General features: G+C 40.5%; 3 protein-coding genes across 3 annotated transcripts in view; all 3 read left to right on the top strand.

Moving 5' to 3' along the window:
- The first annotated feature begins 6,418 nt into the window (after nucleotides 1-6,418).
- Nucleotides 6,419-25,026, top strand: LOC128780153 (zinc finger protein 383-like). The gene is made up of 6 exons (XM_071220497.1): nucleotides 6,419-6,433; nucleotides 9,077-9,203; nucleotides 17,322-17,395; nucleotides 19,623-19,739; nucleotides 24,010-24,202; nucleotides 24,401-25,026. The coding sequence occupies exons 1-6, from the start codon at nucleotides 6,419-6,421 to the stop codon at nucleotides 25,024-25,026; spliced, it is 1,152 nt and encodes a 383-aa protein (XP_071076598.1).
- A 12,270-nt stretch (nucleotides 25,027-37,296) lies between these two features.
- LOC139440639 (zinc finger protein 331-like) lies at nucleotides 37,297-52,266 on the top strand. The gene is given in 5 exon segments (XM_071220498.1): nucleotides 37,297-37,461; nucleotides 40,117-40,243; nucleotides 47,738-47,925; nucleotides 51,527-51,926; nucleotides 51,929-52,266. Coding segments are annotated over 5 exon segments (1,218 nt in total).
- Nucleotides 52,267-71,898: 19,632 nt separating this feature from the next.
- The window catches only part of LOC128780154 (zinc finger protein 429-like), a 6,316-nt gene continuing 6,125 nt past the window's right edge, over nucleotides 71,899-72,089 (top strand). The window contains 1 exon segment of the mRNA XM_053917967.2: nucleotides 71,899-71,932. Within this exon segment, the coding sequence (XP_053773942.2) occupies nucleotides 71,899-71,932 (34 nt within the window).

Here is a 72,089-nt window from a genome sequence, read left to right on the forward strand (position 1 = left end):
GTATAACATACAAAGGGCCTTCAGGTGGATGCCACTTTAGATTGTCTTAGAGGTGCCCAGGAGAAGTCAAGCTGTGAAAAATGGCCTGCTGGTGATGGCATCAAGCCAAAGGCCACATACCAGGTGTTGCAGAATATGCAAAAGTCACATGGCATATTTGATAGATATTAGGAAAGTCTGAAGCAGGATCTGATACAGGTCAGATATGTGGAAAAGCTACTGGAAAGAGATTGGGTGGGCCTGTGGTTTTGTTGGGGCAAATATCAGGGAATCAGCAGAGCAGAGCTAAGAGCTGTAGCCAGGTGGTAGGGGACTCAGGTGTGTTGGCTACCCTACTGAGTCTTCTGGAGGTGGTGGGTGATCTTGAGGAAAAGAAACAATTACTTCTCACAGCACACCTGTCTGAGAAAGTATCCCCTCCAGCTCCCACCATCATGCCAGACCATTCATTTCCTCTCTGCATCTCCAATTGCTGCCACAATGCCGAAGCTGAGAATGACTGAGTCCATGTAAGTCTGTTCTCAGGCCCTTTAATGGGAACACATGGGACTCCCGGTACCTGCTGTGTCCCTCCACCAAACCCTCGCTGGTTTCTACAGCCAGAGTTTATGGGTACTTGTCTTCCCACCAGTGCATGTGGGGCAGGAGATTCTGGTGTCACGCTGGGATCCCTCACACTTTATCGGGAACTTCTGTAGCCAAGTTATGTCTCCCAGTTTTTAACCGCCACACAACATTGGGCATGTGGGACCGACAATTTTCATATCCTTCCGCCTTCCACCCATTTCTATGTGCCTTTTTGTATGCTTATTTGTTTGCAATATAGGCGTACACTTTATAATTTTCAGTATATCTTAGGTTTCCTGTTTTAATGAATAAAATTTAACCATGACTTATAACGCTTCATGGATAATGTTCACTCTACCAAGACAGTTTCTATTACATTTTTATTAATTTTTATTGATTGATTGGTTTTATAGAAGAGGAAGGAACAGAGATAGAAAGATACAAGCTTTAGCATTTCAATTATTATTTTCGGGGGAGTTTCAGGTTTTATTCTCTTTAAAAATTTTTTCTTGTTCAATTACAGTTGTACACCTCAATATTTCATTATTGTTCTATTACACTTTTCCAATGTTTCCCCCATTTCTATACTCCAATGTTCCCCATCCCAACTGCACAGTCAATCCGCACCCTACTCCATGTCCTTGGGTCTCTCGTACATGTTCCTTCACCAGTTATTTCCCCTTCTTTTCACCCTTAATGCCCTCCCCTTCTCCATTGGTTGCTCTCAGTCTTTTCCTTCTTCCCATGCCTCTCGCTCTGTTTTCCTCTTTTGTCTGTTTTCTTCCTTAGGTTCCTCTTATAGGTGAGTTCATATGGTATTTGTGTTTCACTACCTGGGTTATTTCACTTAGAATAACAGAAATAATAAAACACTTGTTCTGAGCTTGGAGAAGTCATGAAAATTACTTTGGGAGTAATACACAATGGGATCGTATTTTTCTGTTTACTAAAGTAGAAATATCATACATTCCCACCTAAAACTTTTTAGTATTAATTTCCACTTGTAGTCACCATAGTGGAAGTAATGGTAAAACATCCAGTGCTTGGTTTGCGTATTGAAACTGAGGAGCCCATACACCAGAGGGTTAGATACTACCTTTAAAAATGAGGCCACTGTGGAAATTAGTATGGAATTTCCTCAGAAAACTGAAAATGGAACTGCCCTTTGACCCAGCAATTCCTCTGCTGGGATTATACCCTAAGAACCCTGAAACACCAATCCAAAAGAACCTATGCACCCCAATGTTCCTAAATTTTAAAACAACTTTTAAGGGAGAACAGGCTGCACATCCATAGATAGTCAAACACATGGCTTCTGAGAATAGAGTATGATGAGAGTTTAGAGGTGTAAAGATTTGTCCAGGGTGGGCCTGGGGTGCTGTGACCTGCTGCAGGTATGACGCTTCAGCTGGTGTCAGACTATGAAACCCAGGAACTGCATTTCCAGTTTCTCTCCATGGTCAGAAGAGGTTGCAGATGTAGCAGGACTTTAAAGGTATGAACGGCCAGGCGTTCACAAATGGACTCAGACTTCTTCCTAAGACTCTGATGAATGTTTACTCTTGAAACTGCTGGTTTCTTGGATAGAAAGACCGTGATTTTCATCCTTCAGATACTTCATTTCAGTATCTTTTTTGTGGGGAATGCCCATATGGGTTCTACTGTAGGACATAGTTGTTGAAAATGTTAGTAAAATATGTGTATGAATTGCATAGTGTAATTTTCCACCACTCGAAGGAAAAATAATGCTCTGTCATGTTTCTTAGGCTAGAAACATAAGGCACAATTTTACTCAATGAGAAAATTGCCAAGGAATGAAAGATGTTGATTTCAAGCTTAGATAGGCCCTGGCTGGTGTACTTCAATAGATTGAGTACTGGCCTGCAAACCAAAGGGTCACAACTTTCACTCTGAGTCAGGGCACGTGTGTGGGCTGCAGGCCCAATCCCCTGCCGGGGAGGCTGGAGGCACAACTAGACATTGAAGTTTCAATCCCTGTCTTTCTTCCACGAATTCCCCTAAAATGATAAACAAAATCTTTTCAAAAAATATATTAAAGATAATTTGGACAGGAAGCAATATGTGTCATGGTTCATGTAGAACTGTATTAAAATATTTTTTAATATTTTTTATTTAATGCATTTTTATAGCATTTTGTCCTTGGAAATGGAAAGGTACATACAACAAAGAGACAAAGTAAGTGCTCTATAGATAAGAAGAAAAAGAGTTGCTGTAGGATCGGGTTTACTGAAAGAAGTGGAATGTCACAGGTTCTCAAAGGAAGACTGTTTGTGTGTCACTTGAGTATGCTCAGGTGCTATAGAATCAAGTATGGGTAGATCAAGTAGCACACAGTAAAGTAAAAGTAAATAGAGTGATGAAGAAAACCTAACTATGGTATATTTACACAATGGAATTCTATGCAGCAGAAAGAAGGAGCTTATACCCTTTACAACAGCATGGATGGAACTGGAGAGCATTATGTTAAGTGAAATAAGCCAGACGGTGAGGGACAAATACCATATGATCTCACCTTTAAGTGGAACATAAGCAATAGAAGAAAAAAGCAGACAAAATATAACCAGAGCCATTGAAGTTAAGAAAAATCTAACAATGGACAGGGGGAAGTGGGGAGGGGACAGTGAGGAGAGGGGATTACAGGAACTACTATAAAGGACACATGGACCAAATCAAGGGGGAGGGTGGAAGTGGGGGATGGAGGGGGGTTCAGCTGTGGTGGGGTGGAGGAATGGGGAGAAAAGGCACACAACTGTAATTGAATAACAATAAAAAATTAAAAAAACATATCTCAGGATTTCGGGTGTGTTTCTAAAGAAGGAGACAATCTCCATTGCAAAATGTCTGTGGCTATTGGGCCATTTCCTCCCTACTGATATGCATATTCAGAGCCAGCATATTTACCAGAAAAAGTGAGGTTTGCAGTGCTGTTACCATGGCTACTGAAACCTGATGTCCTCCACCTATAATTTATTCCCATCAGCCCCCCCAAATCGTTTTGTCTTATAGGTGATTTTAACTTTTCCATTGCATTTAACACCATATTTCAATAGTCCTCACTTCAAAAATGAAGGAACTGATTTGCAGGCGGGACTTCAAGAATTGAACTATGACTCATCCCTGACTCCTAAACTGAACATTAAGGAATAATTTGAGAATCTACTTGAAGTTAAAACAGAAAACCCTGGCACACTCTAAATGAAGGACATGGCCCTCAGGCCCTTTGAAATAAGAGTCCAGTTAATTTCAATGCCTCCAGTGAAATTCCACATTATAAATACAATCTATTAGTGATGGGAAACTATACTTGTTCTTCCAGGGAGAACTGAGAGGCAATAGGACCCTGGAATAAACCTAAAAATCCATTCAGGAATTGCTAAAAATGGTGAGTGTAGGTAAAAAAAAAAAAAGGGGGAGCACTCTTGTTCCACACAAAGTGCTGTTTTGCAACATATATGCTGTGTGTTGTTTACAGTTGCACAAAGTTGTATCAGAACATTCACTATAACCTCATAAACTTACAATACCCATTGAAAGTATGAATATTCATTAGTAGAAAGGAGCTGGACAAAGCTGTTTACTTCAGGATGAAGGCATAGTTCATAGTGCAACTGATTAGGTTCAATCAGGAACAAGGAAACAGAAGGGCTAGATATTTATTCTCAGCACAACTGAAGTCAAGAAAAGGATCATTCCTTCCTCTGGCCCCCAGAAATAGGTCCAGGAACTACATTCTGTCCGGAAAAACTGCACATTTGTTGTGGTCCTGAGTACTACGGATACCAACTTTTTCTACTGAGTGGGAACAATATTGAGGTATTATTGTTGTGTTTGCGCACAACGTGTTATGTGAGGAGGACCCTATGAAGGGTTTTGAACCAGATGAGTCTCACAGAAGGTTTCTATACATTTGTCAGGGTAGTCATACATAGAAAGAACTTTCAAAAAAAACCCTTTCCATCACTGGAATTCATGTAATATTTATCAAGAATTGCTGGGGACCGAGACAATGTTTGGTCTTGCTATAGCACTATGTGCATATATAAAGGATGTGTATTTTTCTTTTGATAAGCAGAGTGTTGTATGGAGAAAAATCGCAGTTTTCCTCTGCTATTGTGGAGAAACATTCCTAGTGTTTTTTCTCCTCAATGACCCATTTGGACAAATATTATCCCACCCACCATCACAGTAAAATCTGACACGCTTGGTTCACCAAATTGTGGGATTTCCCACCACACTCATCAATTCCCTTGGACACCAGCTGGGAATCAATGTATACGGTAACATTGAACTGAGACTCATGAAGTACTAATCTACACTGAATATAAATGTAAAAGAAAAATTACAAATATAAAGTATCAAACAAGCACCTGAAATTTTAGTATAGAAGTTTCATAATAATTTTTGACAGAAATTCATAAAGTTTCTAATTATGTTAAAGCCGTACAAAATGGTTCCTAAGTCAAATGGGGTGATCTCCTAGGTGAGGAATATCACTAAGGAGAAATATGCAGAAAGGAGTCCTGGCCTCAACCCGAAGACCTCTTCACAGCTCCGCCAGGCACCTCTTCCCCACCGTGAGGCCTGTATTCAGACCCCGCCCAACACCGGAAGTGCTCTGCTCATACTCCGACCCCTGCCTCCTTGGAGAAAGTGCGCATGTGCACTTCGTGAGACTCCCGGAAGTAATGGTCGAACCGTGCTGGTCTTGTAAATCTTCCTGGTTTGGGTGTATGCGGTTCGCTACTAAATCTCTTAGTTCACATTCCTCTGCAGGAGAAACCGTACCGTCGCTAGTGTAATTGAAATAGTTTTCAGTCTAGAATACAGGTGAGACGCCCCCACACCCTGATCAGTTGGCTGGCGCGCGGAGGGGCATTTTCGCAGAAACTCTGAGGCCCTTCCGCCCGAGGTTTGTCCACCTTTCTTTTGTGGATTTTCTCTTGAGAGAGGTGGCCTGGGCAGCCGGGCCAGCCCTCACCATTTCAAGTCATAAGTCAGGTAGAGCAAACAATCTGTGTGCCTGATGGTTCGAGGCCCATGGAGCGCGAATTTCTCCCCAGGGTGCAGATGTTTGGAAGCTCCTTTAATATCTTTCCTGTTGAATAAGATGCACTTCCGACAGAGAGAGAGCTTGTGAAGAGAGGAGTTGTGGCAGCGAGTGCAGGGGCAGCAAGCAGATTACAGATGCCAAGAAGGGCTTTCGACCCAACGCGTTCAAAACTATGCGTTCCGCATAGTTTTTTAGGGCTAAACTGTACCCCTTCGGGATGTTATTAGATCAGGTGAGGAGATCTAAGAGGTGGCATCACCTGTGTGCTCCCCCACATAGTTAGTCAACTTCTCCAGTGGGGCATCATTATTGAATGAAGTGCCTGGGTGATGCTCAGGTGAACCCATTGATTAGCAGGAGGGTTCTGGAATGCATGTGTGAGGGTGGGGAGCAGGCTTTGTTCAGGGGACATAAGGCATGCTAGGACATAAGGGAATCCCAGAACATAAGGGAATGCTCTGTTGCATATGGGTTTCAGGAGAGCAACACACGTTCTTATTGCTGTAGCAGTCTGTGGACATCTGTGGGAGGAGAGAGCACGTGAAGACAGAAAACAATCTCAGTGAGGTGTCCATGTAGCAGCTCCTTGTCGTGCCTCCCGGTGACTATGGAAAGGGGAGGGTGGGCTTTTCACTGTTTCCAGCTCCGTCTGGAGGGATTGTGGTGGGATTAGACAAAAGGTCTGTGCCATTGAAGACACCCTCTCAAAGTGCAAACTTGATTCCTCAGTATATGATCGCCTGAGAAAAGAATCTAGAGGAGGAGCAGGACCAGGAGGACATGGCAGCTTCTCAGGTAAAAGATGTGTCCTGGGTCAGAGTCTGTGCTTGCTTATCCTCCTAATATGATTGGATTAAAAACCAGCAACCTTCATTCTTCTCTCTGATGTTCTTGGATAGTGAGGTTGTTTTAATCTGCTTATTTCCTGTTGTGTTTATGATGGTCAGAGGCCGTAGTTTATGTACAGTACTTCTCTCCTTTTTCCCAGGGCCTCTGTGCACTATCTTTATCTAGGATGCCTGAGGTCAGGAATTACTGCCTTTAGTTAATAACCTTTAAACACTGAACACATCCCCTCTGTCACAGATCAACCGTGAGTGGCACCCTTGTGCAATATATTTTTTGAGATGGGTCAGAGGCTCGGGTATTGGTGGAGCAGGGAAATATATGTTTAAGTTGATGTGGCTGCAGCATCACCTCTGTACATCAAGGTAAGGAAATGCAGATTTTCCAGTAAGAATCGCTCTGAATGTTCTGAAATGGAAGAGTCATAGAATACACTTTGTCCCTCGATTGGTAAGAAAGTCTTGCTATTTAAATACATGATTAGTGTACTGAATATGAGAGGCACCTGTGGGTTGACATTAATAAAATAAATGTTTACTAATGATTATTTTCACATAGTGACTTTCTTATGTATTTCGCCAGTAGTGACACACCGATTAGGACATGTGTTGTGTGTGCATCTGTCAGCAAATATCCATTGTTCCAATCCACCTGATAGTCACTTGCCTGATGTGCTCTCTTCAGTGTAGAGTTAATAGTTTTCCTTTATGATTAATGAGAGTGTAGCAGGGAGTTATTGAGCGATGTGAAAAAACTATCACATAGCATCTGCACAGTATTCTTGTCTCTTTAACTTCTGTTTGCTTTGGAAAATGAAGGCCCTACATTTATTTCATAGATATTATTGGCTTTTGACGTGAAGGATTTAATCAGTGATGCCCTGATCCTGTACAATTTTGTTATATTGCACACTCATGTCACAATCATACTCTACATGATCACCTTTCATATTTTCAGGTAATTTTACAAGAATCATATTATAGACACACGTTTAATTCAGTTCAGTTGGTAAGATCTTCCTCTCTAATGATACAGAAACATTTTCAAAGAAATAAAACACTTGAGAAACAATAGGTGTAATTGCGTTCCTATCATTATGTGTGTATTTCTCTTTATTGTATTTGTAAAACACAAAGGGTGTCTTTCACAGAGAGATTCACCAGATATACGGAATCACAAAATAACCTTGATTACATTGTTCTAGAAATACTGTGCTCACTTATTTTCCATTTGCACCTACTTTCCGTATGTACGAGTATGTCTGACTGTGTGCATAAAATGTTAACAATTGAGTTATTTTGTCATTTCACTGTTAAGATGTTTTCATTCTTGTCAGTTACAAACAGAGCAGTGAACATCCATGAGGTCTCTATGTGTATTTGTCTGTGTTTTATTGAAACGTGTAGCACAAGTTTGGAGTGAAACTCAAGGTCTACAATCTACTGTATGTTTCAGAAAATATTCTCATATCAAGAATAATCCTTATATTTTTTCTCCACATCCTCTTCAACTTTTGTTTGTTGATTTCTTTATGTTGGCGTATCTGACTGGTGTGAGATGGTACCTCATTTTGGTTTTAATTTGCATCTCTCTGATGGCTGGTGATGTTGAGCATGCTTTCATATGTCTCTGGGCCCTATGTATGTGTTCCTTGGAGAAGTGTCTGTTCAAGTCCTTTGCCCATTTTTTATTTGGGTTGTCTGTGATCAACAACAGAAAAAAGCAAACAGAATATAACCAGAGACATTGAAATTAAGAACATTGTAACAATAGCCAGAGGGGAGTGGGGAGGGGATAGTGGGGAGAGGGGTCTATAGGAGCTACTATAAAGGACACAAGGACAAAATCAAGGGGGAGGGAGAGGAGGGGGAGGAAGGTGGGACTGGCTGATGTGGAGTAGAGGGAAGGGGAGAAAATGCAGACAATTGTAACTGAATAAAAATAAATAAATTTAAAAAATAGATGGGGATTTAAAATAATATTTGAAATGGAGAAGTCATAGAACTTATTTTATAGCCATAGTCATGAACTTAGTATGGGAACTAGGGAGGGAGAGGAGTTCCACAGTGGAAGGCTTAAAGGGGAAAAAACATGGCACAATTGTAGGACTATAATCAATAAAACATACTTAAACAAGTGAGCTTGTGAAAAATGTGCAAACACAGGCCCCTCCCCCAACTCGTGAATCAGAATGTGCATTTCACCAAAACTACATTCTTTATTGCCTGAATGAAACCTGAAGAAGTTACTTACACTTACAATTCACCATGCCTTTTGTAGCTGAGAAGTATACACAGCTGATTCTGAATGATAGAAATACAACACTCAGCAATCCATATGCCTCTGTCTGTTCTTTCAGTTTAAAGTGTATTTTCCTGAAATGTAATGTCTCTACAGTAGGTTTGTGTGCATGTGTTATCCTCCTTTGTAGGTGTTAGAAAATATATTAGAGTGTTACAGGGTCATACGGACCTTACAAAATGATGCAGGATATCTCCTAGGTCAAAAGCACTTGTAACTCTTTTCATGTTAGATAACACTGAAAACTCTGCTGGTGTCTCCTTGCAAAATGTGCCTCTTTTTTTCCCTCAGCAATCCTTGATCTTCAAGGACGTGTCTGTAGACTTCTCTTGGGAGGAGTTGGATTGCCTGGACCCAGCTCAGCAGAAATTGTACTCGGACGTGATGTTGGAGATCTATAGCAACCTGGTCTCCCTGGGTGAGGCAGACTTCGTTCAGAGTTCCCGCTCCACCCACCAGATTTTGGTCCCTTTCTTTAACATCTTTTGGGGACTCTACTGTGTATGGTAGATTTTCAGATTCATACTCACAGGGGAAAACTTGTAGGTTATCTCGTCTAGAAAATAAAGGTTTTGAGAACGATAGTTCTTAGGACCTCATTGTCCCCAAAATTCTGTTGTTAGAATAATAAAGGTGCTGTCCAGAAATAGGATTTTAGAAAAAGATCGTGTAGAATATATTAATTTTCCTGCCATCATCTTACCTGAGCACATCATGGATTGGAAATGGGGAATCTTTACAAACTAATAATATTCATTTTGTACACAGGGCTTGTAGTTTCTAAGCCAGTCCTGGTCACCTTTTTGGAGCAAATTTAGGAGCGCTGGGATGTTTTCATAAAAAAGTCACTATCTGTCCTTCCAGGTAAGTAGGAATGGAGATACAAATATCAAAGTAGAGAAACCCAGAGATCACAGAGGAAGCCAGATCTTAAAGTTTGGTTTGGGAAACTGTGCTTCAATGGAAAGGATTTTGCAAAGCCCAGGTTTATTTCTTTTTTTTTTTAATTTTTTAAAAAATTTTATTGTTATTCAATTACAGTTGTATGCCTTTTCTCCCCTTCCCTCCGCCCCACCCCAAATGAGCCCACCTCCATACCCCACCCCCACCATCCCTCCAGATTTGTCCATGTGTCCTTTATAATAGTTCCTGCAATCCCCTCTTCCCACTGTCCCCACCGCACTCCCACCCGGCCACTGCTAGACTGTTCCCAACCTCAATGTCTCTGGTTGTATTTTTTTTGCTTTTTTCTTTCGTTGATTATGTTCCAGTTAAAGGTGAGATCATATGGTATTTGTCCCTCACCGCCTGGCTTATTTCACTTAGCATAATGCTCTCCAGTTTCATCCATGCTGTTGCAAAGGGTATAAGCTCCTTCTTTCTCTCTGCTGCGTAGAATTCCATTGTGTAAATATACCATAGTTTTTGGATCCACTCGTTTGCTGATGGGCACTTCGGTTGCTTCCAGTACTTGGCAATTGTAAATTGTGCTGCTATGAACATTGGGGTGCACAGGTTCTTTTGGATTGGTGTTTCAGGGTTCTTAGGGTATAATCCCAGCAGCGGAATTGCTGGGTCAAAGGAAAGTTCCATTTTTAGTTTTCTGAGGAAATTCCATACTGTTTTGCACAGTGGCCTCGCCAGTCTGCATTCCCACCAACAGTGCACTAGGGTTCCCTTTTCTCCGCATCCTCTCCAACATTTGATTGTGGATTTGTTTATGCTGGCCCCTCTGACTGGTGTGACATGGTACCTCATTGTGGTTTTAATTTGCATCTCTCTGATGGCCAGTGATGCTGAGCATCTTTTCATATGTCTCTGGGCCCTCTGTATGTCTTCCTTGGAGAAGTGTCTGTTCAAGTCCTTTGCCCATTTTTTAATTGGGTTGTTTGTCTTCCTGGAGTGCAGTTGTGTGAGTTCTTTATATATTTTGGACATCAGGCCCTTGTCTGTGGTATCATTGGCAAATATGTTTTCCCATACTGTTGGTTCTCTTTGTAATTTGGTGCTGTTTTCTTTAGCCTTGCAGAAGCTTTTTATTTTGATGAGGTCCCATTTGTTTATTCTTTCCTTTATGTCCCTTGCTTTAGGGGACATATCTGTGAGGATGTTGCTGCGTGGAATGTCTGAGATTTTCCTGCCAATGTTTTCCTCGAGGACTTTTATGGTGTTACCACTTATATGTAATTCTTTTATCCATCTTGAGTTTATTTTTGTGTATGGCGTAAGTTGGTGATGGAGTTTCATTTTTTTGCACGTAGCTGTCCGGATCTCTCAACACCATCTGTTGAAGAGGCTGTTTTTGCTCCATTTTATGCTTTTGCCTCCTTTGTCAAATATTAATTGACCGTAAAGACTTGAGTTTATTTCCGGGCTCTCTGTTCTGTTCCATTGATCTATGTGCCTGTTTTTATGCTAGTACCAGGCTGTTTTGATTACAGTGGCCTTGTAATACAGTTTGATATCAGGTATTGTGATCCCTCCTGGTTTGTTCTTCTTCCTCAAAATTGCTTCAGCTATTCAGGGTCGTTTATGGTCCCATATAAATTTCTGCAATGTTTGTTCTATATCTGTGAAATATGTCATGGGTACTCTAATAGGGATTGCATTGAATCTATAAATTGCTTTGGGTAGTATGGCCATTTTGATGATGTTAATTCTTCCAATCCATGAACATGGTAAATGCTTCCATTTGTTTGTATCTTTCTTAATTTCTTTCTTCAGTGTTGTGTAGTTTTCTGAGTACAGGTCTTTAACCTCCTTGGTTAGGTTGATTCCTAGGTACTTTATTTTTCTTGTTGCTATATCAAATGGCATTTTTTTCCTGATTTCTGTTTCTGCAGTTTCGTTGTTAGTGTACAGGAATGCCTTTGATTTCTGAGTATTGACTTTGTATCCAGCTGTTTTGCCAAATTCATTTATTAGGTCGAGTAGTTTTTTGGTGGAGTCTATAGGATTTTCCATGTACACTATCATGTCATCTGCAAACAGTGACAGTTTCATTTCCTCCTTTCCAATTTGGATGCCTTTTATTGCTTTTTCTTGTCTGATTGATGTGGCTAGGACTTCCAGTACTATGTTGAATAGGAGTGGTGAGAGAGGGCATCCTTGTCTTGTTCCTGATCTTAGTGGGAAAGCTCTAAGTTTTTGTCCATTGAGTATGATGTTGGCTGTAGGTCTCTCATATATGGCCTTTATTATGTTGAGGAATGCTCCCTCTATTCCCACTTTGCTGAGTGTTTTTATCAGAAACAGGTGCTGTATTTTATCAAATGCTTTTTCCGCATCTGTTGATATGTCATGTGATTTTTGTCTTTGCTGTTCTTGATGTGATGTATTATGTTTATTGATTTGCGAATATTGTACCATCCTTGCATCCCTGGGATGAATCCCACTTGGTCATGGTGGATGATCTTTTTAATGTATTGCTGGATGAGGTTTGCCAATATTTTGTTGAGGATTTTAGCATCTATGTTCATCAGCGATATTGGCCTGAAGTTTTCTTTCTTCATTGTGTCTTTATCTGATTTTGGGATTAGGATGATGCTGGCTTCATAAAAAGAGTTTGGGAGTCTTCCATCAGTTTGTATTTTTTCGAATAGTCTGTGAAGGATAGGGGTTAGCTCTTCCTTAAATGCTTTGTAGAATTCTCCTGTGAAACCATCTGATCCAGGGCTTTTGTGTGATGGGAGTTTTTTGATGACTGCTTCAATTTCGTCTGCTGTTATTGGTCTGTTCAGGTTTTCTGCTTCTTCTTCATTCAGTTTTGGAAGATTATATTTTTCTAGAAATGTATCCATTTCACCTAGGTTTTCAAATTTTCTGGCATACAGTTCTTCACAGTAATGAAGAACTTTCTATCTCGGTGGTGTCCGTTGTAGTCTCTCCTCTTTCATTTCTGATTGTGTTTATTTCGGTGTTCTCTCTTTTTTTCTTGATGAGCCTGCTTTAGGGCTTGTCGATTTTGTTCATCTTTTCAAAGAACCAACTCCTGGATTCATTGATCCTTACAATTGTGCTTTTAGTCTCTATGTCATTTAATTCTGCTCTGATCTTGGTTATTTCCTTCCTTCTACTTGCTCTGGTTTGTCTTTGTTGTTGTTCCTCAAGTACTTGTAGTTGTATGGTTAGGTTGTTTATTTGAGTTGTTTCAATCTTTTTAGGTAGGCCTGTATCGCTATAAACTTCCCTCTCAGGACTGCCTTTGCTGTATCCGATAGGTTTTGGATTGTTGTGGGTTCATTTTCATTTTTTTGCAGAAACTTTTTGATTTCTTCTCTGATCTCATTTTTCACCCATTCATTGTTTAATAGCATGTTATTCAATCTCCATTATTTTGAGTGTTTTGGGTTTTTTCCTTTGGGGTTGGTTTCTAGTTTCAGTCCCTTGTGTTCAGAGAAAATGCTTGATATGATTTCAATTTTCTTGAATTTGTTGAGGCTTGTTTTGTGTCCTATCATGTGATCTATCTTTGAAAATATTCCATGTGCATTTGAAAAGAATGTGTATTTTTCTTCTTTGGGATGAAAGGCTCTCTATTTATCAGTTAAGTCCATTTCATCCAAGGCCTTGTTGAATGCCACAATATCTTCGTTGATATTTTGGTTAGAAGATCTGTCCATCTTTGACAGTGGGGTATTAAAATCCCCTCCTATAATTGTGTTGCTGTCAATATCTTTCTTGAAGTCCTCCAAGATTTTCTCTATGTATTTGGGTGCTCCTATGTTGGGAGCATGTACATTTACAATGTTTATGTCTTTTTGGTGGATTCTTCCTTGAGTATTATGAGGTGACCTTCTGGGTCTGTCTTTATGGCCCTTTTTTTGAAGTCTGTTTTGTCTGATATGAGTATTGCTACCCCTGCTTTTTTTCATGTCCATTTGTTTGGAATATTTTTTTCTAGCCCTTCACATTTATTCTGCTTAGGTCTTCTGTCCTGAGGTGGGTCTCTTGTAGGCAGCATATGTGTGGGTCATTCTTTCTTATCCATTGAGCTATTCTATGTTTTTTGATTGGAGCATTTAATCCATTTACATTTAAGGTTATAGGTGGCATGTTTTCTGACTTATAATTTCTAACCCTATGGGTACTTCAGAAAAGACCCTACAAAGTTTAGACTCAGTGATTTTCTCTTAACACAACGCACCTCCACAAGATGAGACATTCTACCTTTCTATTTCACTTCAAAATGTCCTATGCTCATAAATGTTCCATAGTTTTTTTATCCATTCATTTTCTGATGGGCACTTACGTTGCTTCCAGCATTTGGCTATTCTATATTGTGCTGCTATGAACATTGGGGTACGTAGGTTCTTTTGACTTGGTGTTTCAGGCTTTTAGGGTAGAAGGAACTCCTACCCTTTGTAACAGCATGGATGGATATACACAGCATTATGCTAAGTGTAATAAGGCTGGCGGTGAAAGACAAACACCATATGATCTCACTTATAAGGGGAAACTAATGAACAAAAAAAAGGAGCAAGCAAAATATAACCAGAAACATTGAAATGAAGAAGAAACTGACAGCAACCAGAAGGGAGATCATAGGGGATACTGGGGTGGGGGGGGGAGAGGCAACAGTTCTGAGGAACATGTATAAAGGACACATGTCAAACCAAATGGGGTTCGGTCAAGGTGGTCATTGCGGATAGCTGGGTTGGGGGAACTGATGGGAGGAAAATGGAGTCAACTGTACTTGAAATACAATAAAAAAAAATGTGGAATGAAAATGTCCTTTACCTATGAGTGGATCAAAAAGCTATGGTATATTTACACAATGGAATTCTACACAGCAGAGAGAAAGAAGGAGCTTATACCCTTTGCAACAGCATGGATGGAACTAGAGAGCATTATGCCAAGCTAAATAAGCCAGATGGTGAAGGACAAATACCATATCGTCTCACCTTTAACTGGAACATAATCAACAGAAGAAAAAAGGACACAAAATATAACCAGAGATATTGTAGTTAAGAACAATCTAACAATAGCCAGGGGGGAGTGGGGAGGGGACAGTGAGAAGAGGGTATTACAGGAACTACTATAAAGGACTCATGAACAAAATCAAGGGGGAGGGTGGAGGTGTGGACGAAGGAGGGAGGTGGGTTCAACTGGGGTGAGGTGGAGGGATAGGGAGAAAAGGCATACAACAGTAATTCAATAACAATAAAAAAATATATTTTTTTAAAGGAAAAAAAATGTCCTTTTCCTAGGCCACTGAGTGAGAGGTACAGGGTATGCAGAGGAGAGATCCAGCTTGTTTCAGAGATTTAGCATGTTTTCCCTCAAAGCCAAGATCACTGGATCATTTCTGGGACAAGCAGCATGCCTGTGTTCTGGGCATAGGCCCTGGTTAGGGACATGAAGTCACAATCGATCGGTTTCTGTATTTTAATGTATTTTTAATTTTGAATATTGTGTTCTTCAGCTTCCCATTTTCTGTTTGCTTATTTTTACATTTTCTATCTTCTCATTTTCATTTTTGTCATTCATAGACTTGCTGATATTAAGTAGTTGTCTTGTTTTCCTATGTTTCTGTTTTCAGGTGGTTATTTTCATTTCTTTATCAAGTTGAAGGTGAATTGAAATTAATACATTTCAGTACAGGGAGTGTCGGTTTTGTAGGTACATTTCAGATTTCTGATTTGACCTTGGTTTTCTGTTTCCTGTCTTCATATATTTGCTGAAGTTCAGAATTGTAAACAAGTAGGCTTTAGGAACTTGCCTTCTCCAAGTTAAGAGAAAAAGAAATAACCATCACCCCTCGTTTAAACTCTAATTTTGTAAACACAAGGGGTTGTGTGTTTGATTTTCTTTCCTTCTTTCCTTCTTTCTTTTCTTTTCTTTCTTTCTTTCTTCCTTCCTTCCTGCCTGCCTTCCTTTCCTTCCTTCCTTCCTTCCTTCCTTCCTTCCTTCCTTCCTTCCTTCCTTCTTTCTTCTTTCTTTCTTTCATTGTTGTTCAATTACAGTTGTCTTCATTTTATGTCCACCCCTCCACCCCACCCAAACCAAACCCACCTCCCTCCACCCCCTTGATTTTATCCATGTGTCCTTTATAGTGGTTCCTGAAAACTCCTCTCCCTGTTATCCCTTCCTCACTCCCCTCTGTCTATTGTTAGATTGTACTTAACTTCAATATCTCTGGTTATATTTTGTTAGCTTTTTTCTTCTGTTCATTTTATTCCAGTCAAAGGTGAGATCATATGGTATTTGTCCATCACTGCCTGCCTTATTTCACTTAGCATAATGCTTTCCACTTCCCTCCATGCTCTCGCAAAGGGTACAAGCTCCTTCTTTCTCTCTGCTACGTAGAATTCCATTGTGTAAATGTACCATAGTTTTTGGATCCACTCATTTGCTGATGGACACTTAGGTTGCTTCCAGTACTTGGCTATTGTAAATTGTGCTACTATGCACACTGGAGTGCATAGGTTCTTTCAGATTGGTGTTTCAGGATTCTTACAGTATAATCCCAGCAGCAGAGTTTCTAGGTCAAAGGGCAGTTCCATTTTTAGTTTTCTGAGGAAATTCCATACTGTTTTCCACAGTGGCCTCACCAGTTTACATTCTCACCGACAATGTACTGGGTTCCCTTTTCTCCGCATCCTCTCCAGCATTTGTTTGTTGATTTGTTTATGTTCGCCACTCTAACCAGTGTGAGATGCCTTCTGAATGGCTAAAGGAAACAGCATTAAAATGAGAAGAGAACCTACAGCGTGGAAAAACATATTTGCCAATGATACCTCAGACAAGGGCCTCATCTCCAAAATATATAAAGAATTCACACGAGTCCACTGCAGGAAGACAAACAACCCAATTAAAAAATGGGCAAACTCTTGAACAGATACTTCTCCAAGGAAGTGCCCACAGACATATGAAAAAATGCTAAGCATCACTAGCCTCTAAAGAGATGCTTTTTTTTTCTGTGTATGTTTCAAGTTTAGTGTCTGTTTCTTTTTCAAAGCCCATGCTTGATATTGGTCTTCACTCCAGTGGTTTCTGTGGTGTTTCAACTATTACCCTTCTTTTTAGTGTGCACTTTAACGTGTTCATGGTGTGCTGTTATGGTGTGAGCACTCTGTGTCCTGCAGAACAGGAATACATCTTTTGAAGATGCAGGAAAACAGTGACAGCAGTGAACACATGACCGTGTATGTGTCTACAAAACAACTGGAAATGGCGAGTTTTCTTCTACAATTTCTGTTGTGTGCCAGGGGATGTGAGCGCAATGGTTACCAATGTGAGCAACTGTTGTTCTAATTTTGCGTGACTTTTTCTCATTATGCCACACTTGGTCCTGCTGCAAACATTTAAAAAAATTTTTTTTTTATTGTTACTCAAGCACAGTTGTCTGCATTTTCCCCCTGCAGACTGGTGCAGCCATTGTGGAAAACAGTATGGAATTTCCTCTGAAAATAATAATGGAAGTGCCATTTAAAGTTTTTTGACGTACTCAACCATGTGATTTAAAAAACATTGTAAGTTCCATGTATATTGTCCTGTGTGTCACACCTGTGAACCTTTATTTTCTGTCTTTCAGCTTTGTCATCTGCAGACAACCAGGACTTCTTGCAAAGGTCAGGAATAGAAGATTTATTCCTTAAAGCAACACCGGTAAGATATGAGATGTTTGTTTTTGATACTGATAAGGAAGTATGTGAAAGAAAGAAAAGATGTGTAAATGGAGAGACCTAACTTTGGAAAATTATTCATGATAAAATCCTTGTTATCTAAAGACATGAAAAATAGTATAAATTTGGGGAAACTTCCACTTTAGTCAGTTATGTTTGCAGATCAATTCAATTCCATGACGGAAGACTGAAAACAATATTTTAAGTGTATGTGTTCTTGTAAAGCACAGGTGCAAACACACTGCATGTGGGCCAAATCTGACCCTCCACGTTGTTAAATCTTGCCCAGCACCTTTTCTTCCTGGGAACAGCCCCGAGCTCCTTTCCCCTAGTTAAGGAGTACTTACCTTTATACAGTCTTGAAATTACATTCAGCCCTCTGAAGGCTACTGTGAGGCTGATGTAGCTGCCGGTGAAAATGATTTTGCCACCCCTGTTTAAAGACAGTCTGGAAGATCTAGGAAATCTCATAATTGTGTTGTGGGTAATCATTTGAATTGTTGAAAATGTAGAGTAGGAGTAAATTTTCAGTCAATAATTTGTAAAATGTATTGATTTACTAGGCATGTTTAAAGCATCCTGTGAACCAGAGAGTTGCAGGTTGAGTTCCCAGTCAGGACACAATCAGGGTGCTCCCAGAAATGGGTGAGTAGAGCTACAAAATAAAGGAAGAAGTGCAGGCCCTACAAATTAAAATACAGAAACCTATATGGGGGACAAACAGTATATGGAAGGAAACCGGACTCAAATCAATAATTTGGACTAGAAGGAAGAAATAAATATTCAACTGGAATAGAATGAAGAAACAAGAATTCAACAAAAAAAGAAAATGAGGAGAGGATGAGTAACCTCTGGGACAACTTTAAACCTTCCTACATTCTAATCATTGGGGTGCCAGAAGGAGAAGAGGAAAAGCATGAAATGAAAAACTGATATGAAAAATAATGAAGGAAAACTTACCGAGTCTAGTGAAGTAAATAGACATGCAAGTAAAGGAAGGTCTCAGAGTTCCAAAGAAGTTGCCCCTCAGGAGGAACACACCAAGACACATCACAATTCCATTAACCAAGATAAAAGATAAGGAGAGAATCTTAAAGGCAGCAACACAAAAGGAGAGTTACCTACAAAGGGCTTCCCATAATACTAGCAGCTGATAGGTCAAATGAAACCTTGCAGGCAAGAAGGGGCTGGGGCAAGCATTCAAAGTCATGTAAGGCTGAGACCTATATCCCAGTTTAATCTAACCAGTAAAGCTATGACTTAGAATGGAAGGACAAATCAAGTGCTTCCCACATAGGTCAAGTTAAAGGAGTTCATCATCACCAAGCTCTTATATGAAATGTTCAGGGGGCTGAATCTAACAAAAAAAGATGATCAAAAATATAAACAGAGAAATAAAGACAAACTCACAACATTAACAACTGAACGTATACAAAAGAAAAACAAAATAAACAACTAGAACAGGAAGAAAATCACAGCAATGAAGATCATATGGAGGGTGATGAGCTGGGTGGGGGTGAGGGGAGAATGGGGGAGAAGGTACAGGGAACAGGAAGCATAAATGGTTGGTACAAATAGGGGCAATTTAGTATAGTCTAAGAAATGGAGAGGTCATAGAACTTACTTGTATGCCCCATGCACATGAACTTAGTCAAGGAATTGTAGAGGAGTGGGATTTCAGGTTGGACGGAGATAAAAGGGAGGAAACAAATGGGACAATTGTAACAGCATAATTATTAAAAGGAACTTAAACAAGTGAGCCTGTGAAAAATGTGGAAACACAGGCTCCTCTCACAACTCCTGAATCAGAATCTGCATTTTAACAAAACTAGATTTCTTGTTGCATGAATTGAACCTGAAGAAGTTACTTACACTTACAACTCACCATGCCTTTTGTAGCTGAGAAGTATACACGGCTGATTCTCAATGATAGAAATACAACACTCAACAAACCATATGCCTGTGTCTCTTCCTTCAGTTTAAAATGTATTTTCCTGAAAAGTAGTGTCTTTGCAGTAGATTTGTGTGTATGTATTATCCTCCTTTCTCAGTGTTAGAAAATACATTAGAAGGTTAGAAGGTCATGATGACCTTACAAAAAGATGCAGGATAGCTCCTAGGTCAAACCCACTTATAACACTTTTCATGTTAGATGACACTGAGAACTCTGCTGGTGTCTCCTTGCAAAATGTGCCTCTTTTTTTCCTCAGCCATCCTTGACCTTCAAGGATGTGTCTGTAGACCTCCTGAGAGAGGAGTGGGATTGCCTGGACCCACCTCAGCGGAAATTGTATGCGGATGTGATGTTGGAGAACTACAGCAACGTGGTCTCCCTGATGAGGCAGACTTTTTTCAGAGTTCCTGCTCCACCCACAAGATTTTGTTTTCTTACTTTAACATCTTTCGGGGACTCTACTTTGTATGGTAGACTTGCAAAATCATGCTCACAGGGGAGTACTTGGAAGTTATCTCGCGCAGAAAATAATGACTTTGAGAACTATAGTCATTAGGAACTCATTGTCCAAAAAAAATTACATGTTGTTAGAATAATTAAGGTGCTGTCCACAAACAGGATTTTAGAAAATGATCTTGTGAAACACATTAATTTTCTTGCTGTCTCCTTACCTCTGCACAGCATGAATTGGAAATGGGGAATCTTTAAAAACTAATTGATGTGGATCTGGCCCGCAGGAACCTATGTTGTGGCTGCAATAGACACATACACACAAACTACAGAAATCCAGTGGAGAAAAAGTGGCGGCATTGCCACTGTCTAAGTGAGATTGTGCGAGAGGGCTAGAGAGAGCCCAAGAGACAGAGCTAACCCCTTCCTGGACAGGCTTTTATTGCTTTTCTATACACATTACATCAAGGATGGTCCTCATTTACTATGCACAGGTTCACCACAGGTGATTACCTTTTACTGACAACAGAGGACAGAATACTGGTAATTACTTCAAAGAGAAGGGTGTTACAGATCAAGGGGGAAAGTGGTTGAACTGGTTACATTCCATACTTGGGTGGTTTAGCACAGACTTTAGGAAGTTAAAGATACTCAGTAAACATTGGCTGCCTCCATTCAGGTTGAGGGAATTTTAGCAAAAGCAAGTATCATAGCAGCCGATGTACAATGCAGGCCTGATTGCCCACAGGAGAACCTGTCCATTGGCCTGGGTCCTGCCCGCCAACCTTGCTCCCCACTGGCTATTCCGAGTGGGGGCTGGGCCACATTTCCCACGCTTGGAACAGTTCCCCATAACTACTAGCATTTATTTTGTACACAGGTCTTGTTGTTTCTAAGCCAGTCCTGGTCACCTTTTTGGAGCAAATGAAGTGGTGCTGGGATGTTTGCAGAAAAAAGTCACTATCTGCCCTCCCAGGTAGGTGGGAATGGAGATGCAGATATCAGAGTTGAGAAACCCAAAGGTCACAGAGGAAGGCAGACATTAAAGGTTGGTTTGGGAAACTGTGCTTCAATGGAAAGGATTTTGCAAAGCCCAGGTTTATTTCTGTTGCTGTCATAGAGGGGCAGCTGGTCTCTAACAGTATCCCATGTATGTACATGCTTTCAGAATTCTGTTTTTACTCCAGTGGCCTCTGTCATTCTATTAGCATTTGGTGTCAAACTCATCCCCTTGGACCCTGGGGGCCACCATGATCTGGCTCCTCTTGCATTACTTCAAGGACCTGGAAAAACCTGTGCGTGTTGCTCAGATATTGTACCTTAAGCTTTTTTTTTTTTTTTTGGTGTCATGAATGGAGTTGATAAAGGAAGTGGTTGAGATGCTGGAATTTGTCACAGAAATCCCAGGAACCCGGGCGGCAGTAGTCATGTTTTCTGACTTATAATTTCTAACCCTATGGGGGCTTCAAAGGAGACCCTACAAAGTTTAGACTCAGCGATTTTTCTCATAACACAATGTACCTCCACCACATGAGACATGGTACTTTTGTATTTCACTTCAAAATGTCTTATGATCATACATTTCCCATAGTTTTTTGATCCATTCATTTACTGATGGGCACTTAGGTTGTTTCCAGCATTTCCTATTGTAAATTGTGCTGTTATGAACATTGGAGTACGTAGGTTCTTTTGACCTGGTGTTTCAGGGTTCTAGGGTAGAAGGAAGTACTACCCTTTGCGACAGCATGGATGGACCTACACGGCATTTTGCTAAGTGAAATGAGGCAGGCAGTGAAAGACAAATACCATATGATCTCACCTATAAGGGGAACCTAATGAACAAAACAAAGAAGCAAGCCAAATGTAACCAGAAACGGTTAAATAAAGAAGAAACTGAGAGCAATCTGAAGGGAGTTGTGAGGGGATAATGGGGGGAAAAGGGGGCAAGAGTTCTGAGGAACATGTATAAATGACACATGGACAAAACCAAATGGGGTAGGATCCAGGCGGTAAGTGGGAATAGCTGGGGTGGGGAGACTGATGGGAGGAAAATAGAGTCAACTGTACTTGATCAACAATAAAAGCATGTGGAAAGAAAATATCCTTTTGCTTTTCCTGGGCCACTGAGTGAGAGGTATTGGGCATGCAGAGGACAGATACAGCCCGTTTCGGAGATTTAGGACGTTTTCCCTCAAAGCCCAGATCGCTGGATCACTTCTGGGACAAGGAACATGCCTGGGTTCTGAGCCAGGGTCCTGGATGGGGACATGAAGTGGCAACCGATCGATGTTTCTGTATTTTAATGTATTTTTAAATTGGAGTATTCTGTTCTTCAGGTTCCAATTTTCTGTTTGGCTTATTTTTACATTTTCTCTCTTTTCATTTTTGTCTTGGTCATTCAGAGACTTGCCGATATTAAGTACTTGTCATATTTTTCTATGTTTCTGTTTTCAGGTGGGTATTTTCAATTCTTATCAAGTAATTAATATATTTCAATATAGGTAGAGTCAGTTTTTATACATAGATTTACTTTCCTGATCTGACCTTGGTTTCCTATTTCCTTCTTGATATATTTGTTGAGGTTCAGAATTATGAAGAACTAGGCTTTATGAACTTCCTTTCTCCAGGTAAGAGAATAAAATAAATAACAGTCACCCCTGGTTTAAACTCTAATTTTGTAAACACAAGGGTTTGTGCATCTGTTTTTCTGTGTGTGTAAGTTTCAAGTTTAATATAGTGTCTGTTTCTTTTTCAAAGGCCATGCTGGTTTTTTATGTTTGATATTGGTCTTCCGTCCAGTGGTTTCTGTGGTGTTTCAACTGTTACTCTTTCTTTTTACAGCGCACTTTAAAGTGTTAAACGTGTGCTGTTCTGGCTGAGCACTCTGTGTCTTCCAGTACAGAAACACGAATTCTGAAGATGCAGGAAAACAGTGACATCATGGAACACGCTGCATCTGCTGTCTGTCTAGAAAACAGCTGGGAATGGGGAGATTTCTTCTACAGTTGCCACTGTGTGTTAGGGGAAGTGAGCACAGTGGTTGCCAAGTGTGAGGAGCTACTGTTCTACTTTCCTGTGACTTTTTCTCATTGAACCACATTTGGTCCTGCTGCAAACATTTAAAGTTTTTTGATGTACTCAAGCATGTGATTTGTTTAAAAATTCCTCCTAAGTTCCATGTACGTTGACCTGTGTGTCACACCTGTGAACCTTTATTTTGTGTCTTTCAGCTGTGTCATCTGCAGACAACCAGGACTTCTCGCAAAGATCAAGCATGGAAGATTTATTCTTTTTTTTTTATTGTTATTCAATTACAGTTGTATGCCTTTTCTCCCCATGAAGATTTATTCTTTAGAGCAACATCGGTAAGATATGAGAGGTGTCTTTGATAGTGATAAGGAAGTGTGTGACTAGAAAGAAAGGATGTGTAAATGGAGAGATCTAACTTTGGAAAATTGTTCATGATAAAATCCTTGTTATCTAAAGATGTGAAAAATACTTCCAATTTTGGGAAGCTTCCAGTTTAGGTCAGTTACATTTTCAGAGCAATTGGTTTCCATGTAGGAAGACTGAAAACAATATTCTAAGTTTATGTGTTCTTGTAAAGCACATGTGGCAAACACAATGCCTGTGGGCCGATTCCGACCCTCCACCTTGTTTTACCTGGCTCTGCAACTTGCTTCTACCTGGCAAGAGTGCCAAGTTCCTTTGCCCTAGTTTAGGAGTAGTTACATTTATACAGCCCTAAAAGTACTTTCAGACCATTGAGGGCAACTGCAAAGCTCATGTGTCGACCCGATTAAAATGCAACTGATACCCCTGTTCTAAACACAGGCTGGAAAATATAGGAAATCTCATAATTTGTGCTGTGGGTAATCATTTGAAATGTTTAACATGTAGAGTAGGAGTAAATTTTCAGTCAGTCATTTGTAAAATGTTTTGATTTCCTATGCATGTATAAAGCTTAAGTGGGATAAATTTGACAGTCCCTTTCCTAAGGAAATATTATACTCTGTTAGAAATAGTATTTTCTTTTCTTCCACTGTATACTATTTTCATTAACTTGGGACTGAGTTTTAATACAACAACCATGGTGTAATAGGGATCACAGAATGGTTATTTGGGAGTAAGGGCACATGATTAATGAAATTCTGGATGTCACTAACGGCCTTTCTGTGTTCAATGATTACCAGAGTGCATGTGATGAGGATAGAAGTAGTCAGTACAATGAACATTGGAAGAATTTTAACCACGTGTCAAATCCTAATGTACATCACAAGAGTCAGCTTCCCAACAGCCAGTACAAAGGTGGAAAAGGCTTTGACCAAATGTCAAATCAGAGTACTCATCACGTTTATCCTATTGTGGAGAAGACAAACCAGCAAAGTAAAAATATCAAACATTTCAAGCAATCTTCAAATAGCACTGAAGCAATGAATATTACTGTCAGGGAGAAAGTTTATAAATATTTACCATGCAGAAAATTCTTCAATCAAATATCTAATCCAAATGCACTTGAAAAAGTTTGTCCCAGGAAAGAACACACATGTAAAGACTGTGGTAAAACAGGTCATTGGTTTTCAGGTGTAACTCCACATAAAAAAGGTTATCCTGGACAGAATCCTGATATATGTAATGAATGTGGAAAAGCATTTTGGATTACCTCAGCCCTTCCCAATCATCACAAAATCCACACTGGAGACAAGCCTGATAAATGTAGAGAATGTGCTAAAGCTTTTACCCAGTCCTCAAATTTCAGAGATAATCAGAAAATTCATAGAAGAGAGAAATTTTTCCAAGGTAGTGAAGGTGGCAGTGCCTTTACAGAGTCCTATAATCTTGCCCAGCATCACACTATTCCTACTTGTGAAAAGCCTTATATGTGCAGAGAATGTGGGAAAGCCTTTAGGTGGAGCTCACAACTTACACAACATCAGATAATTCATACTGGCGAAAAGCCTTTTAAATGTACTCAATGTGGCAAAGCATTTACATGCTCCTCAACCCTTACTTGCCATCAGAGAGTTCATACTGGAGAGAAGCCTCATGAATGTACACAATGTGGCAAAGCCTTTAGCTGGACCACAATCGTTACTCAGCATCAGAATATTCACAGTGGAGAAAAGCCTTATATATGTAAAATATGTGGTGAAGCCTTTAACCGGACCTGTAAGCTTTCTTGGCACCAGAAAATTCATATTGGTGTCTAACCTTGTAAGTGTACACCATGTGATAAGGCACTTTTACAGTCCTCAAACCGTCCTCAACATCCAATCATTTACACTGAAGGAATGCCCTACTTATATACCTCACGTGGTAAGGGCTTTAAGCAGTCCTCAGTGTTCATTCATCATAAAATATCTTTATACTCTAGAGAATCCTTTGAAATGTACATGATGGGATATAGCCTTTAGCCACTTCCAATCCTTAGTAAATTTTAGAGAATTCATACAGGACAGAAGGCTTATAAATGTGGACTATGCAGCAAAACATTTTGACGCCCGGTCATTTGTACTGGAGAGAAACCATATAAAAGTAGTGTATATAACAAGTCTTTTATTCATCAGAGCTACCTTACCCAATTGGAGAGACATCTATCTGGAGAAAAACTGTACAAATGTAGAGATTGTGGCAAGATTTAATCTATATTCAAAATGTACTCAACATTTTAAAGCACCTTTTTTTAAACATTCTATTCTCATATGGCATATCAGAATTCACACAATAAAAAAACATGAAAAGGGAAATTGTAGAAAATCATATAGGTGGACCAGCAGCCTCATTATATTTCAAGGAATGAACAGTGGGGTGGATTTCTACATTCATAAACAATGAATGACTTCTGTGAAATTACACAGTTCCCATAACCCCACGAATTTTTACCTGCAAGTGGCTTGAAAGGTGTGAAAATCAGGAATGTATGTAATTGGAAAAGAGACTCAAAACATCATAATTCACAGTAAAAAGTTAATGATAGGTTTCAGATATTGCTCTACATCAGAATACTTCCTATAGACAATCATCCAAAGTTTAAAAACACCAATCTTTAGTTTTCAGTGTGCTTCAAAATGTCAAGGGAATGGATGTCTAGATATATATAATTACTCAGAGTAGAAACTATTGTATATTGACACCATTTGAAATATTTTGAGAAGGAAATATTAAATTGAGTCCAGTCTCCTGTCAGTTGATGCTACTATGATTTTATTCCTGGTGTGTGTGAAATCAGTGGGCTGATTGTTGGTTCCTTAACCTGTGAACAGTTGTATATGAGCTGAGCTTAACTCATAATTGCATTAGCATAGAATATTGAGGACACTGTAATGCACTATGTATGAAGAAATCTAACTGAAGTTGCTGTTTTTAGGTTACTCAGAATTTTGTTGCATGTCATGATGAAAGTATCCTACTTTGCACTATAGTAAGACATAGGAACATTATAAATTGTAAGTACTTTTGTCAACATGCCTTTAAAGAAAATGTCAACTTATTAAAATCCTGGTGTGTCTTCATGGTAGTCATAGTTGATTCTTAGTTGGTGTGGTTGCAATAAGAAAGCCATCACTAATGTGTGAGGGAATGTGGACACTTCATCCCTCAGTGCCTAACCTTGTACTTCCCCATTTGCTCAGCAGGTAGCCTCCAGTAAGAAAACCAAAGAACTGCACTATAGGGTCATTTAATACAAGAACAGTAACACTCCCCAAGTGTTTGCAATGTGTGTTCTGACAAATGGTAACACAATTAATTGTATTGTGATTCTTTATTTAGATGCTGTGTGAATTTATATTTTGATTAATAAAGTTGAATATACTGGAACATGTTTACGTCTTTAACGTCACTCAAGTTTATAGATAACAATGTGTAACTGGGCAATGTAGTACAATGATGGCATTAGCAGTTTCTTTCCTTGGTGTCCTTGGACATTAAATCATGTGAAAAATAGCCCACTATTGATATATTTTATTGTACCTAATGGACCATTCTAATAATTACAATAGATAATATGTGTTTTTGAAGAGTTCAGCTAAGCTACTTTATGATATTGCTGCAGTGGCATTTATTTTCTGTACCTAGGAGCCTTGAAGTGGGTTCCTTCTCCTGCAATTTCAGCACTAGACAGCATCTGACAGAGTCACAGTTAAATGTACCTTCTTGACCTCACATCCTGGCAGCAGCTGAGAGCTACAGTCTTTTTTGCAACCCAGGTTTTCACCATACATGGCCATTAGGTAAGACATCCGCACACTTTAGGGAGACGTAGGTTGTTTTGGTTTATTTGGAATGATCTCAACTTAGCTTGAGAAACTGAAAGTCCTCTGCACATGAACCTGAATAAAATCACATATCTTAGGAACTCATACAGTCTCCCAGATGGGTCATCTGGCCTTGTCCTCACATGTAGCTGTTTCAGGTCCGCTGCGTACTTCTCAAGGGAATGAAGTTGTCTGTTTCAATTCATCTGGTGGTCTTTTATATAACTGCTGCTCACTATCCAGTACCAGAGTGCTCTGGTTAACAAATGCAAATTTAATTTTTACTCTATTTTTTAAATATTTATTTTTAGAGAGATGTAATGGAGGGAGTAAGGGAGGGAGAGAAACATGAATGTGTGGTTGCGTCTCACATGGCCACACTGGGGACCTGTCCCACAACCTAGGCATGTGCCCTGACTAGGAATTGAACCAGTCACCCTTTTGTTCACAGCCCATGCTCCACCCACTGAGCCACAACAGCAGGGGAAATGCTAATTTCTTAAAGTAGACACAAGTGTACTTAACAACACTACAATAATGTTTGCAAGTGCAAACAAGTTTTATTTCAGAGTTCTGATTGATATTTTTTACATTACTACAATAAAGTTTATTTCTTATGGATTCACATTATCATGCAATATATCTTGACTATTCTGTGCTGATACCATTTGACAGGTGACAGGAATCAAAGACATTAGATCTGGATATAATTGTAGATCCTAGATGTGTAATACTGACATCTGGTTGATAACTGATTATCTCCTTTATTAAAAAATGAAACTGGTCATTTCTTTTTTCATTTTTTAAAATTTATTTATTTATTTTTATTCAGTGACAATTGTCTGCATTTTCTCCCCTTCCCTCCACCCCACCCTATCCAGTCCCACCTCCCTCCCCCACCTCTACCCTCCCCCTTGATTCTGTCCTTGTGTCCTTTATAGTAGCTCCTATAGACCCCTATCCCCACTATCCCCTCCCCACTCCCCTCTGGCTGTTGTTACGATGTTTTTAATTTCAATGTCTCTGGTTATATTTTTGATTGTGTTGTTTTTCAAGTAGAGTTGTCTGCATTTCTCCCCCGCCACTCCCCCTACCCCAGCCATCCCCATCTCCCTCCTCTGATTCCATCCCTTGTTTGCTTTTCTGCATGTGTCCTTTATAGTTCTTCCTGAAAATTCTTTTCTCCTTCCCCCCCATTATCCCCTCACACCTCCCCTGTAGTTATTGTCATGTTGTTCTTAATTTCCAAGTCTCTAAGGTTTGTTCTTTAAGGTAGGACAAGGTTGTTAATCTTTATTCTGGTCAACTCCCTGTGTTTGTTTCTATATATAGTGTAGAGCTACTATGTTGCTTGGCCTTTGTAGAGTGGACATATGTATTGAGTGTCCTACAGAATCCACTGGCACAGGCTCCCTGTTCACCGGAGTTGGGTACCCCAGTTGTGTCCTCTTCCACTGTGGGCAGTGTACACACTATATTGTCACTTAGCCTTGATTTCTTTTGTACTTTTATTTTCTCGGCATTACAGATTTTATACTGGCATTATAGGCAGGGAGAAGAGTACTTACTACCTTTACATTTAGCTGTTGTTAAGTGTTATCAGTATAGGATCTTTAGTTACTTTTTCTTCTTCACTAGAACCCTAGTGAACACAATGGAATTATTTTAATCATTGGTCCAACTTATGGCCCTCTTTTTTTAATTAATTTTATTTTTTTATTTTTATTTAGTTATAATTGTCTGCATTTTCTCCCATTCCTTCACTGCACCCCAGCCAGTCCCACCTCCCTCCCCCACCTCTACCCTCCCTCTTGATTTTGTCCTTGTGTCCTTTATAGTATCTCCTATAGACCCATCTCCCCACTATCCCCTCCCCACTCCCCTCTGGCTATTGTTACATTGTTCTTAATTTCAATGTCTCTGCTTATATTTTGCTTCCTTTTTTCTTTAATGGGATGGTTTTCAAACTGGACCAGTTGACTATGAGGACTGGCAGCAACAACCAACCTCCAATCTCGAGTACTGTGGCACATCACTTGTTCAGGGGTCAATCTCTGAAAGCTGGACTTACTTCAGTGTGACTCTGGTTACCACTGAGGCTGCTTCTTCAGTTTGTTTCTTGTGGAGGTTGTTGGGTACTACTTGGACATGAAATGATGCTGCCTGCCAGATGTCCATCACAGCTTTGTGATGTTTACCTGTCCTGCCACTTCTGCCCTGCTAGGTGAATTGCTATAGCATACAAAAAGGCCTTCAGGTGGATGCCACTTTAGATTGTCTTAGAGGTGCCCAGGAGAAGTCAACCTGTGAAAAATGGCCTGTGGTGATGGCATCAAGCCAAAGGCCACATAGCAGGTGTTACAGAATATGCAAAAGTCACATGGCATATTTGATAGATATTAGGAAAGTCTGAAGCAGGATCCGATACGGGCCAGATATGTGGAAAAACTACTGGAAAGAGATTGGGTGGGCCTGTGGTTTTGTTGGGGCAAATATCAGGGAATCAGCAGAGCAGAGCTAAGAGCTGTAGCCAGGTGGTAGGAGACTCAGGTGTGGTGGCTATCCTACTGAGTCTTGTGGAAGTGGTGGGTGATCTTGAGGAAAAGAAACAATTACCTCTCACAGCACATCTGTCTGAGAAAGTATCCCCTCCAGCTCCCACCATCATGCCAGACCATTCATTTCCTCTCTGCATGTCCAATTGCTGCCACTATGCCGAAGCTGAGAATGACTGAGTCCATCTAAATCTATTCTCAGGCCCTTTAATGGGAACACATGGGACTCCCGGTACCTGCTGTGTCCCTCCACCAAACCCTCGCTGGTTTCTACAGCCAGAGTTTATGGGTACTTGTCTTCCCACCAGTGCATGTGGGGCAGGAGTTTCTGGTGTCACACTGGGATCCCTCACACTTAAGTGGGAACTTCTGCAGCCAAGTTATGTCTCCCAGTTTTTAACCACCACACAAAATTGGGCATGTGTGACCGACAATTTTCATATCCTTGACCCTCCACCCATTTCTATGTGCCTTTTTGGATGCTAATTTGTTTGCAATGTAGGCGTACACTTTATTATTTTCAATATATCTTAGGTTTCCTGTTTTAATGAATAAAATTTACCCATGACTTATAACCCTGCATAGATAATGTTCACTCTACCAAGACAGTTTTTATTTCATTTTTATTAATTTTTATTGATTGATTGGTTTTTACAGAGAGAGGAAGGGATAGAGATAGGAAGGAACATTGCTGTGGTGTTTCAATTATTTTTATATTCCTCAATATTTTATTATTGTTCTACTACACTTGTCCAGTGTTTCCCACATTGCTTTACTCCACTACACCGATCCCAACTCCACAGTCAATCCCCACCCTATTCCATGTCCTCGGGTCTCTCGTACATGTCCTTCACCAGTTACTTCCCCTTGTTTTCACCCTTAACGCCCTCCCCTTCTCCTCTGGTTGCTCTCAGTCTTTTCCTTCTTCCCATGCCTCTGGCTCTGTTTTCCTCTTTGTCTGTTTTCATCTTTAGGGTCCTCTTACAGGTGAGGTCATGTGGTATTTGTGTTTCACTGCCTGGCTTATTTCACTTAGAATAATAGAAATTATAAAACACTTGTTCTGAGCTTGGAGAACTCAGGAAAATTATTGTGGTGACCAATACACAATAGGAGCCTATTTTTCTGTTTACTAAAGTAGAAATTTCATACATTCCCACCTAAAACTTTTTAGTATTAATTTCCACTTGCAGCCACCATAGGGGAAGAAATGGAAAAACATCCAGTGCTTGGTTTGCGTATTGAAACTGATGAGCCCATACCCTGGAGGGTTAAGAGACTACCTTTAAAATAAAAAAAAACTTTTAAGAGAGAACAGGATGGACATCCATTGATGGTCAAACACATGGCTTCTGAGAAGAAAGAATGATGAGAGTTTAGAGGTGTTAGGATGTGAACAGAGTGGGCCTGGGGAGTGGTGACCTGCTGGAGGTATGACATTTCAGCTGGTATCACACTACAAAACCCACGAACTGCATTTCCAGTTTCTCTCGATGGTCAGAAGAGGTAGCAGATGTAGCAAGACTTTAAAGGTATGAACAATCAGGCGTTTGCAAATGAACTCAGAATTTTTCCTCAGACTCTGATGAATGTTTACTCTTGAAACTGCTGGTTTCCTGGTTTGAAATACCCTGATTTTCATCCTTCAGATACTTCATTATAATATCTTTTTTGTGGGGGACGCCCATATGGGTTCCACTGTAAGACATAGTTGTTGAAAATGCTGGTAAAATATGTTTATAACTTGCATAGGGTAATTTTACACCAGTTGAAGGAAAATTCATGCTTTGTCATGTTTATTAGGCAAGAATCATTAAGGAACAATTTTACTCAATGAGAAAATTGTCAAGGAATGAAACATGTTGATTTCAAGATTACACAGGTCCTGGCTGGTGTAGTTCAGTAGATTGAGTGCTGGCCTGCACACCAAAGGGTCACCACTTTGATTCTGAGTCAGGGCACATGTGTTGGTTGCAGGCCAGGTCCCTTGCAGGGGGGCTGGAGGCACAACTACACATTGATGTTTCAATCCCTCTCTTTCTTCCTCAATTCCCCTCTAATGATAAACAAAACCTTTTCAAAAACTATATTGAAGAATATTTGGTTAGGAAAAAATACGTGTCATGGTTCATGAAGAACTGTATTAAAATATTTTTTATTGAATGCATTTTTCATAGCATTTTGTCCTTTGAAATGGAAAGATACATACAACAAAGGGACAAAGTAAGTGCTCTATAGATAAGAAGAAAAAGAGTTGCTGTACGACTTGGGTTTACTGAAAGAAGTGGCATGTCACAGGTTGTCAAGAGACATCTATTCATGTGTGACTTGACTATGCTCAAGTGCTAGAGAATCAAGGATGTGGAGATGAAGCAGCACACAGTAAAGTAAAAGTAAATAGAGTGATGAAGAAAACATATCTCAGGATTGCAGGTGTGTTTTTAAAGGAGACAATCTCCATTGCCAAATGTCTGTAGGCTATTGGGCCATTTCTTCCTCACTGGTATGCATATTCAGAGCCAGCATATTTACCAGGAAAAGTGAAGTTTCCAATGCTGTTACCATGGCATCTGAACCTGATAACCTCCACCTATATGTTGCCATCCCTCCACAAAAATATTTATTTCTTATGGGTGATTTTAATTTTCCCATTGCATTTAACACCATATTTCAATAGTCTTCACTTCAAAAATGAAGGAACTCATTTGCAGGCGGGACTTCAAGAGTGGAACTGTGACTCATCCCTGAGTCCTATACTGAACATTAAGGAATAATTTGAGAGTCTACTTGAAGTTAAAACAGAAATCGCTGGCACACTCTAAATGAAGGACATGGCCCTCAGGCCCTTTGAAATAAGAGTCCAGTTAATTTCAATGTCTCCAGTGAAATTCCATATTATAAATACAATGTATTAGTGATGGGAAACTATACTTGTTCTTGCAGGGAGAACTGAGAGGCAATACGACCCTGGAATAAACCTAAAAATCCATTCAGGAATTGCTAAAAATGGTGAGTGTAGGTAAAAAAAAAAAGGGAGCACTCTTGTACCACACAAAGTGCTGTTTTGCAACATATATGCTGTGTGTTGTTTACAGTTGCACAAAGTTGTATCAGAACATTCACTGTAACCTCATAAACTTACAATACCCATTGAAAGTATGAATATTCATTAGTAGAAAGGAGCTGGACAATGCTGTTTACTTCAGGACGAAGGCATAGTCCATAGTGCAACTGATTAGGTTCAATCAGGAACAAGGAAACAGAAGGGCTAGATATTTATTCTCAGCACAACTGAAGTCAAGAAAAGGATCATTCCTTCCTCTGGCCCCCAGAAATAGGTCCAGGAACTACATTCTGCCCAGAAAAACTGCACATTTGTTGTGGACCAGAGTACTATGGGTACCAACTTTTTCTACTGAGTGGGAACAATATTGAGGTATTATTGTTGTGTTTCTGCACAACGTGTTATGTGAGGAGGACCCTACGAAGGGTTTTGAACCAGAGGAATCTCACTGAAGGTTTCTATTCATTTGTTAGAGTAGTCACACATAGGAAGAACTTTCAAAAAAACCTTCTCTATCATTGGAGTTCATGTAAAATTCATCAAGAATTGCTGGGGGCCCAGACAATGTTTGGTCTTGCTATAGCACTATGTGCATATTTAAAGGATGTGTATTTTTCTTTTGATAGGCAGAGTGTTCTCTGGAGAAAAAACGCAGTTTTCCTCTGCTGTTGTGGAGATGCGTTCCTAGTGTGTTTTTTCTCCTCTATGATCCATTTAGATAGACAAATATTATCCGACCCACCATCACAGTAAAATCTGACATGCTTGGTTCACCAAATTGTTGAATTTCCCACCACACCCATCAATTCCCTCTGACACCAGCTGGGAATCAATGTATACGGTAACATATTGAACTAAGACTCATAAAGTAATAAACTACAGTGAATATAAATGTAAAGGAAAAGTTACAAATATAACGTGTCAAACACCGGAAATTTTACTATAGAAGTATCATAATAATTTTTGACAGAAATTCGTAAAGTTTCTAATTATGTTAAAGCCTTAAAAAATGGTTCCTAAGTCAAATGGGGTGATCAAGTGAAGAATATCACCAAGGAGAAATATGCAGAAAGGAGTCCTGGCCTCAACCCGAAGACCTCTTCAAGGCTCCGCCAGGCACGTCATCCCCACCACCAGGCCTGTATTCAGAGGCCGCCCATCGCCGGAAGTTCTCTGCTCAGACTCCCACCCCTGCCTGCTTGGAGAAAGTGCGCATGTGCACTTCCTGAGACTTCCGGAAGTACTGGTAGAGCCGTGATCTGCGTGCAAATCTTCCTCGTTTGGGTGTTTCCGGTTCACTACTAATTCTCTGAGTTCACATTCCTGTGAAGTATAAACCGGACCGTCGCTACTGTAGTTGAAATAGTCGTGAGTCCAGAGTACAGGTGAGACGCCCCCACACCCTGATCATTTCGCTGGTGCACGGAGGGGCATGTTCGCGGAAACTCTGAGGCCCTTCCACCCGAGGTTTGTCCACCTTTCTTTTGTGGATTTTCTACTGAGAGACGTGACATGGGCAGCCGGGCCAGCCCTCACCATTTCAAGTCATAAGTCAGGTAGAGCAAACAATCTGTGTACCTGATGGTTCATGGCCCATGTTTGGAAGCCCCCTTTGATATCCGCCCTGTTGAATAAGATGCACTTCAGACAGAGAGATTGCTTGGGAGGAGAGGAGTCGTGGCAGCGAATGCAGGGGCAGCAAGCAGATTACAGATGCCAAGTAGGGCTTTCAACCCAATGGGATCTGCATGGTTTGCAGGGCTAAACTGTACCCCTTCAGGATGTTATTAGATCAGGTGAGGAGATCTAAGAAGTGGCATCACCTGTGTGCTCCCCCACAGAGTTAGTCAACTTCTCCAGTGGGGCATCATTGTTGAATGAGGTACCCGGGTGATACTCAGGTGGACCCACTGATTAGCAGGAGGGCTCTGGAATGCATGTTTGAGAGTGGGGAGCAAGCTTTGTTCAGGGGACATAAAGGAATACTCTGTTGGATGTGGGGTTCAGGAGAGCAGCACACGTTCTTATTGCTGTAGCAGTTTGTGGTCATCTGTGGGAGGAGAGAGCACCTGAAGACAGAAAACAATCTCAGTGATGTGTCCATGTAGCAGCTTTTTGTGCCGCCCAGTGACTAAGGAGAGGAAAGGGTGGGGTATTCACTGTTTCCAGCTCCGTCTGCCAGTGATTGTGGTGGGAGTAGAGAAAAGCGCTGTGCCTTTGAAGACACATTCTCAGAGTGCAAACTTGACCCCTCAGCACTTGGTCGCCTGAGAAAAGAATCCAGAGGAGGAGCAGGACCAGGAGGACATGGCAGCTTCTCAGGTAAAAGATGTGTCCTGGGTCAGAAGCTGTGCTTGCTTATCCTCCTGATATGATTGGCTTAAAAACCAGCAACCTTTATTCTTCTCTCTGATGTTCTTGGATAGTGAGGTTGTTTTAATGTACTTATTTCCTTTTGTGTTTATGATTGTCAAAGGCAGAAGTTTATGTACAGTACTTCTCTCCTTTTTCCCGGGGCCTTCTCTGCATTATCTTTATCTCAGCTGCCCGAGGTCAGGAACTACTGCCTTTACTTATTAACCTTCAAACACTGTATATAACCTCTGTGACAGATCAAGCTTGGAAGGTACCCATGTGCAATATATTTGTTGGGATGGGCTCAGAGGCTCGGCTATTGGTAGAGAAGGGAAATATATGTTTAAGTTGATGTGGCTGCAGCATGACCTCTGTACATCAGAGGTAAGGAAATGCAGATTTTTCAGTGAGAATTGCTCTAAATGTTCTGAAATAGAAGTGTCAGTAGAATAGACTTTGTCCCTCAATTGGTAAGAAAGTCTTGTTATTTCATGATTATGTAGTGTATTCAGTACACTAATACATGATTAGTGTACTGAATATGAGAGATACCTGTGGGTTGACAATGAAAAGAATAAATGTTTACAAATGATTTTTTCACATAATGACTTTCTTATTTATGTATTTTGCCAGTAGTGTCACACTGATAAGGACTTGTGTTCTGTGTGCACCAGTCAGGATATAGCCATTGTTCCAATCCACCTGATAGTCACTTGGCTGAGGTGCTCTTTTCAGTGTAGAGTTAATAGTTTTCCTTTATCACTAACAAGAGTATAGCAGGGAATTATTGAGGGATGTGAAAAAACTATCACATTGCATCTGGACACTTTTGTTGTCTTTTTAACTTCTGTTTTCTTTGGAAAATGAAGGCCGTGCATTTATTTCATAGATATCATTGGCTTTTGACATGAAGGATTTCATCAGTGAGGCCTTGTTCCTGTGCAATTTTGTTATACTGCACACTCATGTCACAGACATACTCTACGTGATCACTTTTCATATTTTCAGGCAATTTTACAAGAATCATATTATGAACTCAGGTTGAATTCAGTTCAGTTGGTAAGATCTAGCTGTCTAATGATACAGAAACATTTTCAAAGAAATAAAACACTTGAGAAACAATAGGTGTAATTGCTTCTCTATCATTATGTGTGTATTTCTCTTTGTTGTGTTTATAAAACATAAAGGGCATTTTCACAGAGAGATTCACCAGATTTACGGAATCACAAAAGAACATTGATTACATTGCTGTAGACATTCTATGCTCGCTTATTTTTCATTTGCACCTACTTTTCATATGTACGAGTATGTCTGACTGTGTGCATAAATGTTAACAATTGAGTTATTTCATCATTTCACTGTTAAGATGTTTTCATTCTTGTCAGTTACAAACAGAGCAGTGAACATCCACGAGGTCTCTATGTGTATTTGTCTGTGTTTTATTGAAACTTGTAGCTCAAGTTTGGAGTGAACGTCAAGTTCTACCTTCTACTGTATGTTTCAGAAAATATGCTGATATCAAGAATAATCCCGTTCTGAAAGTAACTGCTCAATTTTAAAATAAAATTGTGGCTGCTATTTTCTTACAGCTTAAGAATTGTGAATGTTATAAAATACATTTAACTCAAACTTCCGTTGAGTCATTTTCTGTGTTTTCCTTTTTGTGCTACTCAGAAGTATGCTAGGTCATCCAGAAACCGTGGCTTCATTAGTAAAAAGTGAGCTTCTCAGTGCCAGCCAAGATGGAGGCATAGGTAGACATACTTTGCTTCCTAGCACAAAGAAAAGAATAATAACGACCAACTTGAAAACAACAAACCACCAGAAGTGTCCGATGATTAAACTGTATGGCAAGCAAACAGTTAAAGAAGAAACATTCATCCAGATTGATAGGAAGAACAGAGACAGGCAGTCTGGGTGGAGATGATGGGTAGCAAGGTGGCAGGTGGCATACGAAGTGTGTGAGGCAGTGGCTGGTGGACTGGGGTAGTGAATGGCAGTTGATGGACCAGGCTATATCACCAGAGACATTGAGGGGGGGAACTGTCTAGCAGTGGCCAGGGGAGAGTGGGGTGGGGACAGGGAGGAGAGGGGATTGCAGGAACTATTATAAAGGACACATGGACAAAATCGGGGGGGGATGGTGGGGGTGGGGGAGGGAGGTGGGTTCAGCCGGGGTGGGGGGAGGGAAGGGGAGAAAAGGCATACAACTGTAATTGAATAACAATAAAAAATAAATTAAAAAAAAACATGGAGAACAACGGGAAAATGAGACAGATATCAGAATCCAAGCTTCCAGTGCAGGAAGCTAAAGGCATAAAACTTGTGCCTATGAATATCTGTAGAGGTTGCAGCAGTGGGAAAAACTCCATCGCACACAAGAGTCCATTCCAGGGTTTCTTGAAATGCCAGGAGGTACAGAAGCCGACTCTCCACGGAATTAGAACCACAAAGGACATTTTGCTTGAGGGTAGCGGGAGAATTGACTGAAAGATGGTGGAGAGATAAACAAGCAGGATTATTTCCCCCCTGACCATTCCCCCACAAACAGCACCACAACACAGCAAAGTGAGTTGTCCTGCCCTGGCAAATACCTAAGGCTCCACCCCTTGGAACCTAGGTGGTACAATGAGACAAAGAAATATGGCCCAATTGAAATAGCAGTTCAACATTCCAGCAAAAGATGCCTGTCTGCTGTTAACCAGTGAATGAAATGTCAGCCCATGAACCAAGGAGTTGCTCTTCAATTCCCCATCAGGGCATGTGCCTGGTTTGCCATCCAGGTCCCCAGTATGGGGCACGCTACAGGCAAGCACACATTGATGTTTGTCTTACTCTCTTTCTCTCTCTCTACCCACTCTTTAAAAATAAAAATTAAAAAAAATACACTAAGCACTGAAGACATAGCCAACCAGTCAGATGCAGAGTTCAGAACACTGGTAATCAGGGTGCTCACAGAAATGATTGAGTAGACCTACAAATAAAGGAAGTGGTGCATGCTATACCAAGTGAAATACAGAAACATATAAGGGGACCAACAGTGAAAGGAAAGAAGCCTGGACTCTATAATGTGGACCAGAAGGAAGAAATAAACATTCAACCAGAATATAATGAGGAAACAAGAATTCAAGAAATAAGGAGAGGTAGTGTAAGTCCTGGTACAACTTTAAACCTTCCAACATCCTAATCCTCAGGGTACCAGAAGGAGAAGAGGAAGAGCACAGAATGGAAAACTGATTTAAAAAATAATGAAGGAATACTTACCAAGTCTGGTTAAGGAAATAGACATGCAAGTGAGGAAAGCTAACAGACTCCAGAGAATTTGGACCCAAGGAGGAACACACCATGACACATCATAATTCGATTACCAAATATAAAAGATGAGGCAGGAATCTTAAAGGCGGCAACACAAAAGGAGTGTTACCTACAAAATGGTACCCTCAATAGTAGCAGCTGATTTCTCAAGGGAAACCTTGTAGACAAGGAGCTAGAATCAAGTATTCAAAGTCATGGAAGGCACAGACTACATCTAAGATTAATCTAAACAGCAAACTATCACCTTGAATGGGTGGACAAATCAAGTGCTTCCCAGACAAGTTCAGGTTAAAGGAGTTCATCATCACCAAGCCTTTATATGAAATGCTCAAGGGACTTACTCTAAGAAAAAGAAGATCAAAAATAAGAACAGTGAAATGACAACACACTCCCAACTATTAACAACTGAACCTATGAAAACAAAACTGAGAGAAAAACAAGATAAGCAAACAACCAGAACAGGAAGACAATCACAGCAATGGAGATCATATGGAGGGTGGTTAGCAGGGTTGGGGTGAGGGGAGAATGGGGTAGAAGGTACAGGGAAGAAGAAGCATAAAAGGTGGGTACAAAATAGACAGGGAATTTAAAATAATATTGGACATAGAGAAGCCATACAACTTATTTGTATGATCCATGGACATGAACTTAGGAAATTATGGAGGGAGAGGGGTTGCAAGTAGTAAGGGCTAAAAGTGAGAAGAAAAAATAGGACAATTGTACGAGTATAATCAATAAAACATACTTAAAAAAATTTATTGTTATTCAATTACAGTTATCTGCCTTTTCTCCCCATCCCTCCACCCCACCCCAGCCAAACCCACCTCCCTCCCCCACCTCCACCCTCCCGTGATTTTGTCAACAGAAGAAGAAAACAATGAAATGTACTTAAACAAGTGAGCTTGTGAAAAATGTGGAAACACAGGCCCCTCCCACAACTCCTGAATGAGAATCTGCATTTTACCCAAACTACATTTTTTTTGTATTTTTAAAATATATTTTATTGATTATGCGATTACAGTTGTCCCAATTTTTCCTCTTTTGACCCCCTCACAGCCCATACCCCCATTCCCTCCAGCATCCCCTCTGCTATAGTTCACATCCATGGGTCATGTGCATGAGTTCTTTGGCTTCTCCATTTCCTATACTATTGTTAACCTCCCCCTGTCTATTTTCTACCTACCAGTTTGTAGTTCTAAATCCCTGCACCTTTTCCCCTATTCTCCCCCTCCTCATTCCCAGCTGATAACCTTCCAAATGATCCCCATATCTATGATACTGTTCCTATTCTGCTTATTTGCTTAGTTTGTTTTTTAGATTCAGTTGTTGATAGTAGTGAATTCGTTGCCATTTTAATGTTCATACCAAACTACATTTTTTGTTGCCTGAATGAAACCCAAGGAAGTTACATACACTTACAACTCCCCGTGCCTTTTGTAATTAAGAAGGATATACTGCTGATTCTGAATGATAGAAATATAACATTCATCAATCCATATGCCTGTGTTTCTTCATTCAGTTTCAAGTGTATTTTCCTGAAAAGTAATGTCTCTACAGTAAATTTGTGTGCATGTATTATCCTACTTTTTCGGTGTTAGAAAATACATTAGAGTGTCACAGCATCATAAGGACCTTACAAAATGATGCAGGATATCTCCTAGGTCAATACCACCTCTAACTTTTTTCATGTTAGATGACACGGAGAACTCTGCTAGTGTCTCCTTGTGAAATGTGCCTCTTTTTTTCTCTCCCCAGCAATCCTTAATGTTCAAGGATGTGTCTGTAGACTTCTCTTGGGAGGAGTGGGATTGCCTGGACCCAGCTCAGCAGAAATTGTATGTGGATGTGATGTTGGAGAACTACAGCAACCTGGTCTCCCTGGGTGAGGCAGACTTCCTTCAGAGTTCCTGCTCCACCCACAAGATTTTGTTCCCTTTCTTTAACATCTTTTGGGGACTCTAGCATGTTTGATAGACTTTCAGATTCATGCTCACAGGGGAGAACTTGGAGGTTATCTCGTGTAGAAAATAAAGGCTTTGAGGATGATAGTTTGTAGGACCTCATTGTCCAAAAAATTTACATGGTGTTAGAATAAAGTGCTGTCCACAAATAGGTTTTTAGAAAAGGATTGTGTACAATATATTAATTTTCCCGCTATCATGTTACCTGAGCACAGCGTGGATTGGAAATGGGAAATCTTTATATACCAATAATATTTTTTTTGAACACAGGTCTTGTTGTTTCTAAGCCAGTCCTGGTCACCTCTTTGGAGCACCTCAAGGACCACTGGGATGTTTGCAGAAAAAAGTCACTATCTGCCCCCCCCAGGTAGGTGGGAATGGAGATGCAGATATCACAGATGAGGAACTCAAGGGTCAAATAAGAAACCACCTTAAAGTTTGGATTGTGAAACTGTGCTTCAATGGAAAGGATTTTGCAAAGCTCAGGTTTATTTCTGTTGCTGTCATAGAGGGCCAGCTGGTCTCCAACAGTGTACCATGTACGTACATGCTTTCAGAATTCTGTTTTTACTCCAGTGGCCTCTGTTATCCTGTTAGCATTTGGTGTCAAACTCCTCCCCTTGGATTCTGGGGGCCACCATGATCTGGTTCCTCCTGCCTTGATTCGAGGACCTGGGAAAATCTGTGCTTGTTACAGATAAATTTTACTTTTAGCTTTTTATTTTTATTTTTTAGTTTTGTTTTTTGCCATAAATGGAGTTCATGAAGGAAGTGGTTGAGATCCTGGAATTTCTCACAGAAATCCCAGGAACCTGGGGGGCAGTAGTCATGTTTTCTGACTTATCATTTTTAACCCTATGGGGCTTCAGAGAAGACCCTACGAAGTTTGGACTCAGCTATTTTTCTCATAACACAATGCACCTCCACAACATTAGACATTGTACTTTTCTATTTCACTTCAAAATGTCTTATGCTTATAAGTGTAACATAGGGGTTTTTTTATTTTTTTAAATTTTTATTGTTATTCAATTACAGTTGTATGCCTTTTCTCCCCATCCCTCCACCCCACCCCAGCTGAACCCACCTCCCTCCCCCACTTCCACCCTCCCCCTTGGTTTTGTCCATGTGTCCTTTATAGTAGTTCCTGTAATCCCCTCTTCCCACTGTCCCCCCCACGAACCCTGGCTATTGTTAGATTGTTCTTAACTTCAATGTCTCTGGTTATATTTTGTTTGCTTTTTTCTCTTGTTGATTATGTTCCAGTTAAAGGTGAGATCATATGGTATTTGTCCCTCACTTCCTGGCTTATTTCACTTAGCATAATGCTCTCCAGTTTCATCCATGCTGTTGCAAAGGGTATAAGCTCCTTCTTTCTCTCTGCTGCGTAGAATTCCATTGTGTAAATATACCATAGTTTTTGGATCCACTCGTTGGCTGATGGGCACTTCGGTTGCTTCCAGTACTTGGCTATTGTAAATTGTGCTGCTGTGAACATTGGGGTGCACAGGTTCTTTTGCATTGGTATTTCAGGGTTCTTAGAGTATAATCCCAGCAGCGGAATTACTGGGTCAATGGCAGTTCCATTTTTAGTTTTCTCAGGAAATTCGATATTGTTTTCCACAATGGCCTCACCAGTCTGCATTCCCACCAACAGTGCACTAGGGTTCCCTTTTCTCCACATCCTCTCCAACATTTGTTTTTGGATTTGTTTATGTTGGCCACTCTGACTGGTGTGAGATGGTACCTCATTGTGGTTTTAATTTGCATCTCTCTGATGGCTAGTGATGCTGAGCATCTTTTCATATGTCTCTGGGCCCTCTCTATGTCTTCTTGGAAAAGTGTCTGTTCAAGTCCTTTGCCCATTTTTTAATTGGGTTGTTTGTCTTCCTGGAGTGGAGTCGTGTGAGTTCTTTATATATTTTAGAGATCAGGCCCTTGTCTGAGGTATCATTATCAAATATGTTTTCCCATACTGTTGTTTCTCTTTGTAATTTGGTGCTGTTTCTTTAGCCATGCAGAAGCTTTTTATTTTGATGAGGTCCCATTTGTTTATTCTTTCCTTTATGTCCCTTGCTTTAGGGGACATGTCTGTGAGGATGTTGCTGCGTGGAATGTCTGAGATTTTCCTGCCAATGTTTTCCTCTAGGACTTTTATGGTGTTACGACTTATATTTAAGTCTTTTATCAATCTCGAGTTTATTTTGTGTATGGCGGAAGTTGGTGATCGAGTTCATTTTTTTGCACGTAGCTGTCCAGATCTCCCAACACCATCTGTTGAAGAGGCTGTTTTTGCTCCATTTTATGCTTTTGCCTCCTTTGTCAAATATTAATTCACTGTATAGATGAGTTTATTTCTGGGCTCTCTGTTCTGTTCCATTGGTCTATGTGCCTGTTTTTATGCCAGTACCAGGCTGTTTTGATTACAGTGGCCTTGTAATACAGTTTGATATCAGGTATTGTGATCCCTCCTGCTTTGTGCTTCTTTCTCAAAATTGCTGCAGCTATTCGGGGTCGTTTATGGTTCCATATGAATTTCTGCAATGTTTGTTCTATATCTGTGAAATATGTAATGGGTACTCTAATAGGTATTGCATTGAATCTATAAATTGCTTTGGGTAGTATGGCCATTTTGATGATGTTAATTCTTCTAATCCGTGAGCATGGTACATGCTTCCATTTGTTTGTGTCTTCCTTAATTTCTTTCTTCAGTGTTGTGTAGTTATCTGAGTACAGGTCTTTTACCTCCTTGGTTAGGTTTATTCCTAGGTACTTTATTTTTCTTGTTGCTATATCGAATGGGATTTCTTTCCTGATTTCTGTTTCTTCAGTTTCGTTCCTGGTGTACAGGAATGCCTTTGATTTCTGGGTATGGACTCTGTATCCAGCTGTTTTGCCAAATTCATTTATTAGGTCGAGTAGTTTTTTGGTGGAGTCTATAGTGTTTTCCATGTACACTATCATGTCATCTGCAAACAGTGACAGTTTCATTTCCTCTTTCCAATTTGGATGCCTTTTATTGCTTTATCTTGTGTGATTGCTGTGGCTAGGACTTCCAATACTATGTTGAATAGGAGTGGTGAGAGAGGGCATCCTTGTCTTGTTCCTGATCTTAGTAGGAAAGCTCTAAGTTTTTGTCTGTTGAGTGTGATGTTGGCTGTAGGTCTCTCATATATGGCCTTTATGATGTTGAGGACTGCTCCCTTTATTCCCACTTTGCTGAGTGTTTTTATCAGAAATAGGTGCTGTATCTTATCGAATGCTTTTTCTGCATCTATTGATATGATCATGTGATTTTTGTCTATGCAGTTATTGATGTGGTGTATTATGTTTATTGATTTGTGAATATTGTACCATCCTTGCATCCCTGGGATAAATCCCAGTTGGTCATGATGGATGATCTTTTTAATGTATTGCTGGATGCGGTTTGCTAATATTTTGTTGAGAATTTTAGCGTCTATGTTCATCAGCGATATTGGCCTGAAGTTTTCTTTCTTCATTATGTCTTTATCTGGTTTTGGGATTAGGATGATGTTGGCTTCATAAAAAGAGTTTGGGTGTCTTCCATCAGTTTGGATTTTTTCAAATAGTCTGTGAAGGATAGGGGTTAGCTCTTCCTTAAATGCTTTGTAGAAATCTCCTTTGAAACCATCTCGTCCAGGGCTTTTGTGTGTTGGGAGTTTTTTGATGACTGCTTCAATTTCGTCTGCTGTTATTAGTCCGTTCAGGGTTTTGCTTCTTCTTCATTCAGTTTTGGAAGATTATATTTTTCTAGAAATGTGTCCACTTCATCTAGGTTTTCAAATTTCTTGGCATACTGTTCTTTGTAGTAATTTCTTACAATCCTTTATATTTCTGTGGTATCAGTTGTAATCTCTCTTCTTTCATTTCTAATTCTGTTTATTTGGATCCTCTCTCTTTTCTTCTTGATGAGCCTACTTAAAGGCTTGTCGATTTTGTTTAATTTTTCAAAGAACCAGCTCCTGGATTCATTGATCCTTACAATTGTGCTTTTAGTCTCTATGTCGTTTGACTGTGCTCTGATCTTGGTTATTTCCTTCCTTCTGCTTGCTCTGGGCTGTCTTTGTTGTTGTTCCTCCATTTCTTGTAGCCGTAGGGTTAGGTTGTTTGTTTGAAATGTTTCTATCTTCTTAAGGTAGGCCTGTATTGCTATGAACTTCCCTCTCAGGACTGCCTTTGCTGTGTCTCATAGGTTTTGGGTTGTTGTGAGTTCATTTTCATTTGTTTCCAGAAAGTTTTTGATTTCTTCCCTAATCTCATTCTTGACCCATTCACTGTTTAATAGCATGCTATTCAGTCTCCATGATTTTGAGTGTTTGGGGTTTTTTCCTTTGGGGTTGGTTTCTAGTTTCAGTCCCTTGTGGTCAGAGAAAATGCTTGATATGATTTCAATTTTCTTGAATTTGTTGAGGCTTGCTTTGTGTCCTATCATGTGGTCTATCTTTGAAAAAGTTCCATGGACACTTGAAAAGAATGTGTATTTTGCTTCTTTGGGATGAAAGTCTCCATATATATCAGTTAAGTCCATTTGCTCTAAGGTATTGTTAAGTGACACAATATCCTTGTTGATATTTTGTTTGGAAGACCTGTCCATTTTTGATAGTGGGGTTTTAAAGTCCCCTATATAATTGTGTTGCTGTCAATATCTTTCTTGAAGTCCTCCAAGATTTTCTTAATGTATTTGGGTGCTCCTATGTTGGGTGCATATATATTTACAATGTTTATGTCTTCTTGGTGGATTCTTCCTTTGAGTATTATGAAGTGACTTTCTGGGTCTCTCTTTATGGCCCTTCTTTGGAAGTCTATTTTGTCTGATATGAGTATTGCTACCCCTGCTTTTTTTTCCTGTCCATTTACTTGGAAAATTTGTTTCCAGCCCTTTAGTTTCAGTCTGTGTACGTCTTTTGTCCTGTGATGGGTCTCTTGTAGGCAGCATATGTGTGGGTCATGTTTTGTTATCCATTCAGCTATTCTATGTCTTTTGATTGGAGAATTTAATCCATTTACGTTTAAGGTTATTATCGATAGGTCGTTATTCATTGCCATTTTTTCCTACCTGTGTTCCTCTGTCTTTCTCTTTTCCTTCCTTTCCTTAAAGCAGTGCCTTTAGCATCTCTTGCAGAGCTGGTTTGGTGGAGCTGTATTCTTTTAGACTTCTTTTGTCTGGGAAACTCTTTATTTGGCCTTCTATCTTGATTGAGAGCCTTGCTGGGTAAAGTAGTCTTGGTTGCAGGCCTCTGGTTCTCATTACTTGGAATATTTTTTGCTATTCTCTTCTGGCTTGGAGCGTTTCCATTGAGAAGGCAGTTGCTAATCTTATTGGGGCTCCCTTGTACGTTACTTCCTTTTTCTCCCTTGCTGCCTTTAAGATCCTGTCTTTGTCTTGGAAATTTGCCATTTTAATTATGATGTGTCTTGCAGTGGGTCTCTTTGGGTTCCTCTTGCTTGGGACTCTCTGTGTTTCCTGGATTTGGGTGACTTTTTCTCTCCTCAGATTAGGGAAATTTTCCATCATTACTTTTTCAAACAGGTTTTCTATCCCTTGCTCTTCTTCTTCTCCTTCTGGTATTCCTATTATACGGATATTGTTACGTTTCATGTTGTCCTGCATTTCCCTTATTGCCTCTTCATTCATTCTGAGCCTCTTTTCCTTTTCTTGCTCTTTCTGGGTGTTTTTTTCTACTTTGTCCTCCAGCTCGCTGATCTGATCCTCTGCTTCATAAATCTGCTTTTCATTCCTTCTACTGTGTTCTTCAATTCAGAAATTTTGTTCTTCATTTCCTCTTGGCTCTTGTTGATAGTTTCTATTTCCTTTTTCATGTTGATATAGTTTGCAGTGAGTTCATTGTAGTTTCCTTGTAGTTTCTGGTAGTTCTCTTTGAGCTCATAGAGCTCAGTGAGCTTCCTGATGACCATTGCTTTGAACTCAGTATCTGATAGTTGACTTGCCTCTTTTTCAGTTAGCATTCTTTCTGAGGCCTCCTCCTTTCCTTTCATTTGGGGATTGTTTCTTTGTCTTCCCATTGTTTGTGAGACTCTTCTTGTTAGCCTCTGCTTGTTAAATTGCTCTATTCTGACTCCCTGGGTTTATGGTATGAACTTCTATGGTAGAATGCCAATGGGATTCAGTGGTGCTGTCTCCTTAATCTCCTGTGGTCACTGGTCTTGAGCTGATGTTTATGGGTGTAACACAGTCTTACTCTGGTCTTTTCAGCACTCCAGGTTTTCTTGTCTCACCTGTGGGAAAAAAAGGAATGGGGGCAAAAAAAAAAACCTGAAGGAGGGAAAAAGGGAATAGAAAAGGAAAGGAAGGAAGGCAGTAGGAATAAAGAAAAATCGGAGGCAAGATAAGGAAGAATTTTTTGACTAAAATTAAACAACAGAATAAATAAAAGAAGGCAGGAAGAAGGAATAAAAGTGGTAAAGGGTAGAAGGAAGAAGGAATAAAAAAAGAAAGGACAGAAAAGAAGAAGGAATTCAGGGGGAAAGAAGGAAAGAAAAAAGAAGAAAAAAAAATGGAAGGAGGGAAAAAGGGAATAGAATGGGAAAGGAAGGAAGGGAGTAGCAATAAAAAAAGATCGGAGGCAAGATAAGAAGGCATTTTTTGACAAAAATTAAAACAAGAGAATAAATAAAAGAAGGCAGGAAGAAGGAATAAAAAAGGTAAAGGATGGAGGGGAGAAAGAATAAAAAAAGAAAGAAGGACAGAAAGGAAGAAGGAATTCAGGGGGAAAGAAAGAAGTAAAAAAGAAGAAGAAGAAGAAGAAAAAAAGAAAAAGTCTTCTGCTGGCTTTAAACTGGTCAGGGTAGTTCTGCTGGTCGTCCTGTCTGTGGAATGGGAGGGGGTGGTTGGAAGGATTGGTTTCACTTTTCTCCCTTCCTGAGCCACACTTTTCGCTGTTGTTCAGCCTTCAGTCTAGTTCCTCTGGTCCTTCTGCTCCCCACTAGACCTTTAGTTCACCAGCTGTGGCTATCCTTGAGTTGCACCAATTAGGGGCAACTCACATTCCACCTTCTTGCTCTTTGCTGTCTTAGATGCTAGGGGCTTTCGGTGCTGCTATGGGGTAGTTCAGCCCCCTACTGTGTCGAGTCTTTCCGGGGAATGCAGTCTCTCCTAGCCCTGCAGCTCCCCTCTGCTGGGCGTTCTGCCTTCTTCCTAGAGAGCCAGTAGGCCCTGCAGAGTTCTGTGTGCAGGGGCTATGTAGGAGTTTTCAGAACCAGTGCTTTTTTTGGCTGTGGTCACCTGCAGGCAGCGAGGCCCTTGATCGGGTTGTGTGGCCGATCTCCACTTTAGACTTCAGTTACTTGTTGATCCCCTGCTTTTGGTCTGTGCCCAGGGCAGCCAGCCACTGATCCAGTTGCGCGCTCACCCAGGAGCTTTTTGTCTGTGCTCCCAGGCAGCCTGGTGCTTATCAGGGTGCCCACCCACCCGAGGTTTCAGGTGTGGGCCCCAGGCTCTGATTGGGGTATGCACCCACTGGCGCACTTTGGGTCTGGCGCTCAGGCAGCTGGGCTGCTTATCAGGGCTCGCACTCACCCGGGGTTTCAGGTGTGGGCCCCTAGACGCCCATCCGCCAGGCTTCAGGTGAGCGTTAGGGCTGCTTTTCCGCGTTCACAGTCCAGGGCTGAGGGGGGAGGGGCACCAGAGACCGTGGCTGTGCGGAGAGTTCTCTAACTAGCTACTACATGCCTCTATTTTCTTTTCCTTTTTGAGAAATTCTTCCTATTCAAGCCCCCCTGGTCCAAACAAGCACCAGGCTGTTCACACAGCCCAGCCTGGCTCTCTCCCAAGAATCCTGCAGCAGACCCTGCGCCCGGGCGGGGCCTCAGTCGCCCTCGTCCAGCGCGGGTCCTGGGGATCTTATGGTCCTTAAGGACTCTTCTTACTGTCTGATATTTCGATGTCCTCTATCTTTGGTCTCTGATCTTCATATATGCTGGAATACTGTTGGCTGTTCGCTCTGCTCCTCAGATCAGCTAGGTATTTCACTGGTGTTGAGGGGAAGTGGACTCTGCTCCCACCTATCTCACTGCCATCTTATTAAGTGTACCATCGTTTTTTAATCCATTCATTTACTGATGGGACTTAGGTTGTTTCCAGCATTTGCCTCTTGTAAATTATGCTGCTATGAACCCTGGAGTACCTACGTTCTTTTGAATTGGTGTTTCAGGATTCTAGGGTAGAAGGAACTCCTACCCTTTGTGACAGCATGGATGGAACTACAGAGCACTATGCTAAGTGAAATAAGGCAGGCAGTGAAAGACAAATACCATATGATCTCCCCTATAAGGGGAACCTAATGAACACAACAAAGAACCAAGCCAAATATAACCAGAAACAGTGAAGTAAAGAAGAAACTGACAGCATCCACAAGGGGGGTCGGTGGGGGTAATAGGGGAAAAAGAGGCAAGACTTCTGTGGAACATGTATAAATGACACATGGACAAAACCAAATGGGGTGGGATCAAACAGGGTAGGATCAATGGGATGAGTGCGGATAGCTGGGGTTGGGGGACTGATGGGAGGAAAATGGAGTCAACTGAACTTGAACAACAATAAAAGAATGTGGAAAGAAAATATCCTTTTGCTTTTCCTAGGCCACTGAGTAAGAGGTGTAGGGCCTATAGAGGACACATGTAGCTTGTGTCAGAGTTTAGCATGTTTTTCCTCAAAGCTGAGATCGCTGGATAACTTCTGGGACAAGGAACCTGCCTGTGTTCTGGGCCTGGGCCCTGGTTGGGGACATGAAGTGGCAACCGATAGATTTTTCTGTATTTTAATACATTTTTAAATTTGAGTATTGTGTTCTATAGCTTCCCATTTTCTGTTTGCTTATTTTTATGTTATGTCTCTTTTCATTGTCATTTTGGTCATTCACAGATATGGTGATATTAAGTAGTTGTCTTATTTTCCTATGTTTCTATTTTCAGGTGGTTATTTTCACTTCTTTATCAAGTTGAAGGTGCACTGAAATTAGTACATTTCAGTACAGGTAGTGTCGGTTTTGTAGATGCATTTCAGTTTCTGATTAGACCTTGATTTTCTCTTTCCTCTCTTGATATATTTGTTCAGGTTCAAAATTGTAAACAACTAGGCTTTATGAACCTGCTTTCTCCAAGTTAAAAGAATAAAAGAAATAGCAATCACCCCAGTTTACACTCTAATTTTTTAAACACAAGGGGTTGTGCATTGTTGATATGGGTGTGTAAGTTTGAACTTTACTAGTGTCTGTTTCTTTTTCAAAGCCCATGGTGTTTTTTTATGCATGATATTGGTCTTCAGTCCAGTGGTTTCTGTGGTGCTTCAACTATTACCCTTTCTTTTTACTGTACATTTTAATGTGTTAAAAATGTGCTTTTCTGGTGTGAGCACTCTTTGTCCTGCAAACCAGGAACATGAATTCGAGGATGCAGGAAAACAGTGAGATCATCGAACACACAGGACCCTCTATCTGTCTAGAAAACACCTGGGAATGGGGAGTTTTCTTCTACAATTGCCATTATGTGCTAGGCGATGTGGGTAGAGTGGTTGCCAAGTGTGAGCAACTGTTGTTCTACTCCCTGTGACTTTTTCTCATTGAACCACATTTGGTCTTGCTGCCAATATTTATAGTTTATTGACATTCTCAACCATGTGACTTGTTTAAAAATTCCTGTATGTTCTATGTACATTCACCTGCGTGTCACACCTGTGAACCTTTATTTTGTATCTTTCATTTCTGTCTTCTGCAGACAACCAGGACTTCTTGCAAAGGTCAAGCATGGAAGATTTTATCTTTAGAGCAGCACTGGTAAGATATGAGAGGTGTGCCTTTCATACTGATAAGGAATTTTGTAACAAGAAAGAAAGGATGTTTAAATGGAGAAACCTAAATATGGAAAATTATTCATGATAAAACCCTTCTTATCTAAAGATGTGAAAAATAGTTCCAGTTTTGGAAAACTTCCACTTTAGGTCAGTTACATTTTCAGATCAATTGGTTTCCATGTAGGAAAACTGAAAACAATATTCTAGTGTAGGTATTCTTGTAAAGCACATGTGGCAAAGCAATGCTTGTGGACCAATTCTGGCCGTCCACCTTGTTTTATCTGGCTCAGCAAGTTGCTTCTACCTGGTAACAGTTCCAAGTTCCCTTCCCCTAGATAAGGAGTAGTTATGCATATGCGTTCCTCAAATTATTTTCAGGCGAGGGAAAGCAACTGCAACGCTGATGTCTTTATCCGGTAAAAATGCCACTGGCACTCCTGTTCTAAACGCAGTCTGGAAAGTCTAGGAAATCTCATAATTTGTGGTGCGGGTAATCGTTTGAAATACTTAAAATGTAAAGTAGGACTGAATTTTCATTCAATAATTTGTGGAATGTATTGATTTCCTATGCATGTATAAAGCTTAAATGTGATGAATTTGATAATTAGGAAATATTATACTCTATTGGAAATAATATTTTCTTTTCTTTCACTGTATAGTCTTTTCATGAACTTGGGAGTGAATTTTACTACAACAACCATACTGTAATAAGGATCACAGAATGGTTATTTGGTGGTAAGGGCACATGTTTAATGAAATTATGGATGTCACTAACGGCCTTACTGTGTTCAATAATTACCAGAGTGCATGTGATGAGGACAGAAGTAGTCAATGCAATGAACATTGGACGAATTTTACCCACGTGTCAAATCCTAGTGTATATCACAAGAGTCAGCTTCTAGACATCCTGTACAAAGGTGGAAAAGGCTTTGACCAACAGGCAAATCAGAGTACTCGTCAGATTTACCCTATTGTGGAGAAGACAAACCAGCAAAGTGAAAATATCAAACGTTTAAAGCAATCTTCAAATAGCACTAAAGAAATGAATATTACTGTCGGGGGGAAAGTTTACACATATTTACCATGCAGAAAATTCTTCAATCAAATATCTAATCTAAATGCACTTGACAAAATATGTCCCAGGAAAGAATATACATGTAAAGACTGTGGTAAAACAGGTCATTGGTTTTCAGGTGTAACTCTACATAAAACAGGTTTTCCTGGACAAAAGCCTGATATTTGTAATAAATGTGGAAAAGCATTTTGGATTACCTGAACCCTTCCCAATCATCACATAATCTACACTGGACAAAGGCCTGACAAATGTAGAGAATGTGCTAAAGCTTATACCCAGTGCTCAAATTTTAATGATAATCAGAAAATTCAAACAAGAGAGAAATTTTTCAAATGTAGTGAAGGTGGCAGTGCCGTTACAGAGTCCTATAATCTTGCCCAGCATCACAATATTCCTACTTGTGAAAAGGATTATATGTGCAGAGAATGTGGGAAAGCCTTTATGTGGTCCTCAGAAGTTACACAACATCAGAAAATACATACTGGAGAGAAGCCTTATGAATGTACACAATGTGGCAAACCATTTACATACTCCTTAAACTTTACTCAACATCAGAAAATTCCTACTGGAGAGAAGCCTCATGAATGTACACAATGTGGCAAAGCCTTTAGGCACCTGAAGGCACTTAGTCAACATCAGAAAATTCATACTGGAGAGAAGCCTTATGAATGTACACAGTGTGGCAAAGCCTTTAGCCGGTCCTCATACTTACTAGTCATCAGAAAATTCATATTGGAGAGAAGCCTTATGAATGTATACAATGTGGCAAAGTCTTTAGCTGGACCTCGACCCTTACTGAGCATCAGAATATTCATACTGGGAAAAAACCTTATATATGTAAAATATGTACTAAAGCCTTCAACCGGGACTGTAAACATTCTTCCCATCAGAAAATTCATATTGGAGGCAAACCTTGTAAGTGTTGAGTATGTAATAAGGCACTTTTACAGTCCTCAAACCTTTCTGAATATCCAGTAATTATCACTGAGGAATACCCTACTTCTATACCCTACGAGGCAAAGGCTTTAACCAGTCCTCAATGAACATTCACCATAAAATATCTTTATACTGTAGAGAAGCCTTTTAAATGTATATGATGGCATATAGCCTTTAGCCACTTCCTACCATTACTAAACTTCAGAGAATTCATACTGGACACAAGGCTTACATATGTGGACTATGCAGCAAAACTTTTTGACACCAGGTCACTTGTACTGGAGAGAAAACATATAAAGGTAGTGTATATAACGAGTCTTTTATTCATCAGAGCTGCCTTACCCAAATGGAGAGACATCCATTTGGAGAAAAACTGTACAAACGTAGACACTGTGGTAACATTTTAACCTATATTCAAAACGTACTCAACATTTTAAGGCACCTTTTCTTGAACATTCACTTCTTATGTGGCATATGATAATTCACACTATAAAAAACATGAAAAGGGAAATTGTAGAAAATCGTATACGTGGACCAGCAGCCTCATTATATATCAAGGAATGCTCAGTAGGGTGGATTTCTACATTCATAAAGAATGAACGACTTTTACACAGTTCCCATAAGCCCAAGAATTTATACCTGAAAGTGGCTTGCAAGTGTAAAAATCAGGAATGTATGTAATTGGAAAAGAGTCTCAAAACATCATAATCACAGTAGAAAGTTAACGATAGGTTTCAGATATGACTCTGAATCAGAATACTTCATACAGAAAATCATCCAAAATTTAAATCATCAATCGTTACTTTTCAGAGTGCTTCAAAATGTCAAGGGAATGGATGTCTAGATATGTATAATTACTCAGAATATAAACTATTGTATATTGACAGTGTTTGAAATATTTTGAGAAGGAAATGTTAAATTGATTTTAGTCTCCTGTCAGTGGATCCTACTATGATCTTATTCCTGGTGTGTGTGAAATCAATGGGCTGTTTGTTGATTCGTTAACCTATGAACTCTTGTATATGAGCTGAGCTTCACTCATAAGTGCATTAGCATAGAAGATTGAGGACACTGTAATGCACTAAGTATGAAGAAATCTAAATGAAGTTGCTTGTTTTAGGTTACTCAGAATTTTGTTGCATGTCATGATGAAAGTCATCCTATTTTGAGTTATAGTAACACATAGGAACATTATAAATTCTAAGTACTTTTCTCAACCTGCCTTTAAAGAAAATGTCAATTTATTAAATCCTGGTGTGTCTCCATGGTAGTCATAGTTGATTCTTTGTTGATGTGGTTGCAATAAGAAAGCCATCAGCAATCTGTGAGGGAATGTGAAGAGTTCAAATCTCAGTGCCTAACCTTGTTGTACATCCCCATTTGCTAAGCAGGTAGCCTCCAGTAAGAAAACCAAAGAAAAGTGCACATTGCGGTCATTCAATACAAGAACAGTAACACTCCCCAAATGTTTGCATTGTGTGTGTTGACAAATGGTAACACAATTGTACTGCGATTCATTGTTTAGATAATGTGTGATTTTATATTTTTTATTAATAAAGGTGAATATTTTGGAACATGTTTCCCTGTTTAACATTACTGAAATTTATAGATAACAATGTATAATTGGGTAAGGTAGTACAATTATGGCATTATCAGTTTCTTTCCTTAGTGTCCTGAGACATTCAATAATGTGAAAAATCCCCACTATTGATGTATTTTATTGTACCTCATTCACCATTCTAATAAATACAATAGATAATATGTGTTTTTGAAGAGTTCAGCTAAGCTACTTTATGATATTGCTGCAGTGGCATTTATTTTCTGTACCTAGGAGCCTTGAACTGGGTTCCTTCTCCTGCAATTTCAGCAATAGACAGCATCTGACAGAGTCACAGTTAAATGTACCTTCTTCACCTGACTTCCTGGCAGCACCTGAGTGCTACAGTCTTCCATGCAACCCAGGCTTTCACCATGCATGGCCATTAGAGAAGATCTCTGCACACTTTAGCAAGACCTAGGTTTTTTGGTTTATTTGGAATGATCTCAACTTAGCTTGAGAAACCCAAAGTCCTCTGCACATGAACCTGTATAAAATCACATATCTTAAAATTCATACAGTCTCCATATGAGTCATCTGGCCTCTTCCTCACATGTAGCTGTTTCAGGTCTGCTGCATACTTCTCAAGGGAATAAAGTCTATTTCATTTTGTCTTGTGGCCTTTTATATAACTGCTGCTCACTATGCAGTATCAGAGTGCTCTGCTTAACAAATGCAAATTTCATTTTACTTTATTTTTTTTAATTTTTATTGGATTTTTTATTTTTTTTCGCATTTTTAAGACTTTATTTTTATTTTTTTTATTGTTATTCAATTACAGTTGTATGTCTTTTCTCCCCATCCCTCCACCCCACCCCAGCTGAACCCACCTCCCTCACCCACCTCCACCCTCCCCCTTGATTTTGTCCATGTGTCCTTTATAGTAGTTCCTGTAATCCCCTCTTCCCACTGTCCCCCTCCCCCACCCCCCGGCTATTGTTAGATTGTTCTTAACTTCAATGTCTCTGGTTATATTTTGTTTGCTTTTTTCTTCTATTGCTTATGTTCCACTTAAAGGTGAGATCATATGGTATTTGTCCCTCACCGCCTGGCTTATTTCACTTAGCATAAAGCTCTCCAGTATCATCCATGCTGTTGCAAAGGGTATAAGCTCCTTCTTTCTCTCTGCTGCATAGAATTCCATTGTGTAAATATACCATAGTTGTTGGATCCATTCGTTTGCGGATCCTTAGGTTGCTTCCAGTACTTGGCTATTGTAAATTGTGCTGCTATGAACATTGGGGTGCACAGGCTCTTTTGCATTGGTGTTTCAGGGTTCTTAGGGTATACTCCCAGCAGTGGAATTGCTGGGTCAAAGGGCAGTTCCATTTTTAGTTTTCTGAGGAAATTCCATACTGTTTTCCACAGTGGCCTCACCACTCTGCATTCCCACCAACAGTGCACTAGGGTTTTCTTTTCTCCACATCCTCTCCAACATCTGTTTGTGGATTTGTTTATGTTGGCCACTCTGACTGGTGTGAGATGGTACCTCATTGTGGTTTTAATTTGCATCTCTCTGATGGCTAGTGATGCTGAGCATCTTTTCATATGTCTCTGGGCCCTCTGTGTGTCTTCCTTGGAGAAGTGTCTGTTCAAGTAGTTTGCCTATTTTTTAATTGGGTTGTTTGTCTTCCTGGAGTGCAGTCGTGTGAGTTCTTTATATATTTTGGAGATCAGGCCCTTGTCTGAGGTATCATTGGCAAATATGTTTTCCCATACTGTTGTTTCTCTTTGTAATTTGGTGCTGTTTTCTTTAGCGATGCAGAAGCTTTTTATTTTGATGAGGTCCCATTTGTTTATTCTTTCCTTTATGTCCCTTGCTTTAGGGGATGTGTCTGTGAGGATGTTGCTGCGTGGAATGTCTGAGATATTCCTCCTAATGTTTTCCTCAAGGACTTTTATAGTGTTACAACTTATATTTAAGTCTTTTATCCATCTTGAGTTTATTTTCGTGTATGGCGTAGGCTGGTGATCAAGTTTCATTTTTTTGCCCGTAGCTGTCCAGATCTCCCAACACCATCTGTTGAAGAGGCTGTTTTTGTTCCATTTTATGCTTCTGCCTTCTTTGTCAAATACTAATTGCCCGTATAAACTTGAGTTTATTTCTGGGCTCTCTGTTCTGTTCCATTGGTCTATGTGCCTGTTTCTATGCCAGTACCAGGCTGTTTTGATTACAGTGCCCTTGTAATACAGTTTGATATCAGGTATTGTGATCCCTCCTGCTTTGTGCTTCTTTCTCAAAATTGCTGCAGCTATTCGGGGTCGTTTATGGTTCCATATGAATTTCTGCAATGTTTGTTCTATATCTGTGAAATATGTAATGGGTACTCTAATAGGTATTGCATTGAATCTATAAATTGCTTTGGGTAGTATGGCCATTTTGATGATGTTAACTCTTCCAATCCATGAACATGGTACATGCTTCCATTTGTTTGTGTCTTCCTTAATTTCTTTCTTCAGTGTTGTGTATTTTTCTGAGTACAGGTCTTTTACCTCCTTGGTTAGGTTTATTCCTAGGTACTTTATTTTTCTTGTTGCTATATCAAATGGCATTTTTTTCCTGATTTCTGTTTCTTCAGTTTCGTTGTTGGTATACAGGAATGCGTTTGATTTCTGAGTATTGACTTTGTATCCAGCTGTTTTGCCAAATTCATTTATTAGGTCGAGTAGTTTTTTGGTGGAGTCTATAGGATTTTCCATGTACACTATCATGTCGTCTGCAAACAGTGACATTTTCATTTCCTCCTTTCCAACTTGGATGCCTTTTATTGCTTTCTCTTGTCTGATTGCTGTGGCTAGGACTTCCAATACTATGTTGAATAGGAGTGGTGAGAGAGGGCATCCTTGTCTTGTTCCTGATCTTACTGGGAAAGCTCTAAGTTTTTGTCCATTGAGTATGATGTTGGCTGTAGGTCTCTCATATATGGCCTTTATGATGTTGAGGACTGCTCCCTTTATTCCCACTTTGCTGAGTGTTTTTATCAGAAATGGGTGCTGTATCTTATCGAATGCTTTTTCTGCATCTATTGATATGATCATGTGATTTTTGTCTTTGCTGTTGTTGATGTGATGTATTATGTTTATTGATTTGCGAATATTGTACCATCCTTGCATCCCTGGGATGAATCCCACTTGGTCATGGTGGATGATCTTTTTAATATATTGCTGGGGGTTAGCTCTTCCTTAAATGCTTTGTAGAATTCTCCTGTGAAACCATCTGGTCCAGGGCTTTGTGTGTTGGGAGTTTTTTGATGACTGCTTCAATTTCGTCTGCTGTTATTGGTCTGTTCAGGTTTTCTGCTTCTTCTTCATTCAGTTTTGGAACATTATATTTTTCTAGAAATGTGTCCATTTCACCTAAGTTTTCAAATTTCTTTGCATACTGTTCTTTGTAGTAATTTCTTACAATTGTTTGTATTTCTGTGGTATCAGTTGTAATCTCTCCTGTTTCATTTTTAATTCTGTTTATTTGGATCCTCTCTCTTTTCTTCTTGATGAGCCTACTTAAAGGCTTGTCGATTTTGTTTATCTTTTCAAAGAACCAGCTCCTGGATTCATTGATCCTTACAATTGTGCTTTTAGTCTCTATGTGATTTAACTCTGCTCTGATCTTGGTTATTTCCTTCCTTCTGCTTGCTCTGGGCTGTCTTTGTTGTTGTTCCTCCATTTCTTGTAGCCGTAGGGTTAGGTTGTTCCTTTGAGATGTTTCTATCTTCTTAAGGTAGGCCTGTATTGCTATGAACTTCCCTCTCAGGACTGCCTTTGCTGTGTCCCATAGGTTTTGGGTTGTTGTGAGTTCATTTTCATTTGTTTCCAGGAAGTTTTTCATTTCTTCCCCAATCTTGTTCTTGACCCATTCATTGTTTAATAGCCTGCTATTCAGTCTCCATGATTTTGTTTGTTTTCGGTATTTTCCTTTAGCGTTGGTTGGTAGTTTCAGTCCCTTGTGTTCAGAGAAAATGCTTGATATGATTTCAATTTTCTTGAATTTGTTGAGGCTTGCTTTGTGTCCTATCATGTGGTCTATCTTTGAAAAAGTTCCATGGACACTTGAAAAGAATGTGTATTTTGCTTCTTTGGGATGAAAAGCTCTATATATATCAGTTAAGTCCATTTCCTCTAGGGTATTGTTAAGTGACACAATATCCTTCTTGATATTTTGTTTGGAAGACCTGTCCATTTTTGATAGTGTGGTGTTAAAGTCCCTACTATAATTGTGTTGCTGTCAATATCTTTCTTGAAGTCCTCCAAGATTTTCTTAATGTATTTGGGTGCTCCTATGTTGGGTGCATATATATTTACAATGTTTATGTCTTCTTGGTGGAGTCTTCCTTTGAGTATTATGAAGTGACCTTCTGGGTCTCTCTTTATGGCCCTTGTTTTGAAGTCTATTTTGTCTGATATGAGTATTGCTACCCCTGCTTTCTTTTACTTCTCCATTTGTTTAGAAAATTTGATTCCAGCCCTTCACTTTCAGTCTGTGTAAGTCTTTTGTCCTGAGATGGGTCTCTTCTAGGCAGCATATGTGTGGGTCATGTTTTCTTATCCATTCGGCTATTCTATATCTTTTGAATGGTGCATTTAGTCCATTTACATTTAAGGTTATTTTTGATAGGTAGTTATTCATTGCCATTTTTTCCTACCTGTGTTCCTCTGTCTCTCTCTCTTCCTACCTTTCCTTAAAGCAGTCCCTTTAGCATCTCTTGCAGAGCTGGTTTGGTGGAGCTGTACTCTTTTAGACTTCTTTTGTCTGGGAAACTCTTTATTTGGCCTTCTATCTTGATTGAGAGCCTTGCTGGGTAAAGTAGTCTTGGTTGCAGGCCTCTGGTTCTCATTACTTGGAATATTTTTTGCCATTCTCTTCTGGCTTGCAGCGTTTCCATTGAGAAGTCAGTTGCTAACCTTATTGGGGCTCCCTTGTACGTTACTTCCTTTTTCTCCCTTGCTGCCTTTAAGATCCTGTCTTTGTCTTGGAAATTTGCCATTTTAATTATGATGTGTCTTACAGTGGGTCTCTTTGGGTTCCTCTTGCTTGGGACTCTCTGTGTTTCCTGGATTTGGGTGACTTTTTCTCTCCTCAGATTAGGGAAATTTTCCATCATTCCTTTTTCAAATAGGTTTTCTATCCCTTTCTCTTCTTCTCCTTCTGGTATTCCTATTATATGGATATTGTTACGTTTCATGTTGTCCTGTATTTCCCTTATTGCCTCTTCATTCTTTCTGAGCCTCTTTCCCTTTTCTTGCTCTTTCTGGGTGTTTTTTTCTACTTTGTCCTCCAGCTCGCTGATCTGATCCTCTGCTTCATAAATCTGCTTTTCATTCCTTCTACTGTGTTCTTCAATTCAGAAATTTTATTCTTCATTTCCTCTTGGCCCTCGTTGATAGTTTCTATTTCCTTTTTCATGTTGATATAGTTTGCAGTGAGTTCACTGTAGTTTCCCTGTAGTTTCTGGTAGTTCTCTTTGAGCTCAGAGAGCTCAGTGAGCTTCCTGATGACCATTGCTTTGAACTCAGTATCTGATAGTTGACTTGCCTCTTTTTCAGTTAGCATTCTTTCTGAGGCCACCTCCTTTCCTTCATTTGGGGATTGTTTCTTTGTCTTCCCATTGTTTGTGAGACTCTTCTTGTTAGCCTCTGCTTGTTAAATTGCTCTATTCTGACTCCGTGGGTTTATGGTATGAACTTCTATGGTAGAATGCCAATGGGATTCAGTGGTGCTGTCTCCCTAATCTCCTGTGCTCACTGGTCTTGAGCTGATGTTTATGGGTGTGTAACACAGTCTTACTCTGGTCTTTTCAGCACTCCAGGTTTTCTTGTCTCACCTGTGGGCGAAAGAGGAATGGGGGCAAAAAAAAGAGAAAAAGAATGGAAGGAAGGAAAAAGGAAATAGAAGGAAAGGAAGGAAGGGAGTAGGAGTAAAGAAAGATCGGAGGCAAGATATGAAGGAATTTTTTGACAATAATTAAAACAACAGAATAAATAAAAGAAGGCAGGAAGAAGGAATAAAAGTGGTAAAGGGTGGAAGGAAGAAGGAATAAAAAAAGAAAGAAGTACAGAAAGGAAGAAGGAATTCAGAGGGAAAACAGGAAAGAAAAAAGAAGAAAAAAAAAAAACGTCTTCTGCTGGCCTTAAACTGGTCAGGTTAGTTCTGCTGGTCGTCCTGTCTGTGGAATGGGAGGGGGTGGTTGGAAGGATTGGTTTCACTTTTCTCCCTTCCTGAGCCACACTCTTCCCTTTTGTTCAGCCTTCAGTCTAGTTCCTCCGGGTCCTTCTGCTTCCCCCTAGGCCTTTAGTTCACCAGCTGTGCTGTCCTTGAGTTGCACCAATTAGGGGCAACTCACATTCCACCTTCTTGCTCTTTGCTGTCTTAGATGCTAGGGGCTTTCGGTGCTGCTATGGGGTAGTGCAGCCCCCTACTGTGTCGAGTCTTTCCGGGGAATGCAGTCTCTCCTAGCCCTGCAGCTCCCCTCTGCTGGGCGTTCTGCCTTCCTCCTAGAGAGCCAGTAGGCCCTGCAGAGTTCTGTGAGCAGGGGCTACGTAGGAGTTTTTCAGAACCAGTGCTTTTGGCTGTGGTTGCCTGCAGGCAGCCAGGCCCTTGATCGGGTTGTGTGGCCGATCTCTGCTTTTGACTTCGGTTGGTTGCTGATCCCCTGCTTTGGGTCTGTGCGTGGGGGCAGCCAGCCACTGATCTGGTTGCATGCTCACCCAGGAGTTTTTTGTCTGTGCTCCCAGGCTGCCTGGCGCTTATCAGGGTGCCCACCCACCTGGGGTTTCAGGTGTGTGCCCCAGGCCACTGATTGGGGTATGCACCCACTGGCGCACTTTGGGTCTGGCGCTCAGGCAGCTGGGCTGCTTATCAGGGCTCGCACTTACCAGGTGTTTCAGGTGTGGGCCCCTAGTCCACTAATTTGATTGCGAGCCAGCCGGGCTTCTGTTGAGCTCCAGGGCTGCTTTTTGGCGTTCACAGTCCAGGCGCTGAGGGGGGAGGGGCGCCAGAGGACTCGGCTGCTGCGGCGAGTTCTCTAACTAGCTACTACGTGCCTATATTTTCCTTCCCTTTTTGAGAAATTCTTCCTATTCAAGACCCCCTGGTCCAAACAAGCACCTGGCTGCTCACACAGCCCAGCCTGGCTCTCTCCCAGGAATCATGCAGCAGACCCTGCGCCCGGGCAGGGGCTTCAGTCGCCCGCGTCCCCACGCGGGATCGGGGATCTTTTTGTCCTTAAGCACTCTTCTTACCGTCTGATCTTTCGATGTCCTCTATCTTTGGTCTCCAATCTTCATATAGGCTGGAATACTGTTGGCTGTTCGCTGTGCTCCTCAGATCAGCTAGGTATTTCACTGGCGTTGAGGGGAAGTGGACTCCGCTCCCACCTATGTTACTGCCATCTCCCAAAGAAAACCCCATTTTTTATCCTACTTTATTTTTTAAATACTTTTTTATTTTTAAAGAGAAGGGATGGAGGAAGAGAGGGAGAGAAACATCAGTGTGTGTCTGCCTCTCACATGGCCACACTGGGGACCTGTCCCACAACCTAGGCATGTGACCTGACTGGGAAGTGAAGCGGACACCCTTTGATTCACAGCCCATGCTCCACCCACTGACTACACCAGCAGGGCAAATGCTAATTTCTTAAAGTGGAGACAACTGTTCTTGAAAAACACTAAAATAATGTTTGTAAGTGCAAACAAGTATAATTTCAGAGTTCTGATTAATATTTTTTAAATTACTACAAGAGTTTTTTTTTGGATTCACATTATCATGCAATATATCTTGACTGTTCTATATTGATACCATTTGACAAATGACAGGAATCAAAAACTCTAGATCTGGATTTAATTTTAGATTCTAGATGTGTACTAGTGACATCCTGTTGCTTACTGAATATTCATTATCTCCTTTATTAAGAAATGAAACTGTTCATTTCTTTTTTCATTTTTGATTGTGTTGTTTTTCAAGTACAGTTGTCTGCATTTGTCCCCCACCACTCCCCCCACCCCAGCCATCCCCATCTCCCTCTCCTTATTCCACCCTCCCTTTGCTTTTCTGCATGTGTGCTTTATAGTTATTCCTGGAAACTCTTCTCCCCTTCTCCCCCATTATCTCCTCCCACCTTCCCTCTGGTTATTGTCATGTTGTTCTTAATTTCCAAGTCTCTAAGGTTTGTTCTTTCAGGTAGGACAAGGTTGTTAATCTTGATTTTGTTCACCTCCCTGTGTCTGTTTCTATATATAGGGTAGAGCTGCTATGTTGCTTGGCCTTTGTAGAGTGGACATATGTAGTGAGTGTCCTACAGAATCCACTGGCACAGGCTCCCTGTTCACCGGAGTTGGGTGCTCCAGTTGTGCCCTCCTTTCCATTGTGGGCAGTGTACACACTCCCATTGTAACTTAACCTTGCATTCTTCTGTACTTTAATGGGATGGGTTTTTCTTTTTTATTAAGCATTTTTTATTGTTGTTAAATTACAGTGGTCTGCATTTTCTACCCACCCCTCCACTCCACCCCAGCCAAATCCACCTCCATCCCCCGCCTCCACCCTCCCCCTTGGTTTTGTCCATATGTCCTTTATTGTAGTTCCTGAAAACCCCTCTCCCATTAATGGGATGGTTTTGTTACTGCATCAGTTGACTATGAGCACTGGCAGCAACAACCAACCTCCAATGCCGAGTACTGTGGCACATCACTTGTTCAGGGGTCAATCCCTCAAAGCTGGACTTACTTCATTGTGACTCTGGTTACCACTGAGGCTGCTTCTTCAGTTTGTTTCTTGTAGAGGTTGTTGGGTGTTACTTTGACATCAAATGATGCTGCCTGCCAGATGTCCTAGCTTTGTGGTGTTTACCTGTCCTGCCACTTCTGCCCTGCTAGGTGACTTGCTATAACATACAAAATGGCCTTCAGGTGGATGCCACTTTAGATTGTCTTAGAGGTGCCCAGGAGAAGTCAAGCTGTGAAAAATGGCCTGTTGGTGATGGCATCAAACCAAAGGCCACATAGCAGGTGTTACAGAATATGCAAAAGTCACATGGCATATTTGATAGATATTAGAAAAGTCTGAAGCAGGATCTCATACAGGCCAGATATGTGAAAAAGCTACTGGAAAGAGCTTGGGTGGGCCTGTGGTTTTGGTGGGGGAAATATCAGGGAATCAGCAGAGCAGAGCTAAGAGCTGTAGCCAGGTGGTAGGAGACTCAGGTGTGGTGGCTACCCTACTGAGTCTTGTGAAGGTGGTGGGTGTTCTTGAGGAAAAGAAACAATTACCTCTGACAGCACATCTGTCTGAGAAAGTATCCCCTCCAGCTCCCACCATGATGCCAGACCATTCATTTCTTCTCTTATGGCCAATTGCTGCCACAATGCCGAGGCTGGGAATGGCTGAGTCCATGTAAGTCTGTTCTCAGGCCCTTTAATGGAAACACGTGGGACTCCAGGTACCTGCTGTGTCCCTCCACCAAACCCTCGCTGGTTTCTACAGCCAGAGTTTATGGGTACTTGTCTTCCCACCAGTGCATGTGGGGCAGGAAGTTCTGGAGTCACGCTGGGATCTCTCACACTTGAGCGGGAACTTCTGCAGCCAAGTTATGTATCCCAGTTTTTAACCACCACACAAAATTGGGCATGTGGGACCGACAATTTTCATATCCTTGCGCCTTCCACCCATTTCTATGTGCCTTTTTGCATGCTTATTTGTGTGTAATATAAGCATACACATTTTTATTTTCAATATATCTTAGGTTTCCAGTTTTAATGAATAAAATTTAGCCATGACCTATAACCCTGCATAGATAATGTTCAGTCTACCAAGACAGTTTTTATTACATTTTTATTAATTTTTATTGATGGATTGGTATTTATAGAGAGAGGAAGGGACATAGAAACAAGCTTTGCCTTGGAATTTCAATTATTTTTATATTCCTCAATATTTTATTATTGTTCTATTACACTTGTCCAGTATTTCCCCCATTGCTTTACTCCACTATCCCGAATCCCAACTCCACAGTCAATCCCCACCCTATTCCATGTCCTTGGTCTCTCATACATGTTGCTTCACCAGTTACTTCCCCTTGTTTTCACCCTTAACGCCCTCCCCTTCTACATTGCTTGCTCTCAGTCTTTTCCTCCTTCCCATGCCTCTGACTGGTATGCATATTCAGAGCCAGCATATTTACCAGAAAAAGTGAGCTTCGCAGTGCTGTTACCATGGCTACTGACACCTGATGTCCTCCACCTATAATTTGTTCCCATCAGCCCCCCAAATATTTTTGTCTTATAGGTGATTTTAACTTTTCCATTGCATTTAACACCATATTTCAATAGTCCTCCCTTCAAAAATGAAGGAACTGATTTGCAGGTGGGACTTCAAGAGTGGAACTGTGACTCATCCCTGAGTCCTAAACTGAACATTAAGGAATAATTTGAGAGTCCACCTGAAGTTAAAACAGAAATCCCTGGCACACTCTAAATGAAGAACATGGCCCTCAGGCCCTTTGAAATAAGAGTCCAGTTAATTTCAATGCCTCCAGTGAAATTCCATATTATAAATACAATATACTAGTGATGGAAAACTATACTTGTTCTTCCAGGGATAACTGAGAGGCAATTGGACCCTGGAATAAACCTAAAAATCTGGTCAGGAATTGCTAAAAATGGTAACTGTAAGTAAAAAAAAGGGAGCACTCTTTTTCACACAAAGTGCTGTTTTGTAACATATACTGTGTGTTGTTTACAGTTGCACAAAGTTGTATCAGAACATTCACTGTAACCTCATAAACTTACAATACCCAGTGAAAGTATGAATATTTATTAGCCGAAAGGAGATGGACAAAGCTGTTTTCCTCAGGAGGAAGGCATACTTCGTAGTACAAGTGATTAGGTTCAATCAGGGACCAGGAAACAGAAGGGCTAGATATTTATTCTCAGCACAACTGAAGTCAAGAAAAGGATCATTCCTTCCTCTGGCCCCCAGAAATAGGACCAGGAACTACATTCTGCCCAGAAAAACTGCACATTTGTTGTGGACCAGAGTACAATGGGTACCAACTTTTTCTACTGAGTGGGTACAATATTGAGGTATTATTGTTGTGTTTGCGCACAACGTGTTATGTGAGAAGGATCCTACGAAGGGTTTTGAACCAGAGGAGTCTCACTGAAGGTTTCTATACATTTGTTAGAGTAGTCATACATAGGAAGAACTTTCAAAAAAACCTTTTGTATCATTGGTATTCATGTAAAATTTATGAAGAATTGCTGGGGGCCCAGACAGTGTTTGGTCTTGCTATAGCACTATGTGCATATTTAAAGGATGTGTATTTTTCTTTTGATAAGCAGAGTGTTCTCTGTAGAAAAAACGCAGTTTTCCTCTGCTGTTGTGGAGAAGCGTTCCTAGTGTGTTTTTTCTCCTCTATGATCCATTTAGACAAACAAATATTATCCCACCCACCATCACAGTAAAATCTGACACTCTTGGGTCACCAAATTGTGGGATATCCCACCACACCCATCAATTCCCTCGGACACCAGCTGGGAATCAATGTATACGGTAACAATGAACTGAGACTCATAAAGTACTAAACTACAGTGAATATAAATGTAAAAGAAAAGTTACAAATATAAAGTGTCAAACAAGCACCTGAAATTTTACTATAGAAGTATCATAATAATTTTTGACAGAAATTCGGAAAGTTTGTAATTATGTTAAAGCCGTACAAAATGGTTCCTAAGTCAAATGGGGTGATCAGGTGAAGAATATCACCAGGGAGATATATGCAGAAGGAATCCTGGCCTCAACCCTAAGACCTGTTCACGGCTCTGCCAGGCATGTCTTCCACACCCTGAGGCCTGTAGTCAGACCCCGCCCATCACCGGAAGTGCTCTGCTCAGACTCCCACCCCTGCATTCTTGGAGAAAGTGCGCATGTGCAGTCGTGAGACTCCCGGAAGTAGTGGTAGAGCTCTGCCGGTCCTGCAAATCTTTATCGTTTGGGTGTTTCCGGTTCGCTGCTAATTCTCTGAGTTCACAGTCCTGTGCACGAGAAACCAGACCGTCGCTACTGTCGTTGAAATAGTCGTGAGTCCAGAGTACAGGTGAGATGCCTCCACAACCAGATCATTTCGCTGGCGCGGAGGTGTATTTTCGCGGAAACTCTGAGGCCCTTCCGCGGAGGTTTGTCCACGTTCCCTTTGTGGATTTTCTCCCGAGAGACGTGGCCTGGGCAGCCGGGCCAGCCCTCACCATTTCAAGTGGTAAGTCAGGTAGAGCCAACAATCCGTGTGCTTGATGGTTCGCGGCCCATAGAGCACGAATTGCTCTCCAGGGTGCAGATATTTGGAAGCCCCCTTTGATATCCTCCCTGTTGAGTAAGATGCACTTCAGACAGAGAGAGTGCTTGTGAAGAGAGGAGTTGTGGCAGTGAGTGCAGGGGCAGCAAGCAGATTACAGATGCCAAGTAGGGCTTTCAACCCGATGGGTTCTGCATGGTTTTTAGGGCTAAACTGTACCCCTTCGGGATGTTATTAGATCAGGTGAGGAGATCTAAGCAATGACAGCAGTTGTGGGCTCCGCCACAGAGTTAGTCAACTTCTCCACTGGTCATCATTGTTGAATATGGTGCCTCGGTGATGGTCAGGTGAACCCATTGATTAGCAGGAGGGCTCTGGAATGCATGTGTGAGAGTGGGGAGCAGGCTTTGTTCAGGGGACATAAGGGAATGCTCTGTTGGATGTGGGGTTCAGGAGAGCAGCATACGTTCTTATTTTTGTAGTAGTTTCTGGAAATCTGTGGGAGGGGAGAGCACATGAAGACAGAAAACAATCTCAGTGACGTGTCCATGTAGCATCTTCTTGTGCAGCCCAGTGACTAAGGAGAGGAAAGGGTGGGGTATTCACTGTTTCCAGCTCCGTCTGCCAGTGATTGTGGTGGGAGTAGAGAAAAGCGCTGTGCCTTTGAAGACACATTCTCAGAGTGCAAACTTGACTCCTCAGCACTTGGTCACCTGAGAAAAGAATCCAGAGGAGGAGCAGGACCAGGAGGACATGGCAGCTTCTCAGGTAAAAGATGTGTCCTGGGTCAGAAGCTGTGCTTGCTTATCCTCCTGATATGATTGGATTAAGAACCAGCAACCTTTATTTCTTCTCTCTGATGTTCTTGGATAGTGAGGTTGTTTTAATCTGCTTATTTCCTTTTGTGTTTATGATGGTCAAAGGCCGTAGTTTATGTACAGTACTTCTCTCCTATTCCCCAGGGCCTTCTCTGCATTATCTTTATCTCAGCTGCACAAGGTCAGGAATTACTGCCTTTCCTTATTAACCTTCAAACACTGAATATATCCCCTCTGTGACAGATCAACCTTGGAAGATACCCATGTGCAATATATTTGTTGGGTAGGGCTCAGAAGCTCGGCTATTGGTAGAGAAGGGAAATAAATGTTTAAGTTGATGTGGCTGCAGCATCACCTCTGTACATCAGAGGTAAGGAAATGCAGATTCTCCAGTGAGAATCGCTCTGAATATTTTGAAAAAGAAGAGTCAGTAGAATAGACTTTGTCCCTCGATTGGTAAGAAAGTCTTGCTATTTAAATACATGATTACTGTACTGAATATGAGAGGTACCTGTGGGTTGACATTGAAAAAAATAAACGTTTACTAATGATTATTTTCACATAATGACCTTCTTATTTATTTTGCCAGTAGTGTCACACCGTTAAGGACTTGTGTTCTGTGGGCATCAGTCAGCATATATTCATTGTTCCAATCCACCTGATAGTCACTTGGCTGAGGTGCTCTGTTCAGTATAGAGTTAATAGTTTTCCTTTATCATTAACAAGAGTGTGGCAGGGAATTATTGAGGGATGTGAAAATACTATCACATTGCACCTGGACACTTTTGTTGTCTTTTTAAGTTCTGTTTGCTTTGGAAAATGAAAGCCCTACATTTGTTTCATAGATATTATTAGCTTTTGATGTGAAGGATTTAATCTGTGATGCCTTGTTCCTGTACAATTTAGTTATATTGCACACTGTTGTCACAGACATAATCTACATGATCACCTTTCGTATTTTCAGGTAATTTTACAACAACCATATTATAAACTCAGGTTTAATTCAGTTCAGTTGGAAAGATCTAGCTCTCTAATGATACAGAAACATTTTCAAAGAAATAAAACACTTGAGAAACAATAGTTATAATTGCGTTCCTATCATGTGTGTATTTCTCTTTCTTTTGTTTATAAAACACAAAGGGCATCTTTCACAGACAGATTCACCGGAGTTACAGAATCACAAAATAACCTTGATTACATTGCTATAGAAATTCTGTGCCCGCTTATTTTTCATTTGCACCTGCTTTCCATATGTACGAGTATGTCTGACTGTGTGCGTAAAATGTTAACAATTCAGTTTTTTGTCTTTTTGTTCTTAAGATGTTTTCATTCTTGTCAGTTACAAACAGAGCAGTGAACATCCATGAGATCTCTACGTGTATTTGGCTGTGTTTTATTGAAACTTGTAGCTCAAGTTTGAAGTGAACCTCAAGGTCTACCTTCTACTGTACATTTCAGAAAATATTCTCATATCAAGAATAATCCTGTTCTCAAAGTAACTACTAAATTTTCGAATGAAATTGTGGCTGCTATGTTTCTTACTGCTTAAGAATTGTGAATGTTATAAAATACGGTTAACTCAAAATCACATGAGACTTCTTTTCTGTGTTTTCCTTTTTGTGCTACTCAAAAGTATGCTAAGCGGTCCAGAGACCATGGCTTCATTAGTAAAAAGTGAGCTTCTCAGTGCCAGCCAAGATGGAGGCATAGGTAGACATGCTTTGCTTCCTAGCACAAATAGAAGAAGATTAACAACTAACTTGAAAACAACAAACAACCAGAAGTGTAAGAAGATTAAACTGTATGTCAAGCTTGCAGTTAAAGAACAAACATTCATCCAGACTGGTAGGAGGATCAAAGACAGGCAGTCAGGGTGGAGATGATGGGCTGCAAGGGGGTACATGGCATACCAAGCATATGAGGCAGCGGCTGGTGGACTGGGGTAGTCAGGCGGCAGTTGATGGACCAGGCTGTACTACAGATAAACATGGAGAACAACGGGAGAATGAGACAGACACCACAATCCAAGCTTCCAGCACAGGAAACTAAAGCCATAAAACTTCTGCCTATGAAAACCTGTAGAGCTTGCAGCAGTGGGAAAAACTGTGTCTCACACAAGAATCCGTTCCAGGGTCCCTTGAAATGCTAGGAGGTACACAAGCCCACTCTCCACGGAATCAGAACCACAAAGGACAGTTTGCTTGAGGGTTGAGGGAGAATTGACAGAAAGCTTGGAGAGAGATGATAAAGCAGGATTATTCCCTCCCTGACCCTTCCCCCACAAACAGCACCACAACACAGCAAAGTGGGTTCTCCTGCCCTGGCAAATACCTAAGGCTCCTCCCTTTGGAACGTGGGAGGTACAATGAGACAAAGAAATATAGCCCAAATGAAATAGCAGTTCAACATTCCAACAAAAGATGCCTGTCTGCTGTTACCCAGTGGATGAAGTGTCAGCCTGTGAACCAAACAGTTGCTGTTCAATCCCCAGTCAGGGCACGTGCCTGGTTCTCCATCCGGGTCCCCAGTAAGGGTCACGCAAGAGGCAAGCACACATTGATATTTGTCTTACTCTCTTTCTCTCTCCCTACCCACTCTCTAAAAATAAAAATTATTTTTAAAAAATGCACTAAGCACTGAAGAGATAGCCAACCTATCAGATGTGGAGTTCAGAACACTGGTAATCAGGGTGCTCACAGAAAGGATTGAGTAGAGCTACAAAATAAAGGAAGTGGTGCATGGTGTACAAAGTGAAATACAGAAACATATAAGGGGACCAACAGTGAAAGGAAGGAAACCAGGACTCAATATGGAGAGGATGTGGAGAAATGGGATCCCTAGTGCACTGTTGGTGGGAATGCAGACTGGTGAGGCCACTGTGGAAAACAGTATGGAATTTCGTCAGAAAACTAAAAATGGAACTGCCCTTTGACCCAGCAATTCCACTGCTGGGAGTATACCCTAAGAACCCTGGAACACCAATTCAAAAGAACTTGTGCATCCCAATGATCTTAGCAGCACAATTTACAATAGCCAAGTACTGGAAGCAACCGAAGTGCCCATCAGCAAACGAGTGGATCCAAAAACTATGGTATATTTACACAATGGAATTCTACGCAGCAGAGAGAAAGAAGGAGCTTATACCCTTTGCAACAGCATGGATGGAACTGGAGAGCATTATGTTAAGTGAAATAAGCCAGATGGTGAGGGAAAAATACCATATGATCTCACCTTTAACTGGAACATAATAAATACAAGAAAAAAGGAAACAAAATATAACCAGAGACATTGAAGTTAAGAACAATCTAACAATGGGCAGGGGGGAGTGGGGAGGGGACAGTGAGAAGAGGGGATTACAGGAACTACTATAAAGGACACATGGACAAAATCAAAGGGGAGGGTAAAGGTGGGGGAGGGAGGTGGGTTCACCTGGGGTGGGGTGGAGGGATGGGGAGAAAAGACACACAACTGTAATTGAAAAACAATGAAAAAAATAATAATGTGGACCAGAAGGGAGAAATAAATATTCAACCAGAATAGAATGAAGATACAAGAATCTAAAAAAACAAGGAGAGGTAGTGTAAGCTCTGATACAACTTTAAGCCTTTCAACATCCTAATCCACAGGGTACCTGAAGGAGAAGAGGAAGAGCACAAAATGGAAAACTGATTAAAAAACAAATGAAGGAAAACTTACTGTGTCTGGTTAAGGAAATAGACATGCAAGTCAGGGAAGCTAACACACTCCCAAGGAATTTTGACCCAAGGAGGAACACACCATGACACATCATAATTCCATTACCAAATATAGAAGATGAGGAAGGAATCCTAAAGGCCTGAACACAAAAGGAGAGTTTCCTGCAAAGGGGTACCCTCAATAGTAGCAGCTGATTTCTCGAAGGAAACCTTGTAGACAAAGAGCTAGAATCAACTATTCAAAGTCATGTAAGTCACACACTTACATCTATGATTAATCTAAGTAGCAAAGCTATCACTTTGAATCGGTGGACAAATCAAGTGCTTCCCAGATAAGTTCAAGTTAAAGGAGTTCATCATTGCCAAGCCTTTATATGAAATGCTCAAGGAACTTAATCTAACAAACAGAAAATCAAAAATAAGAACAGTGAAATGACAAGAAACTCGCAATTATTAACAACTGAACCTATAAAAACATCACTGAGAGAAAAACAAAATTAGCATACAACTAGAACAGGAACACAGTCACAGAAATGGAGATGATATGGAGGATGGTTAGCTGGGTGGTGGTGAGGGGAAAATGGGGGAGAAGGTAGAGGAAATAAGCGTAAATTGTGGCTACAAAATAGATCGGGATTTAAAATAATATTTGAAATGGAGAAGTCATACAACTTATTTCTATGACCACAGACATGAACTTAGTGTGGGAATTATGGAGGGAGAGGGGTTCCATGGTGGATGGCTTAAAGGGGACAAACAATGGTACAATTGTAGTACTATAACCAATAAAACATACTTAAACAAGTGAGCTTGTGAAAAATGAGGAAACAGAAACCCCTCCCACAACTCCTGAATCAGAATGTGCGTTTCACCAATACTACATTTTTTGTTGCCTGAATTAAACCTGAAGTTACTTACACTTACAACTCACCATGTCTTTTGTGGCTGAGAAGTATACACAGCTGATTATGAATGATAGAAATACAACACTCAACAATCGATATGCCTGTGTCTCTTCCTTCATTTTAAAGTGTATTTTCCTGACAACTAATGTCTTTACAGTAGATTTGTGTGTATGTATTATCCTCCTTTCTCAATATTAGAAAATACACTAGAGTGTTAGAGGGTCATGAGGACCTTACAAAATGATGCAGGATATTCCTAGGTCAAAACCACGTGTAACTCTTTTCATGTTAGATGACAGTGAGAACTCTGCTAGTATCTCCTTGCAAAATGTGCCTCTTTTTTTCTTCAGCAATCCTTGACCTTCAAAGACGTGTCTGTAGACTTCTCTTGGGAGGAGTGGGGTTGCTTGGACCCAGCTCAGCGGAAATTGTACTCGGATGTGATGTTGGAGAACTACAGCCACCTGGTCTCCCTGGGTGAGGATGACTTCCTTCAGAGTTCCCGCTCCACCCACAAAATTTGTTCCCTTTCTTTAACATCTTTTGGGGACTCTAGCATGTTTGATAGACTTTCAGATTCATGCTCACAGGGGAGAACTTGGAGGTCATCTCGAGTAGAAAATAAAGGTTTTGG

The sequence above is a fragment of the Desmodus rotundus genome, unplaced genomic scaffold, assembly GCF_022682495.2.
Source record: "Desmodus rotundus isolate HL8 unplaced genomic scaffold, HLdesRot8A.1 manual_scaffold_57, whole genome shotgun sequence".
Taxonomy (NCBI): domain Eukaryota; kingdom Metazoa; phylum Chordata; class Mammalia; order Chiroptera; family Phyllostomidae; genus Desmodus; species Desmodus rotundus.

Coding starts and splice junctions, on each gene's coding strand:
- LOC128780153 (XM_071220497.1), top strand. Junction 19,740..24,009: donor TGGAGAACTACAGCAACGTG/GTCTCCCTGATG, acceptor AATGATTACCAG/AGTGCATGTGATGAGGATAG. Junction 24,203..24,400: donor GGAGAAGACAAACCAGCAAA/GTAAAAATATCA, acceptor ATTGGTTTTCAG/GTGTAACTCCACATAAAAAA.